Below are 72089 nucleotides of genomic sequence, written 5' to 3'. Positions count from 1 at the left end.
AAATACGATAGGTAGACCTTGATTTTTTTTGCCATATTCATAACTCACTGAAGAGATAGAGTTGTGGGGAGATAAGGAGAATGCTCCAAAACACAACACATTCACAGGTCACTCCCCATCCTCAGAAGGAGTCAAAGGATTATTATTTTTCATAGCAATTATGTCTGTAAGGCACGTAACACAGTGTAAGACAGTCCCTACCCTGAGGAGCTTACAATCTAGCTAAACATAGGGAAAGGAGGACAACAAAATGTACAGGGACTGAAGAACATATCTTGTTGTTTTGCAATTTTTAAAGATGATTTAAGACAGTAGGGAGAGGAATTAGGACAACTAACGGAGTGCTGGGGGTGGGAAGGGAAGCTAACCAGAAACAACAGGAGTTTTAAGTGTCCACATGATAGACTGGGTCTGGGAGGGATTCCAGCTGTAACAGGCAACAATGAAGGGAGCATGACAGAAGGCCACAAAGCGGGGAGGCCTGGATAGAGCAGTAAGTCTCCAGACTGGGAAATCTGAGCACAGATTCCTGCAGAGTCAACACGACTCTGAATGCCAAAAGATGGGAATTGCTCAAAAACTACAAGTTCTGTCGTCATGCAAGCATACGGGCGCTCAGAAACATAATGCTGTGTTTTTTTTACACAGAGAGCTCTCTATGTAAAATCCTACTGGAGATAAGCTACAGGCAGTTTTTACTTTAACACCGCTAACCGAAATCAACTGTATTCCCCCCCCCCGCCCTTTGGGATAACCTTGATGTACAAACAAAAGGAAGAACTACTTCACGCAATGCACAGTCAGGCTGTGGCGCTTGCTGCCAGAGGATGTTGTGAAGGCCAAAACTACAAATGGATTAAAAAAAGAATTAGATAAGTTCATGGAGGACAGGTCCATCAATAGCCATGGTCAGGGATGCAACCCCATGCTCACGGTGTCCCTAAGTCTCTGACTGCCAGTTGCTGGGACTGGACAACAGGGTATGGATCACTTCATGATTGTCCTGTTCTGTTCACTCCCTTTGAAGAATCTGGTATTGGCCACTGATGGAAGACAGGAGACTGGGCTAGATGGACCATTGGTTTGACCCAGTATGGTCATTCTTATGTAGCTACATTGAGGTAAAAAATACTTATGCCTTGTCTCCGCTACGATTTTACATTGAGAGAGCTCTCCTCAATGTAAACACACGCTTAAGTGTAATCTTTTCACAATTATGGCGCAATTTGACTAAGGACAGACTGAGAAAGCGGCCAGCAAGCACTGGGATGTGATCTATTACAAGATTTAGAGCAAAGACACAGATGCATATATATCTGATACTAATAAACCAGAACGTGCCAGTTTGAAACTCAAGTAAGAGTCACGATATTCATAGACAAATACACACACAAATACATTTGCAGCTGTCTTTCTATGCAACAGTGACATCCAGTGGTCAGTTATGCAGAGCAGGATTTTCTAATGACTTTGGTAGGAGAGATCTTTTAAAAAGGTATCAGACAGGAAAGGTGAAAAACAGAAGATAGTTGTGAACTGAAGCAAAAAGTTGTCACCTCTAGACAGATTGGATTATCCTACACAATTCTGACATCAGAATCACTTAGCTGTACTTTGCTCCCATGACAACACTTCTATGGTAAAACCACACGAGTGTGTGCAGATTTCAGTCTCTTTTAAAATATTTGTTTAATACAAGACCCTTATAAGGTGCCACCAGACTTGTCATTGTTCATATTTAAGGAGGTATTTACAGTGGCAGTCAAAGAGCAAAAAAAGTTAAGTTGAACAAAGAATGAGAGAAAATATTGAAAGTGTAATGCTGTTAAATAATAAATGAATGGTAAAGCCTCACCTGGAGTACTATGTTCAGTGACAGTCACCCTATCTCAGAAATGGCTACAAACAGAAAGAAAGGTGCAGATATGGGCAATGAGAGCATCTGAAGGCTTCCATATAATGATAGGTTGAAAACACTGGGATAACTTAGAGAGGAAACAGATCAGACATGAGATATACATCACAATGCAACGGTATAGTGAAGGTAATAGGCACTCACATTTATCCTTCCATAGTAAAAGAGCAAGGGGATAGTCAGTGAAATTGGAAGGCCACATGTCAATTTAAGAGCGATGAGGAAGGTTTGTGTGTGTGTTTTTGTTTTAAGATACACACAATGCATAAGTGACATGTGGAATTTACTACTGCAAAGTAGAGGCCTAATCAGATTAAAAAAGGGATCTGACATATGGATGAGAACATAGAGTTAGATTATCCCTTCTATATTGTTAAAAAGTAGGGATAAAACCTCATAAGACATGGCAGAAGCCAATCACTAACTGATCAGGAGTCATCTATGGGGACATTCCATAGATGGTAGGGCCTAAGGGGCTCACCCCACTGTAGAGACATCAACAAAGTTGCTGCCCAAATAAATTAGTCCAATCTGTCCACTACAGCCAGAGCGTAATCACATGGACCATAGCTCTGAAGAACCATCATACCAGCCATGTTTTAAACTAGCTATGAGATACTAAGCTTGTCACCACTGTAGGTTTCAGACTACAAGACCATGAGGTTGGGTACATAAGGTACTTTGGAAATATCAAGTGCTATGGAAACACTAAGCCTATCATCAAGATGTCCTTTTTACTAACCTCTCTAAACAGGACAGATACTCTCCAGCTGCAGTATTACCGTAAAGAGCATGGTAGCGTTATAAAAAGCCATTCTGAGGCATATTAAATACACAGATTGGGAGACAGGTGACAAGAAAGTCAAAAGCAAAATTTAGTTTATGGCTAGAACCAAATTCTAATCTGAGTTAGCTGAAACTTTAAAGAAGCAAGCCAGTTTTGCTGCAATAAAAATACCACAACCCCCACATCCTCAAGAAACTCCCTAAAGTGATGACCAAAAACAACTGAACTGAACTAAGGCAGAATATGTTAATAGATGAGGACTGGCTAGTGAGATATTACCAGTATTAGCTCCATATTGAACTCTTACAGGCTTTGAGACTTTGCTGTAATTCAGGGTTACAGAACACTAGAAAATTACTGTGTAAATTAATCTGTAAATGTGAATGTCATTTGTGTAACAGAGCTAATCAATTAAAAGGTATTAGCATTGTTTAAAGTCATAAGCAGAAAGATATACTGACATATCAACCCCAATTTATATGCCAAGTAAACCTGGTTGCATACACGTACCCACTCAGATACATGCATGAGAATGTCTGCAGGGGGAAAAAAGGGACAGGAAAGCAGAATTTTGAGTGACACTGGCATTTAGATCTGTAAGTTGATGCTTACTCTTGGAGGCCCAATAATCATTCCTGTCCATCTTGTAAGTGTCATATCTTCATCATCTTCAAGACCCCAGCTAACTGTACCATCTCCTACTCCTTTCTGACCTTCTTCAAGTTCTTCCAACAGTCGAAAATTACGAGGAACTTTTACTCCTAAAAAGAATCAGAAAGAAACTTTGAACTGAGACTATCTGGCAGTGATACAAGACTGGATAATTGGACTGCTACTTTTGGTAATCCGATGTCAAAACATTTAGACCAAAACACTGAGAAACAGCAATATTTCTGAGTGGCAGTATTTTCATGGTGTGAGGAAGATACAAGCTCAGATGTCAAATATAAAAGTAAGTGGAAACAAGGAGTAGTTTGCATTTAAAAAAAAAAAATAATACTAGTGAGCCATGGCAGCTAGGCTCTGCATTAGTGCATACAGCCAGGAGGAGGAAAAGGACCTCTGTGTATTCAAAGAAGCAAGCAGCATATTTACTTCCTGCTTCCTTACAGTCTGTCTTTCTACTTTATGTCCATTTGATTTAAGATAAAAGGTAGAAGCTACATCATTTGGTAAAAGGCTGGACATCTATGAATCTTTCCAGAGATTTTTAAAAGTAGCAAATCAATCTGTTTTGTAACATAAACAAGTTAATTTGAAATTAATTTCAGTGGACTTCATCAGTGCAAGATCTAACTAAAGCACTTATGTGGGCCCCCATTATGTAATATCTGAGCATCTCACAATCTTTAACAAACTTATGCCACAACATCCCTGTGAGGCATTATCAGCGCCATTTTACAGATAGGGAACTGAGACACAGAAAGGCTAAGTCACTTTCCCTCTAAGACCAAGCCAAAGCCATTAAGAATCCTGAATAAATCCTAATCTGTGTCATATTCTTTTATTTGCTCACAGTACATGCCTAAGAACAGTTCTAAGAGAAACAAAGGTGCATTAATAGGACATAGAATGCCAATGGAGTTCTTTTTCACATGACCTTCTAAAGAAAATTTTGTTCACAGAAATACCAAAAGGTTAATTACGTATTGAATAGTTGCATCACATGCAGTATAACTGAAGAGACTGCCTAGTCCCCTTGTCCAGCCTCACCTATTTGTTCGCATAGAAGAAACACAGACATTCTGTTTATGAGACTACGCTCATCTAGGGCTCAAGAAACATCTCTAGTACATGACACCAGGGACGAGGCAAAGCAAGAGCCTTGAAAATATCCCCTTTCACTGCTTGAGAACCTGGAAGGGTTCTCATATGCAATGTGACAGTGCTTAGAATATGACAACTTTAGTGTCTTTAAAGTCTCCCTCAAGTGTCTTTTAGAGACCTAAAAGGGATTGAACGCCAATTCTGATTTTGTTGTGGAATCAAAGTTCTAATCCTCAAACACTACAATATACATTAAAATATATATATCTCCAAACCCATGAACTTACATAAGAATACCCAGTAATCTGGACACCAAAAAAAAAAAAAGTCAGTTGTCTCAAACTGGGCATCTAAAATTATGACACTTGACAAATTTGGCCTTAATATCATTCCACCTCAACTCGCCATCTGTAAAGCAGGGATAATACCACCACCTCATCTCATCAGGTGCTACGAAAATAATTCATTAAGATACGTAGGTACCACAGAAGAGCCTAAGATGAAGTTAGTTCTCTATTCAGTGCAAGGGTTGGATGGTTTGTGGTAAGGCATGGAGCCACATACTGACAAGGATAAAAGGAAATATTAAATAGCTACCCAGTCAGTGAGCACCATCAATTCTGTGCACTGAATAAGGCAGGAGTCCTGTGGGAAGAAAGCAGTATGTGATCATTTGATTAAAGACTATCATAATGTAAATGCACAGGGAAGCCAAACTAAAGTTCAAACGGCAACATAAACCTGGATTTGTGCTGGAAATGGCCCAACTTGATGATCATACACATTGTAAGGAGAGTGATCACTTTAGATAAGCTATTACCAGCAGGAGAGTGGGGTGGGAGGAGGTATTTTTTCATGCTGTGTGTATATAAAAAGATCTTCTACACTTTCCACAGTATGCATCCGATGAAGTGAGCTGTAGCTCACGAAAGCTTATACTCAAATAAATTGGTTAGTCTCTAAGGTGCCACAAGTACTCCTTTTCTTTTTGTGAATACAGACTAAAACGGCTGTTACTCTGAAACCTAACATTAACTCTGTCATTTCCTAACCTGAGTGTGTTAGACTCTGGAACCTTAATCAGGTACAGGGAAGAGTGTGTGTAATATTAATACAAGTTCTTATGGGAACAGAAGGCAACGCTGTTTTAGGGCCCTTCCAAACACTCTGATTCAGAATGAGTCAAAGCAATGAATAGCAAGGGTCCTAGAAATAAGAGATTGTAGAATATCAATTAAACGAGTCTGTGGATTGCTGGTGGTCCACAGAGAGCTGGCTGGTCACATGGTTTCCTTGTTCCTAACTGCTATATCACATAAAAAAAAGCTAAAAATAAACACTTAATATTACTGCTACAGAAATTTTTTAATTGAAAGTGTCACAGGTACGGTAGACAACTGCAAAGTGGTGGGTCCATGAGGCACTATCAAAATGTTGATTTCACACTATATAAAAAAACTGGAAATCCCCTGGGGGTGTTTTTTTTTGAGGGGGTGGGGGGCGAGAGGGAGGGCAGGGAATCAGTGTATGACCCTAGTGCAGCCGGTATAAGGGCATCTTCTACCTGCATGCTAAAGCATAAAGTATCATGTGTAAGTTTGGTCCTAACCTGGTACTTGAATGAAGTTAAAAAAAACATACAAATTGATAAGATCAATTTGTGAATTTAATGAGGGGAGGAGGAAAGAGTAGGAAGAAGAAAAAACTGTTAGTTATCCAATCATATATCCTAAAATATGTTCTTATCTGTTCTGTGGATATTCAGTATTTGCCAAGTTACTTTTGCAAGCTAACCCCAGGGCAAGTTCAATGACAGAAGACAGGTTTCAGAGTAGCAGCCGTGTAAGTCTGTATTCGCAAAAAGAAAAGAAGTACTCGTGGCACCTTAGAGACTAACCAATTTATTTGAGCATAAGCTCACTTCATCAGATGCATTGCATCCGATGAAGTGAGCTGTAGCTCACGAAAACTTATGCTCAAATAAATTGGTTAGTCTCTAAGGTGCCACGAGTACTCCTTTTCTTTTTATGACAGAAGAGTATTCTTACATCAGCTGGCTCAAGAGTGAGTCAACTACATTTTCCACATATGGCAAATACCTGCATAACTTTCTTATTAAGTGTAGTTATGGAGACTGCCAACACAACAACAAAACAAACCTGTTTGCTTTAAGAGTCCTTCAATACAAAAACAGAATACAGAAGAAATAAGTAGTTCACTTCGAGTTTTAACTACTACATCGCCAAAACAGGCATCAGACTATAAAATTTAATTTAGCCAATTCTTTATGAATCCAGAATATTCTGAGCAGCAGCTGCAAACTTCATTTAAATTATGACACAAAAGGTAGGAAAATATCTACATCATCTTAGTTCACTGCCTGCAGACCTCATGGAAATATTCCAGAGAGAAATATATTATATTATAAACTTCAGAGCAAAAGTAGAAAGATTACCATAATGAACCTGCTAAAGACTTAACTATAGAAGCACTGACAATGTTATATCTCCAATTTCACAAGTTTATAAATTGGATAAAAATTTTAAGTCTTGAGTAAATTTATACACACTAGGCCTCAATCTTAGACTTTTGTTTACTAGGTCTGACAAACCCCATGAAGGACATTTAGTTTTACGGTGGGGATTGGAAAAAAAAAAAATCCACTTGCCAGTCATAAGTGGAGAAACCTTATTCCTACAGAACTCAAGGTCCTAAAGAAGTTGCTAGCCTTATGGTTATGAAGATAGCATTCCAAGTGATACAGTGCCCTCTTCATGAGTCTTTGCTCCTCAGAATTTCACCAAGCAGCAGCAGCAGATTAAAATTGATTATTGGTAAGTAATTATCTATCAAGTCATCTCAGATTTTAAGTTGTCTTCCACCAATGCCCTGCCAGATCCAGTGAATTAAGGATGCAGAAGATTGACAGGATTTTTTGCTTTATCAGTCAGAATCAAAGATAATTTTTGTATTAAGAAAGAAAAATATACTTCCAGGCAGATATACGGAAGTCCTAGTTGGTCTTAAAACATTCCAAAGTGAAACTCTTATCAAATCACTAAAGTACAAAACTTAACAGGGCATATGTTAACTCTTAGACCTCTTGCATCTTGTCAGTCTAAGGTATAGTATTACAAGTTAGAGCACAGAAAGCCTTGATACTTAAGTGTTTTTAGTCTAATTAAAAACACTTAAAGTAGTTCATCTAAGTCACACAAATTTATATTAGTTTATGATGAGGCAAAAAAAGCAAAGTCCATTACTCTGCTTTTCTGAGCTTTTCCAACTTAAGAAATTTCAGTTATAGAATTTAAATATCAGATTCAGAACTTGTATGACCAAACTGAAGCACACAGCATGTTTTACAGAGGTAAAGACTTCTCAGAAATTGGATCCATTTTGGAAGCACCAAAGTACTTTAGCAGTGCTAGTAGGTTCTGATACAATGAAATGGTCAAAATACTTTGACGGTCAGATGCTGCACCATGAAAGTCAAAGGGAGTTTTACCATTGATTTCAATATGCACAGAATCAAACCTTCAGAGTAAAGAGTTTTACATTGGCATGACAATGAAAGATTACATCTGCAGCTTTTCTTTCTACAGAGGAGTTAAGATACAAGCATTTATCTTTTGGCACATATGGATTTGTCTCAACTGCAAGGGATAAGGCACAAGAATTTATGGCTAATACATTTCAGTAATTAGGAACTCTAACAAAAAGAAGTTCTTGTTCTGTCAAGGATAATTTTCCATAACTAATTTAAAGAGGAAACATCAGATTCTGATCTCTCATACCAATTTTAATTTTGACATCAGTAATTACTCCAGATTTAACTAGCATAAGTGAAATCACGTCTTTCAACCATAAGTTATCTTTTGTACCTAAATACACAAAACAGCTAGCAAAAAAAAGTTTTAAAATACTTTCCATGTTATGTTTGATATTACAGCCTTAATTATATCTGCTCCAAGTATTCTTTTGCTGAGAGTACTGTAATGGAACAATTTTTAAATGCTAGGTTTTCCAACAATTACACAATTATAAGTACTCTTTTAGATGCAGAAGTTTGTCCTCAGAATAGTTTTGAAGTGATGTAATATTTACCGTTTAATGAAAGGCTTTTGGTTATGACACAAACTGTAAGAAGCCAGGAAATTTAAAGTTCATATGTTGCCCTTACATGTCATTGTACTCAAACAAGGCAACAGAAACTGACTTTTACTGAGATACTTAACCAGCCCCCAAACCCTATGAAATACTTCTGAATAAGATAAAGTGCTAGTTGCATACTTTTATACTAAAGTGCATTCCTTATAAATTATACTAAGGGCTAATCCACACTAGAAGTGCTACAGTGGTGCAGTTGCGCCGCTGTAGCATGTCTGATGAAGACGCTCTCTGCCAACAGAAGACAGCTCTCCCGGCGGCATAATAAAAGCACCTGCCTGAAAGGCACTAGCCCGCTGACATAGTGCTGTTCACACCTGGCACTTGGGTTGGTGTAGCTTACGTCATTTGGCGGATGGCTTACTGACACCCCCGAGCGACCATAAGTTATACCGAAATAACCTATAGTGCACACAAGCCCTAAAATGGCTGACAGAGACTTGTATTTCCATTAAAGAACTCTCAAACTAAAGAAAACTTTGCAGTACAAATTAGACAGTTGCAACGTCAACATTGTTTCTTAGTATTTAAGTTGTGAAACAAGCCATAACAGCTACATCAACTACAATTTATTTTACTAAGGAAGGCATTCAAAACTAATATTTTGGGGAAAATATTTACACCAACTCTTATGAGATAAAAATCTGTTATTATACGTGACAAGAATATTGGTGAAGCTGAGTTCAACATTCCCTCACAAACTTCCACCTTCAAAAAAAAAGATAAATACCATCACACAGTACTCCAGATGAGACCACACCACTGATTTACATGATAGCATAGTATTTTCAATATTATTCTCCATCCTATTCCTTATGCATCCTCACACTTTGATTTTAACTATAGCTGCATATTAGGCAGAGATCTTAACTGCCTTAACTCATCTGCAATGAAGCTTAGAATCCTGAACTGTATTAACTCTGGAAAAATCAGAACTTTGTAAGGTGTATGAGTAGTTCCCCCCCACCCCAGTGTGTATTATTTTGCATTTAGCAATGCTGAACTTCAAATGCAATCTTGGTGCCCATTCACCTAGTCTGGTTAGCTCCCTCTGAAGTGCTGCACAGTCCTCTCTGATCTTGAATAGACTAATGACAGGTTTCAGAGTAGACTAGACTAGGTAACTCACTATTATCTGCAGATTGTTACCTTTCTCATCTCATTAATAAGTTTACTACATGACACTGGACCTAAGATGGAACCTTGAGGTATCTTGCTGTTAAATTTTTGCTACAATGAAAATTGACCATTTAATCCCAGTATTTTCTGTCTAATCGCTGGTTTTTGATCCATTATAACACTTTGCTGTTCTCCTCATGACTCCTTAGATTTTTCTGTAGTCTCTCATGAGGGACCTTGTCAGAGGCCTTTTGAAAGTCTAAAAATAAGAAGTTCAACCGGTTATTCTTTATTCACCCATTTAAAAAAATTCTGATATATAAAAGAGTGTCTTCCTTTGCAGAAACTGTACTGGTTAGACTGTATCATATCAAGATATTTCAGAAACATTATTCAAGTTTTAATTATTGTTTCAACCTATTTCTTAGATGTAGATGTAAAGCTCAGTGGTCTAGAATTCTCTCAATCACCCCTGGAGCCTTTTTAAAATATAGGTACAACTGCTACCATCCAATCCTCTGGAACAGTGCTGTTTTTAGATGAGAAATTGGGAATTTTGGTAAAGAGGAAGTGGCTGGGCTCCTAAGTTCCTTTATTGCAGCACTATATGCTACAGATATCATTTAAAGATATCCAAGTGCTTTACAAATAAACATGCCTCACAAGGATTTTGTGAAACAAGTATTATCAAAATCTACTTTACTAATAAGATATAAGTTGCTTGTCCAAAGCCCCACAGTAAAACAAAAGGAAAAAAAAAAACAAACAAACAAACAGAAAACCCCAAGAGACTCATTTCCTAGGTCCTTGTTGTACCCATAAGATTACACTTATGAAGCTTCCGGTATCAATGGTGTACATTACCAACAGCATCACAGTTGTCACTGTAACATTGCTGAAAATGAGTGAACACCACTGTTCTCTCTAGCAGAACAGTCTAAAAACTGCATTGTTGGCCACATGGCAGGATCTATTACCAGTAACAAACAGTTGCTTCATTTACCAACTGAACAAAGCCCTAAGTTATATTTAAATTAAGTTGTTGGCCTATATTCTAAGGTTCCACAATTAGAGGTTAGGGGCAAGTCTCAGGATTCCCATACCATGTTAAAAAAGTTATATACCAATTTTAAGAGTTTTTGCCAAAAGTAGTTAAGGTACACAACATCCTACCAGCAGCAATTTAAACTTGAACATAACTATTAGAACATGCTCTTTACTGACATGCAAAGTTCCTGCACCATTTTTTCCCCCTCTAGCCATATATTACCTCAAGTACAAGCGCTCTACTTTCAACACTAGAAGAGCCAATAAAGCAGAGCTTTTAGAACAAGGGTGAGCAAACTACCCGCCCCTCCAGCCCTTTTAATACGGCCCTTGAGTTCCTGCTGGGGAGCGGAGTCTGGGGCTTGCCCTGCTCCGGCGCTCCAGCTGATGAGCAGGGTCGGGGACCGCTTCACGTGGCTCTCGGAAGCAGCAGCATGTCCCTCCTCCGGCTCTTACACGTAGGAGCAGCCAGGGGGCTCTGCTCCACATGCTACCCCCGCAGCTCCCATTGGCCGGGACTCATGACAATTGGGAGCTGCAGAGGCGGCACCTGCGGACTGGGCAGCACACAGCAGAACCACCTGGCTGCACCTCCGTGTAGGAGCTGGAGGAGGGACATGCTGCTGCTTCCGGGAGCTGCTTGAGGTAAGCACCGCCCGGAGCCTACACCCCAAGCCATCCCCCCATGCCTCAACCCCCTGCCCCAGCCCTGATCCCCCTGCTGCCCTCCAAACCCCTAGGTCCCAGCACAGAGAACCCCAAAACCCCCATCCCCACCCCAGAGCCTGCACCCCCAGCTGGAGCCCCCACCGCTCCTGCCCCAAACCAGAGCCCCATCCCGCACCCTGAACTCCTCATTTCTGATCCCACCCCAGAGCCCGCACCCCCTCACATACCCCAATTTCATGAGCATTCATGACCCACCACACAGTTTCCAAACCCAGATATGGCTCTCGGGCCAAAAAGTTTGCCTAACCCTGTTTTAGAATTACATGGAGATAGAATGTGACCCAGAAGAAGCAAAATACCCATTATCAAAACACATTTTACTGGTTAGTTAAGATTGTTCAGGTCTGGCCTACAATGCAATGCCATATGAAAACCAGGTACCAAGAAAAGTTTTAGACTTTGTCTCCATGAAATGTTGGTTGCATAGCTCCTACTGCATCTCTTCATGCACATCCCCTCATGTCCACCCAGACATTGAATTTATGGATCTGAACTGGCTTCAAAAGAAAACCACTTGCCTTATTCTTCCAGACAAACAAATTGAAAAGTCAGCAGCTGCAAAGGATTATTGGGAAAATATGGCTGCCAGAATGAAGTGACATGACAGCTTGATGAGGTCATGTCACAGTTTCATTTGGTCTCCTAAAATATACAGCACATTTGTGGCAGAACAGAGATGATATCAGGATTATGAGAACTTTTATATATAGCTCCATAAAATACAAGCTTTATGGCAGTAGCCACTGCGCTGCTATAACATCAGGGTTTTCCCCCTTTAAATCTTTATTCTCTACAACCATTGTTCTTCTAAACTTTAAACTGTCTTTGAAAATAGGCTACCCCAAGAGAAAGACCTTAAGATTTGCTCATTTCCTACTTCAAAGAGGAATGTCCTATGATTGATGGATGGATGTGTAATTTTACATTTCAACAGAGATTTTAAAATAACTATTCTCATGCAACATTTGAAATCCAAACACTGGGGCAAGAACCTGAAAGTGAAACTGACTATTATACAACTTGAAGAAATGAAGTAGACAATGCCTGTAGAATCCGTAACTAGATTTTGAATATTCTTTCAGTTTTAACCTAAAGCATTTAGTTACGGATGTAAAGAAGCTTATTTACAATAAGAGATTATGCTAGTAGCATTTGTTTAGCCTTTCAAATTAGAACAACAACAAAATTAAAAGCCACAAAATCCTCAGTCTTTGAAATATATTAGTCCTGTAAAGGACGTTATGTCAAGCCCTCCCTGTGAAGAGCTATATGCTGCAAAAGTGAATAAAAAGACAGCTAACTTCATCTAGACAATACCAATGTTAGCCCAATAAGTGACCAAAATGATTTTGGGAGTTTTCAGGTCTCACTACACAGCATTAGCCAGAAAAAAAAATTCAAATATGTAACACCTGCAAGTCACTGCTTCATTAACAAAGCAAAAGCAAAGCCCAACTCACATTGTTATTTTATCCAGTTGCCATTGTCTGAAATCTGATTTTAAACTTTTACCCCAGAATTCAGATAAATAAATACCTGATAAGTGAAACAGACAAAGGAGGTCTAAGGCGCAACCTTAGGAGAGATGCATTATTCTGGTAGGCACAAGCAATGACAATATAGACAGCTTTTCCTTTATGAACTGCTAAAGAGATGTCTTTTTGAGTTTCCCAGACATTTCAGCTGACTCAACGTTCTCCGCCAAGTCAATTTATGTAGCTTCTGTGAATCCAAGGGCTGAGCTACCTTAAAATGCTGCAGCAGCACCAATATAGCACTTCAGTGAAGGTGCTACCTATGCCACATAGGTACTCCTCCTCCATGAGGAGTACCACCTATGTTGAGGGGAGAAGCCCTCCTGTCCACATAGCACTGTCTACACTGGGGATTATGTCAGTTTAGCTACGTCACTCAAGCATGTGGATTTTTTACATCCCTAAGCAACGTAGTTATACCGACCTAATTTCCTAGTGTCGATCTGGTCTCACTCATGGTTGTTCTTACTGCACCCAGATACACAGGGTTCAGTTCATTTCAGCCAACACACAACACCTTTTGGAAACAGATTCTATCTCCCTTCCTCCATTTCTCCCACCCCCTCCTGTGCTGTAATTTGTCATGTCTCAAAGTATATTTATACTTAAACCACTGTGGCTACGCTGCTGTAGTGCTGCAGGCCTACTCTACACTAAAACATTAGCTCAGTTTAGCTACGTCCGTCAGGGGTGGGAAAACTCCACACCGCTGAGTGGCATAGTTAAATCGACTTACGTCCTCATATAGACCATGCTAAGTTGATGGAAGAATTCTTCTGTTGACATAGCTACTGTCTCTTGGAAAGGTGGATTAACTCCGCCAATGGGAGAATCCCTCCGATCGGTGTAGGTAGTGTCTACACTGAAGCACTATAGGGGCACAGCTGTGACACTGTAGAATCTTAAGTGTAGACAAGTCCCCAGTGTAGAAACTACCTATGTCAACAGGAGATGCTCTCCCATGAGTGTAGGTAATCCACCTCCTCAAGAGGTGGTAGCTAGGCTGACAGAAGAATTCTTCTGTCAACCTAGCACGGTCTACACAGGGGGCTTGGTCAGCATAGCTAGGTCTCTTGGGGATATGGATTTTTTACACCCTGATTGATGTAGCTATGCCAATATAAATTCCCAATGTATACCCGCCCTTAGTAACTTCAGGTTTACTCTAATAGCCCTGTTAATCAGGAAACAATATCATACTCAGGAGTGATAAACGAGTGGGGTTGAATGCTTAAGAGAAATCATGTTGAGGATAAAGGAGAAGCAGCCAAGAACATCCTTACAGCTTGGAACAAGGCATCCTCGTTCTCCTCCAGCCTGGTTTTACCAAGGACATACCATCTTGCCATCCCCCAGCCTGGTATCCCCAGAACCTTACTCCCCCAAAGACACCCATTCTGGCACACAAGGCAGCCCCTCCTCCACCCTGATACCCCCCCTCAGAATGCCCTTCCCCCCAGGGACACCCCATCCTGGTACACAAGGCAGCCCCTCCTCCAGCCTGGCACCCCAGAACGCCCTTCCCCCCAAGGACACCCCATCCTGGTACACAAGGCAGCCCTTCCTCCAGCCTGGCACCCCAGAACGCCCTTCCCCCCAGGGACACAGACGGCAGTCCCTCCTCCACCCTGATACCCCTACACCCCTCCAAGCGCCTGCTTCCCCTTAAGCCCCTCCCCCCGGAACCTCGCCCGCCAGGACTGGGGCCTCCAGCAGCAGCCCCCTGACGCTGGGGCCCCCGGCCTAGCGCCCCTAGCCGCCGCCGCCCCTCAAGCCCCAGACACGCCCCGCCGACGAACCCCCGCTCCCGGGAGCCCGCTGGGCCGCAGCCGGTCACCCCCGCGCCCTCCGGTAGAAGCTGCCCCGCCCTGCGGCGCCGAGTCCCTCCTCCCCGGCCCGGCCCCGGCTACCCAAGCCCCGCTTACCCGAGCCCGTGGTGGCCGCCATCTTGCGCCGCTGTCGCTCCGACTCGCCCGGCCCTGCCGCCTACGTCACCTTAACGCGGGAAGTGCGGCGGTAAGCAAGTCCGGGGGCTGGCTGAAGGGACGCAGTGCAGGCGGGCGCACTAAGAAAGGGCCTGGAGGCGTGGAGGGGCGGGGCTGACCAGAAGGACCTAGACAGAGAGATTTCTAGATGCAGTTATCTTGTGTGGGAAATTAGACCCGTGGGCGGGCGGATGGGTCGTATGTGGGTTTCAGAACAATGGACGTTAGAAGAGGAAGAGAGGAGGAGATGAGAGCAATAACTAGTACGAAGAGCCTGGAGGCTACATAGGGGAGCAAGCATAGAATCTATGGGGAGATGACATTACCACATCAGTATACTAGGGATGGAAATAGTACCCATAGTGGCATCTGTAGGCCATGGTGCCGGAACTAGGGGTGCTAATGCACCCCGGGGTTGCAGTAGTAATAACAAACACCAAATATGTTATGTATTATTTTGCAGCCCCCCCAATGTGTCCTATGTGCCTATAAGAGGGATTAAAAACACAGGCTCCCTGTCCCAAAGTGCTTACAACCGAATTTCAGACATGACACAGCACAGGCGGAAGTAACAAAATAACAGGGCAGAAAACAGGTGTCACCGTTGAAAGGATTTGGTTAGTCAGGTAAGCCAGGTGCACATACATGATGCACTTCATATAGGAACAATGCTGGTATCTGAAAGCCAAATATGAGAGATGCGCAGGCCACACATACCAGAGAGGGAGAGGAATTATTTAAACTCAGTACCAATGTGGACACAAGAACAAATGGATATAAACTGGCCACTAGGAAATTTAGATTAGAAATTAGACGAAGGTTTCTAACCATCAGAGGAGTGAAGTTTTGGAATAGCCTTCCGAGGGAAGTAGTGGGGGCAAAAGATCTATCTTGCTTTAAGATTAAACTCGATAAGTTTATGGAGGAGATGGTATGATGGGATAACATGGTTTTGGTAATTAAATATTCATGGTAAATAGGCCCAATGGCCTGTGATGGGTTTTTAGATGGGGTAAGATCCAAGTTACCCGGGAAAGAATTTTCTGTAGTATCTGGCTGATGAATCTTGCCCATATGCTCAGGGTTTAGCTGATCGCCATATTTGGGGTCGGGAAGGAATTTTCCTCCAGGGCAGATTGGAAGGCCCTGGAGGTTTTTCGCCTTCCTCTGTAGCATGGAGCACGGGTCATTTGCTGGAGGATTCTCTGCTCCTTGAGGTCTTCAAACTACAATTTGAGGACTTCAATAGCACAGATATAGGTGTGAGGTCTTTTTTAGGAGTGGTGGGTGAAATTCTGTGGCCTGCATTGTGCAGGAGGTCAGACTAGATGATCATAATGGTCCCTTCTGACCTAAATATCTATGAATCTATGAATCTTCTGTAGGGCAGCAGGGACCTTAGAGGGTAAAAGAAAGAGAAGTTACAGCACCTCGGGAGGAGGAGCTAAAGCTGATCTAGAGGAAAAATATAGAGGAAGAATATGTTAGTGTCTCTAATGACCATTTGGAATCTATTGGAGCATGTATTTTAGAATTACACTATATTCAACGATGCAAAACAAATTTCTATTATAATGCCTGTTTCCTTACTTTCATAACTGCTGCAATATTGTGCCTTTTGGGCGGATATTGTCCATGCTTGGTCTCTACCCCAAGGTGAATGATTCTGAAAAGTTTCAGCAAAATTGAACTTTGATGTCACACACTCCTCCACCCACCCACCATGGTTTCTTCAATACACATCTTTTCCAGCAGGGGACACCACACATCTATGACAGGTTTCAGAGTAGCAGCTGTGTTAGTCTGTATCCGCAAAAAGAAAAGGAGGACTTGTGGCACCTTAGAGACCAACAAATTTATTTGAGCATAAGCTTTCGTGAGCTACAGCTCACTTCATGCATTCGATGAAATGAGCTGTAGCTCATGAAAGCTCATGCTCAAATAAATTTGTTAGTCTCTAAGGTGCCACAAGTCCTCCTTTTCTTTTTTCACACATCTATGGAAATACACAGCTCCCCATATGTTTCATGATTCACATTCAGGACCAGTTCCTAGGCAAAAAACCTAGAGTGAATGTCAGGAAGGTCTTATAAACATGACTTAAAGCATTACTCTGCCCTGGTCTGGTCTTGTTGCTGCTTTCTTCATGGTCATTCTTGCATTGTTCAGAGCAGCTTGAAGGCAGTTCTAACGTACACTGGGCTGCAAAGGGCACAAGGAACTGAAGACAGCTGAGGGCCAGCATGATGCAGGGGAGTCTGGGCTGTGACCCCTTTTCCCTTTTATGCTAGGGATAAATACCAGAGAGGGAGAGGAATTATTTAAGCTTAGTACCAATGTGGACACAAGAACAAATGGATATAAACTGGTCATCGGGAAGTTTAGACTTGAAATTAGATGAAGGTTTCTAACCATCAGAGGAGTGAAGTTTTGGAATAGCCTTCCAAGGGAAGCAGTAGGGGCAAATGACCTATCTGGCTCTAAGATTAAACTCGTTAAGTTTATGGAGATGGTATGATGGGATAACATGATTCTGGCAATTAATTGATCTTTAAATATTTATGGTAAATAGGCCCAATGGCCTGTGATGGGATGTTAGATGGGGTGGGATCTGAGTTACTACAGAGAATTCTTTCCTAGGTATCTGGCTGGTGAATGTTGCCCATATGCTCAGGGTTCAGCTGATCACCATATTTGGGGTCGGGAAGGAATTTTCCTCCAGGGCAGATTGGAAGAGACCCTGGAGGTTTTTCGCCTTCCTCTGTAGCATGGGGCACGGGTCAGTTGCTGGAGGATTCTCTGCTCCTTGAAGTCTTTAAACCATGATTTGAGGACTTCGATAAGCTCAGACATAGGTGAGAGGTTTATCACAGGAGTGGGTGGGTGAGATTCTGTGGCCTGCATTGTGCAGGAAGTCAGACTAGATGATCATAATGGTCCCTTCTGACCTTAATATCTATGTATCTAGTAGCAGGGAAGATGTGTAGCATGAGCAAGCCCACCAGCAGCTCTACACCAGCCCTTCTCAGACTGGCAGCAGGACAGGGTCTGGGTGGATGCAGAAAACTCTGGCTTTAATTTTTTTTATTTACATCAAAAAATAAAAAATGCCTCTGGCTGCCTGGAATTTCCATCAGTGGTTCCTCCAACAGCCTTTCTGACAGCCTGCAGCCACTGAGCACGTCCTTCCAGTGACTCTTCCAGCCACTAGGACTCTAGCACGCAGGCCAGGGACACGGCCTTCTCCTCTGCCCTTACTGCTTTCCCCCTTCTGCCTTACGCAGCTTGCCTGGAGCTGCCAGCACCATACTTGCTACCTACTTGCCTCAATGGCACAGAGAGAATATGCTTGGACAGGGCACCATAGGGGTTGAGCTGAAGGTTGACCAGGGGCTCATAGTGGAACAGACTAAGGGGGACTACAGACAGTAATGTGCTGGGGGAGAACCAGGGGCCTCAAGGGGTGGAAAGCTAGGCTGGAGACATAAGACTGCTCCAGGGTGCCCCAAACAAATGTTCTCCAAGGCTCCAGTATCCCATGCCCCAGCTACCTCAAGCTCATCCTTTTCACTGCAATGTGTCAAGGAAAGGTTACTTATACTCTCACCTGCTTTGGTATTCTAGCATTTCACTGACAGTCCGTATACATGAATATGGTCTCCAGCACCCAGGAAATTGGACCCTGGGCTCGTTTGCCTTCATTATAAAAGTGGAGCATGATGGTAAAATACTTGAGAACCTCTGGCTCTATGCCCCTTGGCAGACAAGCTCTGGGCTAGCACCCTGGGGTCAGTTATGCCCTCTCTCTAGCTAGATTGCACTGCTGGTGTAGCACAGAGCAGCCAACAGCTGTGGATGAGCTTGCCACCACTGAACAGGGGGATTTAGGTGAAAACTGGACTCTGCTTTCTCTAGGGTTTACTGGCCAAAAGCCATCACTAGCTTTTACATTACTCAGAAAACACACTAATTTTAGAAGGGATGTGTGAGAGAATGTGTGTTTCTATTCCAGAAAATAACACACTAGTACTGCCACTTCAAGACCTTATGGAGGCCATTTAACCTTAATACACCTCAATAACTATTTGTAAACATATGTAACACTCACAGAGGTATGGGGAGGCTCAGTTCATTGTCTGTAAAGTGCTTTGAAATCATCAGATAAAAGTGCTATAGAAGTTTGCAGTGTTGATGGAGCTGTAGCCTGTGTTTGGCCCAGGATTGTAGAGAGGGTAGATGAGGATAATGTCTTTTATTAGACCAACTTCTGCTGCTATAAAAGACAAGCTTTCAAGCTACACCAAGCTCTTCTTCAGGTTAGACCTTGCCTCACTGCTAGAGAAGTGAATAAATAAAGAAATAAATCTAGAGATAGCTAGGATTTCATTGGTGCCAGCACACTGTACATCTTCACAACTTGTAACTTCACAGTAAGAGCAGCAGGGATGAAACTCTGATCCAAACTGCTCCAAGAGCACAGGCCCAGCATGGACACACAACTGCAATTCCATCCCATAGAGGGCAGCAGAATACAGGCCTTAGCTAGTTCAGACTACACAACACAATGGCTTAGGATCAAAGTACTTGCAGCAACATAGAATGGCTTTAGGTACTTAGCAGTAATTATCATTGATTTTAAAGTCTTGCTCATATATTGTATAATGCAATTGAGATGAATAGATGAGGAATTCACTATTGGACATGTCAAGGACAGGGGAGGTACTTATCCATCCCTCTGACCATTACCGTCTATGCTGCTTATCCACATGGGCACTAATGATACAGCCAGTATGATGAATTTTATCCAGCCCTGCTGACTTAAATACATCTAACTTATCTAAATATTGTCAGCTGCTCTCTCTCTACTTTGGCTTGTGTTTCTTCTTCCTTGTTGTTAATATTAACGGTGAGTGTCGGGTTACCATTAACCTTTTTAGTGAAGACTGAAGCAAAACCGGTATTAAACACCTCAACCTTTGTGAGGCCACCGGTTAGATTAGATTAGTTACACTGCAACTGGTGTAAACTGTCATAGCTCCACTGAAGTCATTTTTAAATTGGTTTCAATGGAGCTATGACAATTTACACCAGTTGAGGAACTGCTCCTCAGGCTCAGAGCCTGTTTACACTAGTGCTTTAAAGCACTCTGACTTGCTGCGCTCAGAGGGGTGATTTTCACACCCCTAAGCCAGCAAGTTAGAGCGCTATAAAATGTAAGTGTAGCCAAGCCCTGGGAGAGGGTATCTAGCAGGGTCCTGTAGGGATCAGTCTTGTGTTCAGTACTATTCAATGTTTTCATTAATTACTTGGCTAATGAAGTGAGAATATACTTGTAAGTTGCAGCCAATACCACACTGGGAGGGGTTGCAAGCATTTTGGAGAACAGGATTAGAATTCAAAATGACCTTGACAGATTGAAGAATTGTTCTGAAATCAGCAAGATGCAATTCAATCAAGACTTTTGCAAAGTACTACACTTCGGAAGGAAAAACCAAAATGTACAACTTCAAAATGGGAATAATTGGGTAGGCATTAGTACTGCTGAAAAGTATCTGGGCATTATAGATTATCACAAATTGAATGTGAGCCAACATTGTGCTGCAGTTGTGAAAAAGGTTAATATGCTGGGGTGTATTAATAGGAGTGCCAAATGTAAGACACCAGAGGTAACTCTCTCACCCTACTTGGCACTGGTGAGGCCTCAGCTGGAGAACTATGTCCAATTTGGGGCCCCATACTTTAGGAAAGATGTGGAAAATTGGAGAATGTCCGGAGGAGACCAACAAAAATGGTAAGTTTAGAAAACTTGACCTAGGAGGAAAGGTTAAAAACACTGGGCATGTTTAGTCTTGAGAAGAGATGACTGAGGGAGACCTGATAACAGCCTTCAAATATGTTAAGGGCTGTTATAAAGAGAATGGTGATCAGTTGTTCTTCACATCCACTGAAGGTAGAACAAGAAGTAATGGGCTGAATCTGCAGCAAGTGCAATTTGGTTAGATATTAAGAAACGCTAACTAGAAGGGTAGTTAAGTTCTGGAATAGGCTTCCAAGGGATGTTGTGGAATCAGTGTCACGGGGGAGTTTTAAAAACAGGTTAGACAAACACCTGTGTGGGATAGTAGGTTTACTTGGTTCTGCCTCAGCACAGGGGGCTGGACTTGATGACCTCCTGAGTCCTACATTTCTATTATAAGCATAAGGTAGCAAATTTGATTATGCTTTTTGTGATCTAAAAGTACCAACTCATTTCTCATAGGTCAAACAATTGCTAGCTGGTGCAGTCATTACTGCTCTGCAAAGGCAGAAAAAAAAAGTTAGCAAAGTCCTCTAGCATTTTTAGGGGTAAGATCTTCAGCTGGTGTAAACTGTCATACCTCCGCTGAAGTCATTTTTATATTGGTTTCGATGGACCTATGACAAATTTACACCAGCTGAGGAACTGCTCCCTAGAAATTTCATCCTATTCTAACAGAAGGATTTTGTTGTTGCCATCCCTATGAGCACATATACCCACAACAACGCATACCAAATGAAAATCCCACAACTGTCTATGGGTTGCTGAATTCCACTGGGACTTGTTCACTGCCATTATTTTATAACAGAGACACTGTGTGCAGTTCAAGAGATGGGGGAAAATGGTATATTCCAGTCATGTCTAGCCATCAAGCAAAGTGTGTGTCTAAATCTTGAAAGTCATCCGCAATTGTTAGTTTGAACTACTTAACTTCAGAGGAAAAGGACAAACAGGTTTTGTTCCTGTTACCCACCTACTTAAGCCTATGAACACAAATACACCCCGCCCTACTTTTATGTTAAATTGCTGTGGAACAGAACATTTCTAGCTGGTAAAGACTTGTCAGAAAAGAACCTCAGTCCCACCACATTTGAACTGGGATTAGAATCCTTGCCTCATTCAAAGCCCCTTTTAGAGATTTGGTTCCATGTCGGATTCAGACTCACTACTACAGGAAAGAGCAGAGAAAAAAAGCCAGGAAGACTTGGAAAAGTTTTAGGGCTCATTTCTGCTCACATGAGCGTGTGTGGGAGCAGGATGTGATGGAGCTCATGTCTGTAATACACAACTCTCTCTTCGGTTTAATTTAAATAGCTTTTTTAACTGATTCAGTTAAACTGAAAGAAGTGAATCTATACCAAGGTTTGTATTGATTTAAACGGAGTGGCTTCTTCCAATTCAGCTTTATCCTGTTTCTAATCAATTTAAGATAAACCAATAAGCTATTTATATTGATTTAGGAGCACCCATACAGCCTCATTTTGCACTAGTGTAACTAAATTGATTTTTAAACAGGTGTATTTAAACTGGTGCGACCATGTGTAGACAGGCCAAAAGGAAAGAAGAGAGACTTAAGAACAGAACCCATTTAACAACTAACATGTAGGGAGTGGCATACCACCGGACATCACTACTTTACTCTGCACTTATTACTCCTGGGGGCATTTTGCACCAAAAAATTAAAAATTCTGCACACATTTAAAAATTCTACAAATTTTGTCAGTCATGCCAGTTTCAATTATTTTGGTAATTTATTTCAAAATACGTATCAGCAAGTAGGTCTGTAACAATACAGAGACACACAAAATTTCCCCCGGGAGCAGAGTTAAAGAAACCCCTATGACAACCCAGTTCCTGTTTCTCTACCCCCTTCCTCCCCACCCAACCCAGAGCCAAGCTGGGGGTGGGGGGCTGACACCCCTAACTCCTCCCTCAGGGCCCACTTATGGGATCCCCCCAGCCAATACACCCAACCGCCTTCCTCCCCAGAACCTAGCCAAGGCCCCCCCAAGCCCACATACCCACATCCCTTCCCACCTCAGATCCTAGGGATCCAGAGGGAGAAACAGCCTGATCCTCGGTCCCAGGCTTGCACAGTTTCCTGCACAATGCCCTCTCCTTCCCTCACAGCATGCTGGTAACTGCAGCTGCCAGGACCCCTGTAGCTCTGTGGTTTTCAAACTGTAGGTCATGACCTAGTACTGGGTCACAGCGGCTCTGGTCAGCACTGCCGACCAGGCTGTTAAAACTCCCATCAGCGGTGCTGCCTGGATAAGGCAGGCTAGTCCCTACCTGTTCTGACACTGGGCTGCGCCCGGGAAGCAGCCAGCAGCAGGTCCTGCTCCTAGGTGGGGGAGAAGGGGACCTATGAGCACCATCCAATGGAGGCTCGGGGGGCGGTGCCTGGCAGCATGGTCCACAGTGACAGGATGGGTGGGAAACCTGCCTCTGCACCCTGGCTGCACTGCTGACCGGGAGCTGCCAGAGGTAAGTCCGCACCCCAACCCTGTGCCCTAATCCCCTGCCTCAGCCCTGAGCCCCACCCTCAAACCCAGAGCCCCTTCCTGCACCTCAACCCCCTCATCCCGAGCCCCACCCCAGCCCAGAACCCTGACATCCCCTGCCCCCCCAACCCCCTGCCCCAGCCCAGAGCCCCCCCCCGAACCCCTCATCCCCAGCTCTGTTGAGTTGCAGGCATCAACAATTTTCTTTAACTGGGTTGCCAGAAAAAATAAAAATAAAAAAACCTCTGCTCTAGCTCCCTCTCCCCAGCAGTGTCTTCTATGTGCAAGCTGGGCTCTACCGAGTCCAGTGGCCCCTAATGGCAGCTAGCAGCACTGCAGCCCATTTCTGTGGGGGAAAGGAAGTTCTGCAAACCTATTAATTTCTGCAAAATTCTGCATTGTACAGTGGCTCAGAATTCCCCTAGGAGTAACTTATGTAGTGCTTTTCACGCATTTATCCGGAGAAACTGGTAAGCATCCTCATTACCAAAGAGGCACAGAGGTTAATAAACTTGTCCAAGATCACACAGCAATCAGGGGAAGAACAAGGACTACAATAACGAAAAGCTCAGGGCTCGCTGGCCATGCCTCCCACTTTCCTCACACTGCCTCTTCCTCTGCAAGTTGAGTTATCATGGTCCTACAAACATTCAGACATCAGTAACATCCCCCAAACATGCTAGAGTGACACTTATCTGTGAGTTGCATCAACAATTGAACACAATTGTAGCCCACGAATGTACGGTTTAGGAGTATGTCAACATGTGCTGCCTGGATGCTACAGCCAGAGCCTAACTTTGTCCCTCTGTTTTTTATATTCTAAGCAGAAGGAAAGTGGAGGATAGGTAGTAACAGTGGACAGTGCTGCTCTTCTCTGAAAGACACACTGATGGTCTTTAAGTGGAATGTAAGTTGCTGAAATATGATTGGGAGCAGGTGGCAAGAGATGATGCTGCAGACAATACCAGCAACTTCTGCTTGTTTATATAAGTCAGCCCAAATGCTCTTTTCATACATTTTCAATGTCCATTCTCAATAAAGGAGATTTCTGTTAGAGGCATCTGCCTCAAAAGAGGTTTATTATTTAAGAGGGAAGAAGTGTTATGCAATGGATAGCCTGGGAGTCAGGTTCCTGGGGTCTATAGCCACAAGTTAGTGACCCTGGAAAAGTAAGCTAAACCAAGCACATAAGATCTGTAAAAAGAATATAAACTCATGAGCCACACGGTAGAGGAAGGCATGAGTCATGATGTTTGTAAAGTTGAGAAATCCCGAAGAAAGATGCTATCAACATGCAAAGTATCACACAGTAACTGGCTTCTATTCAGGAAGCAACGTTTGTATTTACATACCCAAGGTGTATATATTTAAACTCCAGAAAACTTCACAGCATACTTTACCTGTAACACAAGGACTGTTTCAATTCCACTCCAATGTAAGTGTTCCTGTTTCAGTAGAACAGATGGAAGGAACTGATTTCCTGAAGGGTATTGCCCCTGGTACTATTAGAGTCAATAAAGTTAGAGGCAGCAACCCAACCATAACAAACACACTGATGGTTAAAACTATTGTAGAGAAATCATCCCTCTAGGCTCCTGGCATAACTTAAGACAGCACTGGGGGGCTGCTAAATTATGGCAGCCTCCCTTGGCTGACCAGCATCTCCCAGTGCTGTGCTTAAGCCAGGCTTCAACAGGCCTCTCCCATCCCCTTCTCGATCCTTGCTCCAGAACACCCTACACAGAGTGTGCTCATAATGCTGCCTTCCACAGTGCCTGTACTGGGGGAACCTCCCCCAGTCTGGATGCTGGTCTTTTAGGGCCTTTTTACACTGTTCTGGCCCTTCTATCAGGAGTAAAGGAGCCAAAGTGTGGGGGTGTTCTCACCCAAGTCTTTTTAAATAAGACCCACACTTTTGCATGGTTACACTGACTGAAGAATTTGGAGCAAGCAGATAATTGCATTTTATGGAGGCGGAGGGGGAAAGACAGGTTTTCTTTAGCTTGTTAGAATACAGGACCTGAAAAGCTTAAAAACAAGGCACCGACTGCAACACGAATCTCTAGGACCACATTTTCAGAGCTCAGCACCTCTCATTGAGAACAGAAGGGAACTGCCATATCCTGAGCCATTTTGAAAAGCATAGGTCATGATATTCAAAAATTTAGACTCAAAATCAAAACATGGCCAGAATTCTCAGACCAAGGCTATGCATACACCACGATTTACACATGACCTAGTACTTAACCTTGAAAATGTACCTTCCTATTAAAGTGACAAACTTTAAAGCCAATGCAACTTATTTACCACCCCAAAATTAAGTGTACCAATTTTACATTGAGGTACAGAGAGTTTACAACTGGGAAAGAAAAGAATCAAAACACTCAATCTATTTCACAGCAGTTCATTTGTTGAATGAAAGCAGTGGGTCTCAAACTTTTTTTTTACTGGAGACCCCTTTCACACAGCAAGCCTTTGAGTGCAACTCCCCCTAATAAATTAAACACACTTTTAAAAATATCTACCACCATTATAAATGCCGGAGGCAAGTGGGGTTTGGGGTGCAGGTTGACAACTTGCAACCTCCCCTATGTAATAACCTCATGACCCCCTGAGGGGCCCCAACCCCCAATTTGAGAACCCCTGGAAGAAAGGGAAAAAATAGCTACTATGCTAATCTGCTTCACTTGAGTGAGGGACTGCTAGGAACAGAAACGTAGCAATTTAAGGGCATTTCTCTCAAGCATTCAGCCCAGGGGTAGGGGTCCTCCCTATGTCGGGGTGGGCAAGCTACGGCCCAGGGGTTGCATCCAGCCCTCCAGATGTTTTAATCCGGCCCTTGAGCTCCCGCTGGAGCGTAGGGTCTGGGGCTTGCCCCGCTCCAGCTAGGGAGCAGGATCATGGGCTTGCCCCACTCCGTGCAGCTCCTGGAAACAGTGGCATATCCCCCCGTCTGACTTCTGTGTGTAGTGGCAACCAGGGGGCTCCACACGCTGTCCCCACTCCAAATGCTGTCCCCGCAGCTTCCATTGGCCAGGAACTGTGGCCAATGGGAGCTGCAGGGGTGATGCATGCAGACGGGGCAGTGCACAGAGCTGCCTGGCCACTCCTCCAAATAGGAGCCAGAGGGGGGACATGCCACTGCTTCTAGGAGCTGCTTGAGGTAAGCGCATCCCAGAGCCTGCACCCCTGACTCCCCTCCCATGCCCCAACCCCCTGCTCCAGCCCTGATCCCCCTACCACCTTCCAAACCCCTCGGTCCCAGCCTGGAACACCCTACTACACTCCCAATCCCTCATCCCCAACCCCACCCAAGAGCCCTCACCCCCTCCCACACCCCAACCCTCAATTACATAAGCCCGCCATACAATTTCCATACCCAGATGTGGCCCTCAGGCCAAAAAGTTTGCTCACCCCTGCCCTACGTAGAGCTCACTGTAGGTTCTGTAGGGTGGTAGAAACTGGAATAGTCCTTTGTTATAGTGCCAGATGCTTATATACTGAAAGAGTAAAATACACTGCTATAGTATAAGCAAAGGAAAGGCCAGGTTTACAATCACCACCACCACCCCCCCGGCTGCTGAGGGACTCATGCATTAATCCTGTGAATGCTAGATATTTCAGACTAAGTGTTGAGGACGAAGTGTGATTTTATACCATCAAATAAATGAACTGAAACAAGACTTAACAAATGTGATTAGTATTATCCAACTGCTGTTATAAATTATATACATTTAGAACATCACGTTAAAATATTCTTCCATGTTACACCAGAATAGATTAAGGCTTTATATTATTTACAGAAACCAACAAGCACCTTAAAAAAACACCATTAACATTTCCGTGCTAAAGACACAAAATCTGATGTCTTTTGCTCTCAAAAGACAACAATTTGCAGATGTGCTCAATGCTACACCTACTTTAAACATTGATTATTGGAACAGGAAACACATACCAGCAAGATCCCATCAGTGAGCACTCTGAATCAATTAATGCAAGCATGTGGGGTACACATATACAACGTGCCCTCCAGATACTCAGACATTTATTCATGTAAAATTGAATGCTTATACATAAATGGTTGGTTCAAATTCCTCATAAAAATTTGAACAGATTTATTTTAAGGGAAACTGAAAACACTTAAGAATTCTTTGCCCATTGATCAAGTCAAGATTTCAAAGTCTGCTCCACACCACGTTAACAAGACTTAACACAATAGCAAAGATGGAATTGACAGATTTATCAACCACTAAACGCACAAACTGTGACAATTTTATTGGCTTCCATCACTCTGACATGCTGTTTTCATGCAGCATATCTGGATGGGATTTCTTGAAATGCCGTGACACGTTATCTTCACGATTCTCCATATTGGTCTTAGACAACAAGCTACTTTTAAAAGTTAAATAATGTTGATACAACACATGTTTACTGTGCCACCAATGTATTAGAAGTGATGGTGCATCGTCTTCCTCTCTGGCTCACCTGACGGTTTTTATGAGACTCAGTGATGAAATATTTTCTAAGACATCAGCAGACATGGCTAAAGAAAGGTGCTCAGTACAAACGGAAAAGTAACCATTCGCATTTCAAGTATTGTTTGAAGAAGAATGAGTTTTTAATTGCAGTCGATGTTAGCACTTTTTAGCTTGTGCTTTAGTCTGTTATTTCTTTGCAAGTCTTGCATTTGGCTGATGGCTTTTTTTTTTTTTTTTTTTTTTTTTTTTTTTTAAAGGTTGGCAACAAAGATAAGAACTGTAGAAGGCTGGTAAGAGTTTTATTTAACTTTCTGGGCCCACTTCATGTCATCTGCTCTAGGCTTTTGCCCAGTCACTCCTTGGATAATATTCTCCAAGCATCTCCAAAATCCAATCTTCTCTAATGGATAGTTCAGCCAACCTGAAAGACCCCAGGGGGGAGGGGTGGGGGGAAAAAAAAAAGTATCGAGCATTAGCTTAAACCATAGCAGTAGAAATGCAAGTTTGCATTGCTTTTCTTCCCTACTTAAAAGTGTTATTCACTTTAAATATCAAACAAAAGTGTGTTATAGAAAAGTTCAGCGGTAGCGTGTTATGGGCAAACAGTGAAGAATGGCCACTACACAAAGCTAAAGGAGACCCTATTAGGGCAAAAGAGAGAAAAAACACTTTGAATTTAGATATTTCTGTTTTAAAATGCCTAGCTAGTTATATAGATTACAAATGGCCCTTCATTCAGACCCATCAGTTTCACTTTTTGTTCAGATGGTTTCCCTTTCTGGTTCCTGCGCACTAGCACAGGGTTGCAATGCCTCATTTGCAAGCTGTGCAAGAGAATATTCAAATCAAACAAGATAACTGGTCACTGACATTTAGACAGATTTATTAACTCATCAGATTTTGTAAGATCCAGTATATGTTGCCCCAGCCATAGCTAAATAGGCTTTATATTAATTCCTAGTTTTCAGTGGCACAGCCAGGGGAGGGGTAGGGAAAACTGCATGCTTAACTAGGGCAGCTCCAGCTTTTAAAACACATTAACTCATATCTGTCTAAACATGGTAACTCAGAAAATAAATTCTAATCACACTGTACACTATGTCCTATTATCTGTGCTTTTGTCACCTTGTTATTGGATACTGTTGTGTGTTCTAGATGGGATACATGTTGACATTATTTGGAAACTGAAGCTAACAGCATGGGACCACTGTGTTTACTAAGAAAAGCATCACAAAGGGAGCACCTAACTCCAGTGTTCCAGTATCTGAAGTAGCCATCAAAAAGTTTCCAGGCAATGGTCAAAGTGTTGGTATTAGTCTATAGCAGTAAGTAGCGCGGATCTTGGCTATCTCAGACCCTGCCTCTCCTCATGCAATACTGCCACAGATGCAATCAAGAATGTTTGAGCTGTGCTCCTCTTGATTTAAAAGGGAGGGGCTTGTAGCACACCTTTGCTTCCAGATATTTGGTTAGACTATAATGAGTTTCATTTGGGATTATGCTTTTATCACGAGACTTGCTCAATGGTAGATTTGTTAGGCAACCGTATGTCTAATTTTAAAAGGTGTAGAGAAATAGCTTAATCTTAAGAGCCCAGAGTTGCAATAAATTAAGTAATATTAATGTCCTCCGCATACACTCAGGAGATTAGAGCACTTGAAGTATTTCACCTAGAGTAAAGTATTGGGATGCCTTGGATGTGCTTAGTAAAATAACATGCAGTGCTCAGTATAAAGTTTAAATTCTAAAACAGCAGTTCAGACTTTGTTTAGCATGCAACATGCAAGACTCAAGAGCACTTGGTATGTCACCTTCATAATCTTAATCAGGATAGTTACAATTCTTTCCTGATACTGTACTTTAAACCAACCCACATACTACCAATTGAGAACAGCTCTGAAAACCTTAAATCCATCTTTTCCTGCACAGAGGTATTTAGGTTAGTCACGCCAGTGAATCCATGCTTCTGAAAACTGGCTCAAGTACATAATATTGCACCCACCAGACGGAATACTCACTCTCAAATTTTCTTCCCCCAGGAGTTGATGAGTGCAGGGAAAGCAGCAGCAGGCAGAGAGGAGGAAACCCAAGAGAAGCACAGGTGCGTGGACATGCAAGGGCTATTGGGACAGACAGAGCAAGCAGGACAGGCTAGTGAGAATGCAAAAAGTGAGCTGGATGGGAGGCAGGATGAGGAGAGGAACTGAGAGGCTTCCAGAGGAGCTGCCCCACAGCCAGCTTTGTCAGGTCAGGGCAAAGCATTCCTATAGATGTGGTACATAAGAGCAAACCGATTCAGGCTGGTGAGATTTTCATGCTGTGTATATGCCCATCACAGGATTCAAACATTAAAGTGGCACCTGTTGATCCCAAAATAAGACAAGGACACTTTCAGGGTCACTTCAGCACGGGGCACTGGTGCACCATCTCCTCCCTACCAAGCAGGTCTCTCGCCCACCAAGTCAGTCTGCAGGCTAATGATCCAGAACCTGTACCCAGCGGTCAGCATTTACTAGGTCTCCTGCTAGCAACCCTCCCTCTCTGTACACCTCATCCCTTCTGGAAGGCAAGTAAAGTCTCATCAGAGCAATGCTGCCAGCACCCTCTGGAAATGGACCCATCCTTCCCAAACTTCTAAATGTGACAGTTGAAGGCTTTGCATGAACAATGTAACAAAACAGAAACAGACAGCATGAATTCACAAGTGGCCTTGTAAATAATATGTAGCTAGTAGATAAAAAATAATAGTAATAGGTGATAAACTTGCAGCTTTGCTTCCTAGCATAAGAACGGCCATACTGGGTCAGACTAAAGGTCCATCTAGCCCAGTATCCTGTCTTCCGACAGTGGCCAATACCAGGTGCTCCAGAGGGAACGAACAGAGCAGGTAATCATCAAGTGATCCATCCCCTGTCACCCATTCCCAGCTTCTGGCAAACGGAAGCTAGGGACACCACCCCTGACCATCCTAGCTAATAGCCATTGATGGACCTATCCTCCATGAATTTATCTATTTCTTTTTTGAGCCCTGTTATAGTCTTGGCCTTCACAACATTCTCTGGCAAGGAGTTCCACAGGTTGACAATGCATGGTGTGAAAAATGCATACTTTATAGTATATGGATAGCTTAAGATCAATACAGGGATTGGTTCACAAAATTAGGAGGTCAATCAAAGCATGTGATACAATGCAGAATGTAATGCACACGTGTTAGTCTGTTTTAGAATAGGTATATAATCTGATTTATAATTATGTACATGGGAGTTGTGGTGCATCTTAGCCCATCCCCCTCACCTAAACCTGATCACCTCAGGTATAACTGTATGAAATGCCAACAAAGAGACCTCAGTGATAAGTCTGGATTCAAACCAATTTTTTGGATTCCAGAGAACTGGATAAAGTGTTCTCTCAGAACTGGATGACATGCTCTGGTAAGCCAAGTGGAAAAAGTCTCGGAAGGAATCCCAATAGTCAGCCTGGAAGCTTTAGCATTAGGAGTTCCATTAAGAGTCTGTGTGCTCAGTTATCTGACACACTCCTGGCAAGATACAAGGGCAGACACTTATGTACATGGGGTCAGCTCTGAAGCAGTGTACGCTCTCAGGATTTGAAGTCTTGCCCAATGACACTAACAAGCAAGGCTGCTTTTAAAGTGCAGTTCATGCCTCAGTGTCTATTAGCACTTCACACACACAGCTTTACATCGCAAAGGCTGGGGGTTTCCCCATTATTCTGAACTAAGACCACTGTGGTTAGGGATCCAAAAGCCCTTGCATACCTACACTTTATTCAGTGAAGCAATCCATCGTATTACCTTGATGTGAAATCAAAGTGGGCTGGAGAAGAGGGAATGGGATTAATACTTTTTATCATGGTTTTTGTTCATTTAGAGCTTTCCATATGAACAGCTCAAAGTTCTTCACAGAAGCTTGCTGTTGGAGGCACAGTCAGTCAAGTGACTAGCTCAATCCTAACTCCCAATCCTCTGTTCTTGTCACCCTACCATACTGTCTCAGTCGCACTGCATTTCGTTCTGACAATGATTAGGAGCAAACCATTTGCTTTGCTTCACATTTTGATGTTAGGTGAAATCCAGACTTCAGTGTAAGTACGAAAGGCCAGATAGATCAAAAGAAGACTCAGCTAGCAGCATAGTCGTACCTAAAGTACCAGGGAGCGGGCTAAAGAAGCTGAAATAGAAATGAAACAAATGCTAGCATAGGAGATGGTTTTCTGACAGGTGACAGGAACAAGTTATAAAGCTTTACACAGGGCACACAGTACTGCATGACTAATACAAAATCTATAGATCTTTATTTATTTCACAGTCCATTTGTCAGAGCAGGAGATGGAGTCAGGAATCTAGAATTTTATTTCCAGCAGTGCTATCGCTCACTGTGTGACCTTTAGCAAGTTATGAGCACTCTGTGGTTTAGCTTGCCCATCTGCAAAATGGACATAACCAGAATGACTTTAGTTGAGGTGAATATCATGATCCAAGGGAATCAGAAGCCAAAAAAAAAAAAAAAAAAAACCCTTGATAAAGAAGTTACACATGTTCTGAATGCCTTTGTTAGAAGCATTTGGAAATTCTCTCATTATGGCCATGAATTTCAGAAGTCTAAAAACTTGTTTTGGAAACTAACATTCAAGGAGAGAGCCAGTGCAGATTAAGAAAATAAAATCATTCCCTTTGTATGAGAATAGAAGCTTTCACAGAATTCACTGCACTAAATAAAGATGCACCAATTTGCATGCGAGATCAAATTGCTTGACCTTTCCCAAGCCCCAGCATCACTGACCTGAAGTCAACTATAGAAAGTTACTGATTTTCAGCCAATCAGAAGCCTGATTCTTCTTTGTGGGATTGGGATTTTTCTTATTTATGTAACAATACCAAGTGAAGAGCCTCAGTTGAATTGTACAGTAAAAGCTAAACATACTGCAAGTTGTGGCATGTAACATCATCCACATTTTATAGACTGCTAAACAGTAATATATATGCAATCAGACTACATTCTTGCCACATGTATGCTTTCTGGTTCAGTGAAAAAAAGCTCAGTCCAGGAATATATAGTTACTTTACCTGTGGTAATACAAAAATAAGTCTCATGGGGAGACACATGATGGATTCGATGGTGTTTCCGTGGCAGGATAACATGCCAGTCCTGCAGAAAGATGACCCAGCAAGGAAGACCAAAGTACGTATGAGACCATTTGTGAATTTGGTTTGTCAAGGTTACAAAGATAGCTAGGGCAAAGACATAACACTCCCAAGGGCATGTTTGGTACAGTGCTTCTGCAAATAAATAAAACAAACAAATAAATGAAAAAGCATAAAAAAACCAGACTCTCTCTTTCATTTTATTGAAGCAGATTCCTACCAGACAGTTTCTAATCATACCTGCCCTGTTTAGAAGTTGCCCCTCAATTCTGACACTATTCTAGCAGTTGCTGACACTTCAGATGTTAACAAGGCCCATGACCAAATTGCTTCAGCAATAGATTGTGACAGCAGAGCGGCTGAGTCATGAACAACTCATCCCATATGACATTCTGAAATGCCACAAAGTAATAGGGTTGCAAGACTAATATGCACCACACCAAATTAGGCAAAATAAATTCAGTCTAATGGATAGTGGGAACCTGAGCTATGGATTTACTGACTGTTGTACAATTAAATAGGAGAATGTAATGCTGCATTATTAGTCTTTACATTTACTGAACTACTTCTGCAAAATAGAAAATTTCACTGGTTTTTAATCTTAAACTTTCTTCCTTAATTGCCTGAGTTTAAAAGTCCTTTGGGAAAGACTGAGATGCTAGTTCTGCTGCAGAATTTATATTCTAAGGTTTCTTTACTGAACTCTTCAGTAGGACACTTTCCTGGAAATGGGAGATCCTTGGCATGGGAGAGGTTAATCACCCATTATCAAATAGTGGAAATTTTTTTCCCCTCTCCTCCAAACATCTACTTCAAACAAAACTTAGAGCTGTTGACATGCATCACCGATTCAATTTTTAATCCCTTCCCCACACAAGGACAAGCACTTATTCAATTTATCCAGTGATGAAGATTCTAAATCCATATGCATAGTCACTGCTAATAGCTTACCTGGGGAAAGAGAAACAAACTTGTAGGCCATGTTTGCCAATGGCAGTAGTGTCATCATGCAGTTATCTCCATTGGTCTCTATAAAATCATGTCTAGTAATTGCTGTGGGGTCAATGTGATGTTCTCTAAAAGGTCTGATGAAAGCCTGAAAGAACAAAGCCAGAAGTGCCAGGCCATTACTCCTAAGAATGAATGGATCAGAAACAGAATGAAAGCATCAAACCAAAGAGTGATACAAGGGCTTCCATACTACCATGAACCTAGGAATTAAGGTTCAAGCTTTTAGAAGTAGCATTTGAAATAATTCATCCATCTGTTGCTTTACACTTGCAAGTCTTCATACAATGCTTATATTTCAGCCCAGTTTTTGCATTTTTAAGCAATGTATTAATATTGTTAACACATACCTAGCAGTTTTCATCTCAAAGTGCTTTATAAGGGTGGATATACATTATCACAATTTTACAGATGGGGGAGAAGCACAGAAGTTAAATGACTTGTTAAAGGTCACATAGCTAGGCAACAGCAGATCTGGGAACAGAGATACTTATTCTTAGCCTACTGTTACTTCTGCTTGTTAATACTCCCAATCGGAATAGAGCACATTAGAAAGACAGTCACCTCAAACTTCCTGGCTTTTATCAGTCTAGAAGAAGTTTAACACTGTATGTCAGCTCTACCGCCAATATACCAGACCAATTAGCATAGGATAAAGAGAGGGTGAGGAGGACAACAAGTCGGCCAAACCAGGAGGAGAGACAAGACAAGACAGAAAGAGACAAGTTCCTATACAGTGCATAGCACATTTAAGGTGATGGCAGCTTCCCCCAAAGTGATTTTATTTGAAATTTTAAAAATTCAGAGTCTCAAACCTTTCCAACTATGGGCAGCTCCACAGATCCCCAGGTGTCTGCTCCCCAGTGCACTAATCCCGACAGAAAGTCAGCAGTAATAACTCCTGCAACTTTAAGAAAAACAGAGTTAGGAATCCAGAAGTATTGCTTTAATGTCCACATTTTGCCCCGCCCCCCGAGAAAAAAAAAATATCAACACTACTATTTTCTGGACAGATACACACTCCCAAACACAAGAGCGATCTGGCCACTCTGAATGCAGAAAGGTCAACCTTCAATGAAAAGTGGGTGATCATAACAGGGGCCATTAAAAGATTAAGTCTTCTCTTAGCTGACAATAAGATCTTGGATCTGATCTATAATCCTATCATCATCAAATAATAATTTCCATACCAGTAAATCTAGATTTGTCAGAAATTAATTTATAACAATAGTCAAATCAGTGAAACCAATTACTTAAACGTATATTTACACTGAACATGATCCTCCCACAAATGGCTAGATGTATAGCTGGTAGATCTAATTCACACACCTAACATCCAATGTAAAGGGACAGTTTCTTTTTACCTAGTACGTACTCTGTTTAGACCACCCTTGTCCAGATCTGCATAGATATTCATAGTGTTAGTGAGTAGCACTACCCACAACATGGTTGTTATTCCTTTTGCACTCAGCAGAGACTCTCCTACCAGCCGACCCCCGCTACCACCACACACTCTTGGACCTCGCCAATGCTTTCTAAGCATGAACCACAGAGAACTCTCTCAGCTTACTACTAAATAATACCAGCTACCGATGCACACTTTAATACCTGGAAGGGGCTTCCAGACATGGCTCTTTACAGCAAGGCTGTTTACAAAGTAAGGTTGAAAGCCTAGCAGCCAGCTAGGGGGTGGAGCCACCTACAATAATGCAATGAGGAGCATCAGAGTCCATATTGATGATTCCCTGGAGAAAGTCTTCTATACTGAAGAGTTATTAAAGTGGCATGGCAGATGTAAAAGAATGTGTCTAAATCTGTAGACAAACATGGACAGTTTGTGAATAAGAATATTTTTTTTTAAACTGCCAGCCATGTGCACTAAGTATGCAATTTAAAATTTAAGTGTTCTTCTGTTCTTGCAGATAAGTAGATTTATTTAGATTTTGGTTTTATACATACTCTTCACAAAAAGCTCAGGGCAACTTTGGCACATTTAAAGACCAATAAAAACTGATTGAAGCAACAGCACATCTTCCCGTCAGACATCAGTTGTGTGACCAATGCATCTTAAGATGACCCTATCATACTTCCTCACTACATTGAAATTCTACCATCAGCTACCTCAGCTCTTCACCAGACAAGGATTTACAGCATGCCCAGAATGTCACCCATTATGGGCAGATAATTAGCAGGAAAGTCCTTAGAGAGAAAGCTCTGCCAGCAGCCACTTTATAGCGGCAAGATGGGGGGAAAGAGGGCAGTCAAGCTCAAAGGTGTCTGCTGACCACAGCTGTGGGAGCATGGCATAGGGAGAGACACGGTCTCTCAAGCAGGCAAGTCCCAAGGAATTTAGGGCCTTATAGGTCAAAACCTAACACTGTGACCATTACATGGCCAGCAACAGGTACAAAAAAATTATTAGTAATAGATTCTACAGATCCAACTTTACCCTTATTGCTCTGAATGGGGTTTCTGAAGTGTCACCAAGGGCAGGATTTGGTGACAATTTTGTTGATACATAAGCAGGAATAGAATCCAACTCCCTTGTGGAGCTGTGTTGGCTCTGCAGGTATAATAGAATTACAGTCTTTCTGTGCATTTAAAGACTTATCTGCTGAATTCAGCCACAGAGAAGAACTGTATTGAGTAAAAGGTGCATTAGTTTCTCAGTGTATAACTGCACTTAAACTGTCAAAAACAGCAGTACTCTCCTCTCCCTCACCCCCTCCTTCTGCAGCTCTATTTAAAGCCATTCAGTAGACACTGACCTAAATTTCCATGTCTGCGAAATGTAATATGCAAAGAAGATATACCTGGAAACTGATTAGGTGTTTTATCCTGGAGGGAGTTACATGGAAACTTTACACAACTCCTGCCAAGCTAAGCATCACATTGATCTTTCAATCCATTGTCAAAAGGGCACCTTGGGATCAGAGAAGTAAATAAATGAGGGGGGTGTGTGACACATTTCAGTAAAGGGATTGGCTAGCAACCAGTATAAAACCTAATGAAACACACCATTCATATCTGACCCTTGGAATGTATTTTACAAGGCAGGGGCTAGTAATCTAGCAATGTGTGTACTAAAGGCAGGTGCATGCTATATTTGAGGAGCTGGTTAACTGCTCATAGAAAGCCACATAATAGAACTAGCCATATAGCCACGGTCACAGAGTTAGTTACTGGAAATTTTTTTAGTTCTCCATTTTTTACATTCACATTAATGAATTACACAAACAACAGCTGTCAGACATACTCTTGACTTTTTAACTCTAGAAACACCAGCTAGTTTTTAAAAACAAGGTAAGAACAGAATTTTATTTTTGCTGTATATAACTGGACGGAAATACCCAAACTGTCTCACCGATTCTCCCTGGGACCTTGGTCTGCCACTCCAAGAAAGCAGGGGGCTCCTGGATTTCTACTCAGCAGGCAAGCATCTTCTCTTCCAGATGCCTTAGGGTATGTCTACACTGCAATTAGATACCCATGGCAGGCCCAAGCCAGCTGACTTGGGTTCATGAGCTCAGGCCTAATTAACTGTGGGGTTGACATTCTGGCTTAGGCTGCAGCCCGAGCTTGGGGACCCTCCCAACTCGCAGGGTCCTAGAGCCTGGTCTCCAGCCTGAGCCCAGAAGTCTACATTGCAATCAAACAGTCCTGCAGCCCAAGCCAACTGGCATGCGCCAGTAAACGGGTGTCTAGTTGCAGTGTAGACATACCTTTAGACTTCTTCTCCACCTCAGCTCCCCAGTCACAGGAGGTGGTGCTTTTGTCATGTGGGTCTGCTAGGATTTAGGCAGAGACAAGCAGACCCATGTCACTACTTGTGACCCAAACCAGAAATTAATGGTTCCGTTGTTAGTTTGCCTGCCTATGCCATCTCACTGCTGCTCTAAAGAGAGCCTCAAAAACTTCCTTCCAGGATGCATCACTTTAGTAAATTACCTCTGCATTTTTATCTAGAAGTGAGACAGGTTGGATTTCTCCTAGTCATGAGTTGATGTGGACATGCTTTTTACTATGGGGTTATGGAGCCACACATCTTGTTGCAATCAGGATGCTTAGATCAGCTGTCTTGGGCCTGTTAACAAGATTTTGTTTGACATTAGCAGGATTGCCAAAGTGCAGATACTTTTATGAAACAAGATAAGAGTAGTCTATTTTTATTAATACTGCGAAGTACTGCAGGAATTCTCTTCATCTGCATGTGGTACAGAGGTAGTGCAGCTCACCCACTACCCCCCTCAAAGTACATTTTGAGGGTCCCCCTCACTCTCTGCCCTTCCCTTTGTCTTTGTTTAGCTAATCCCAGACATATGTCCCTCTGCCCCGAACAATAATAATGAAACTAACATGCCTTTTCTCTGTCCTTTGTCTTGCCTTGACAATTTAGACTGTAGGCTCTTCAGAGCAAGAACTGTCCACTGCTGTTTTTGTACAGTGCCTGTCACAATGAAGCCCTGATTTGGCTAGTCTTTAGGTACTACCATTAAAAAACCCCCCTGATTAATACATTTTAGAACAAGACACCCCTGTAAGACTGTCTTGTTCTAAGATAGATGGATATATTAGAGATAATGCTAGCCAGTGTGGGACAGCACTCAGCCTTTGGGATCACCCCACATCATGAATCTGAAAGAATGTGGGGCTTCTACTTAAAGGGGAAAAGGAATAGGTGGGGTTTATTTTAAAAACCTGGGCTATGGCTACACTAGAGAGCTTACAGCTGCACCGCTATAAGCTCTTTGTGTAGCTGCTCTAAGCTGACAGGAGCGAGCTGTCCCGTCGGCTTAATTACTCCAGCCCCCGCGAGCAGCGGTAGCTATGTCGGCAGGAAAAGCTCTCCCACCAACCCAGTGCTGTCCACACCAGCACTTATGTCAGATCAGGGAGGTGGCTAATTCACATCCCTGAGCAACATAACCTAGTCAACTTAATCTAATTTCCCCCTGCTGATACTTACACCTTCTTGTCAACTGTTTGAAATGGGCCACCTTGATTAAAGTGGCCTCATTAGCACTACAAAAATGATTTTTCCTCCCTTGGTATTCACCCCTTCTTGTCAACTGTTGAGAATAGCCCACTTTCACCTTAATTGAATTGGCTTGTGAGCACTGAACCCCCACTTGGTAAAGCAACTCCCATCTTTTCGTGTGCTGTGTATTTATACCTGCCTCTGTATTTTCCACTCCATGTATCTGATGAAGCGGGTTTTAGCCCACGAAAGCTTATGCCCAAATAAATGTGTTAGTCTCTAAGGTGCCACAAGACTCCTCACTGTTTTTGCTGATACAGACTAACATGGCTACCCCTCCGATACCTGTTAATCTGTAGTGTAGCCATAGCCTCAACTACCATGAATATGGAGGTTGTAGTAGCTGTGTACTCAATTCGCTCACCTGACCTCACAGGCTGAAGTATGTTCTGTGAGCATCATGTGGTTTTGAAACTTTGAAGCTAACTGCAAAAAGAAGAGAAGGAAAGCTGAAAAAAGTCTCTGTGGAAGGGTCTGGGAGACTATTTTACACAGCGTTTCAGGAGCAGTCACTATCAAACACCAAGATCAGGGGAAGAGTGAAGAGTTTGCTAAGACGTGTCTTATTCTAAGGCTGTTTGAAATCTCAGCAAGTCCTAGAAGCCACTTTCTAGCAAACAACATTGGTAGGTAGGTTTCCCTTACAACCTAGCCAATTCACAGCTCGGTAATTCTGGCAGAAAGAGAGTATGGTAAGAGGATGTGGGATTATACCTGGCACTGGTGGTGGGGATAATACTTTGCACTTTATAACACTTGGATTCAAGGATCTCAAAGCACCTTACAAACATTAATGAATTTAGCCTCATTTTCCTACGACACAGGCATTCTCCCATTTTAAATGAGGAAAAATGGAGGCACAGACGTTAAGTGACTTGTTTAAAGTCACACAGGAAGCCTATAGCAACACATGGGATAGAACTAAGGTCTCTGGACTCCTAGGCCTGTGTGACTATAAAGAACATCCTTCCTTTCTGACTGAGTGAGATGTAGCAAGGTCTGGAGAGAAAAACATAGCCCAACTGTGAGTGATAACATTAGGGAGGGCCAGTCACATACCCAGTAAAGATGGAAGTCCAGAGTTTGTGATTCAGGGATGCATGAGTCTCATGCTGATCAGAAGCAAGGCCACTGTAGAACAGCAGAGAAAGGGACTTTTGCTGAACTTGATCTTATTCAATCCAATCAATAGGAACTCTGAACAATTCTTTCATGATGGATTAGAAAGAGCTCAGAAAATATCATGCCCAAGAATAATGGACATTACATTCAATGATGGTAGTCAATTTGAAATATATAATAATGTTGTTTTAAAATGTTTTGATTAATGTTTTTTTTAAAAAAATCAGTTCTGAACTTGATATATAGACCAACGTGTTAATAAAAAAAACACGTCATTTCAATAAATGGATTGGGCTACTTTTGGGCTAGAAGCCCAATAAAAATATTTGGCTAGTTTTGGGCTACTTTTTAAGTGACTTTAGACTATTAATGCAGAACATCATTCAGCTGAAAAGAAGAAGTGGAAGCAGAGGCCTGGTACACATGGGGGGGCGGGAGGGGAAGAGTTATTTTAAAAACAGCTGACTGATCATGAAGTGAATAAAAAACCTGACAGGCCTCAACAGAAGGTGAAACCAGAGTTCACAGGCAAAGAATTTATCAGGCATTTTAACTAGAGCAAAGAACAGTAACAGAGGTGCTTTCAATATGCAGAGGCATAACCCTCATATCATTGGCATGCGAGGGAGGAAGTTTTATTAAAGTAAGAGGCTAGGCACTGGTTTTTGCCAGAAAGGTTGTGGCTGGTTTTGCCCTCAGATACATACAGGGTCTTGAGGTACAGAAACAAGAGGCCGCAAGGGACCTTGGCAGAGGCAAAGGTGTGATGGCTAATGGAGAAAGATCTTGAGCAGGTGGTTACTGTTACAAAATGAGCAACATTGTGGAGAACTCAGGAAAGAGTTTCTAGTTATACAGGTGAGATACAGTCAGCGAATGTGACTGACCCTTAAAAGAATTGAGACGTGTTAAGACGACGTGTTGGAACTTTTATACCATGCATCAATACAAGCAGAAGCCTAGGGAATGGCAGCATCTGGGCTGTTTAGCAATAGATGGCAGGCAGGAGTGGGCACGGAAAACCAAAAATTGTCACATTAGAGCAAGTTAAACTCCCAAACTCTACAGGAAGGAGCTAGAGAGCAGTGCACCTCATATGCCTGGGAGTTCCACAGATAAAGTTCTCTTTTTTCTTTTTGGCTTTGTGACAAATCAGACACATTAATGGGGATAACTCCAATGTCATGTTAAATATAACTACCTTCCCTTGGTTGTGATTTGCAAGTGAATTCCACCAACAGAGCAGTCTTATACTGGAATAAGTGAAGTTTCACTCCTACTCAGAGCTCCTACTCAGGAGATTTTTGGGAATAGGTCTGTTGGATTGATGAGTGTCTCATGTACTGAAGTGTTGTATTTTTCCCTAGGCTGTGTGCTTAACCACAATTGCTGTTTAAAGTGAATGACTGAACATTTGCAAGTGGAGGGGGTTAGAAGGGAAAAAACTCAAGCTACATTCCCAAAACAGATAGATGTTTACTGCTAACACATCTTTACTCCTAGAAGCAGCTTGTTTTAGGTATTCCCATAACAGTAACACCTATCTACATTCCATACAAATTTGTCGCTCCCTCACTTTTGTCAAAAATTATTTACATGACAAATAAGGACTAATGACATCGATGTTTTAGAAAACAATTAGCAGTAAAGGGAGGAAACCTGCAACATTTTATGTTTCCTGCAATTAAAAAAAAAATTAAGAGTCACTCATTTTAGCTCTGTCACATATATGGCCATTACAGATAAATACAAAGTAAAGCCGTCAAGTTTGGAGCTATATGCATAGACAAGGAGCTAACCGTATCAGACAGCAGAGTCCCAATGGCTGGTAGAAAGGTGATCCCTAAAGGATTTAGCTAGAAGAAGCTGAAGGTTTTTTCCTTTTGCCACAACATGTGTCACACAGGTTGGCAAGACCCGATCTAAGCTACAGGGAACATCACAAACGAAGGTTAAGCAAGCACAAGACAATGACAAACTTTGTCGCTACTTGTCATGTGCTCATCAGGTGTAGTTGGTGCAGGACAGAGGGTGTGGTGACAAGACAATTTGTGACAGTCTCAAGTCGCAACAGCCTGCTAAACATGTCAACCGTGGCTGCACTGTCCCCAAAACAGTGTACAAAGTTTACTCAAAAGTGGGTATAGTTTAATGATAAAATCTACTTATGTACAGTATTGTCTGAAAATTTAAATAGAAAAACCTGAAACAAACATTGGTCGATGCATTTGACTATTAAGGCACTGAATGACTATTCTGCCAAGTGTAATTACTACTACTATTTTGCCATTCTACAGCACCTCTCGGGCAAAGATCTCAAATCACTTTACAAATTTAAGCCACAAGTATTCCTGTGAGGCAAGAGGAGGAGAGTGAGGAACAGTTGTTAACCACCTCACCCAAGGTCACATGGCAAGTCAGTGGCAACGCCTGAGATGGAACACAGGTCTCCTGGTTTCCTAACCACATGCTGTCTAGTCACTGTATTACACTTCTTTCAGAAACGCTTTATTAGAATACAGCAGTATCTCTTGCCTGGCCTCCCACTATTGTAGCACACATCTGAGCACAATGTAAGAATCCACCAAAAAGCCAGAAACAGCGTGAGGCCTAGAGGAGAAAGACGGCTGAGACTCCTGCACTACTTAACACCTGAAGGTTATATGCTTATGGGAGAAACAAACTAATAGGTTCTTTTGGTTAGACTGCCAAAGTGTGAGGGGAAGAGAGTTAGATGTAAAATAGCAGCAGCAATTCAAAGTAAACATGATAGTTTGTCAGGCTCTCCTCAGACAGCCCATCTGTTAAACTAAGGAAATGGATGACTCAACTGGCCTCTCACAGTTCTCGGAAACCTGTGCTGGGTAGCCTTACACATTGGGAGTCGCATTCAGTTCAGTCAAAAAGATTCAAAAAGTACTAGAGGGATGGAAACATCTTTTGAGATGCTCTCTGTTCCCTTAGAGAGGAACTAACCAACAGAAGTTGGCTACCTTAAAGTTTTATCTCTGAAGGCATTTCTAAATTCCCCAATACACAAGAGTTACATCTAAGAAGGTACCAAAAGGAAGAAGTGCCCAGAAGAATGGAAAACAGCCTGTCAGACACTGTTGCTTGAGTTACAGCCAGAAGCTGCCAGCAAAATCAGCTGGGAAGCCAGACACTAAACACACGGATAGGCCACAGGAATTGGCTCTTAAGCAAACATCTATCAGATAGAAGATTTGAGCAAAACAATCCATCCCCAATTCAGCAAACTAAAGAACAAAGTGTCAACTAAAGAAAAAAAACCCAGCAACAAAACTAGCTGGCTTTGGATGCACCCAGCTAGCTGGACAGCCAGACAGGATTGCAGTGTATAAGACTTTCTTCCTATCACACTAGTCTAGAATTCTGTTTAGAACTGAAAACTGGATGGTTATACAGAGGATATTCACATAGGAACTCTTCTATTCTACTGTCTCTTCAGAAATACAACGGCAGCACGCGGACCCCAGAGGAGGCTGGTACAGTAGAAGATGCTGCAGGAGAACCAAAAGGAAGACTTGGTCTTTTGCTAAAAGACCCTCTCCCTCACAGCAGTTCACCTTCTGGGTGGCTTAGGGAGCAAATCCTCTTGCCAAACACTGACACTCTCTGAAGTCTCTGGTTGCAATCAAGCAGGGTCAATGCAGCCCTTTGCAGTACCACACAGTTTACTCTGGAGGTCCCTTTTGGAGGATAACATAATAATACTCAAATATACCTGCAGATACCTTAAGGATCCTATGGTGCACTTTGTGCAAGGTCCAGGTCTGCCCCTAGTGTGGCTGTTCAACACTCCCTCCAGCAGCACTAGCTAGCACCTCCACCCCAAAGGTGGCAGCATTTCAACAGTGCAGTATGTTTAGGGCTCAAGTTAAAGGGCCCAGTTTTATAAAACAACTTACATTTCTAGAGTACCTTTCACTTTGAAGGATCCCAGAGCAATCAGCTACATACTAACCAGAATCATTGCACCCTTCTGCAATGCAGCCGCAATAGTACTGAATGTGAGATTTTCTAACCAAGACATCTATTCTTTCAGAATAGGCTACGTACATATGTTTACACTGGTGCAATTCCCAGCTTGGGTAGACACACTTGCGTTAGCTCTAATTGAGTTAATGTACTTGGTTCAGCATGGAATTCCATCCATCTACCTCAAAAAGATGAAGGGATAAATTTCCTGTCTACCAAGATTTATATTACGCTCGTCCCTTGGATAGCCAAGCACCTTATATTCTAAAAAAAAATAAAATAAATACATTAATTTCTCTTGATCCTGCCAGACTTTGAACTTGTTCTAGAGTCAACATATTCCATACCTGATGCTTAGGTAACATAACAGTTAAGCAACCTTTTTTAAAGATAAAAATCAACTTTTACAACAAAGCAGCCAATCACTTATTTCTGCACAGAGGAAAAAAAATGGAGAAAAACTATCAATTTGGATTCAGTTTATCTGTCAAGTTGCAGTCGGATGACAATTAATATCCTAATTAATAAACCTCTAAAACACATAAAAGAGAACACCAGATACCACAAGTCAGCCCTAAAGGTACAAAAGATTTTAAGTTTCATCTGCATTTGTTGGGGGGGGGGGGTTGTTTTGTTTTGTTTTTTTGGGGGGGGGGGTTGCTGCTTTATGACATATACTGAAGGCCTGAAAAGCAAAGGAGAAACTACACTTGAAATGTCAAGACTGGCAAGTCTTGTCTTCTCTAGTTTTGCAGTAAGGCATCTTACATGGAGAATGGGTGGGGGGGGGGGGAGGAGGTAGAGAGGGGAGCTACTATCTCACAATGTAGTCCAAGGTCTCACTTTAACTGAGGACTGGTCTACACTACACAGTTAGGTAGACATAATGCAGCTTACATCGATCTAATTATTCAGTTTCTACACTACAGTCTTCCTCCTGCCGACGTAAGTGCCCTGCTACACCAACACAATAACTCCATCTGCATGAGAGGTGCAAGGCTTATGTTGGTGTAGTTAAGGCAATGCAGTGTCTGTGTAGACACTGCGTCCCTTACATTGGCAGTTGACTGTCTTGTCAATTCCATGGCAGGAGCTGTGAAATTGACAAGAAAGCCTGGCAACTAGAGCTCAGCCGCCTCCTCTCCCTGGTTAACTTATTTTTCTAAATTTTTCTAATTTTCATACCCAGAGAGGGCACGTGTATTAAGTATTTGGCAAAGACATCCATGCAAGTATGCAATGGAGTTAAATAAAAGTGTTAAAAACCTCAGAGTTTTAAACAGTCTTACTCAAAACCACTTCCCCTTCAAACGGCTCAGCTTTGTCTCACGATGAGACTTTCCACAGCTCTCCAGTCACTAGAGAGAGATCTACAGCAAACAAGACCTGAACTTCTAACATAAAAGCAAGCAGAAGCCCATACACACAGCCCACCCACCCCTTTTAAAAAAAAAATAATAATACAAGCCTCTCAGGCCATCTTTGCACATCAGGAAAGGCCAATTTTAGGCACATTCCCAATTTCTCCTTTCCTCTCCAGGTCACCTTTGAGCAAACAAATACAGAATCTTTAATTCAGAAATCGTTCTGAAACCAAACAAAGTTCTTGGTCAGCCTCTCTCCCTGCATGAGACTCATATAGCATATGATTTGGCACAGCCCATTACAACATGCCAAATCAGATGATATCTAATAAAAGACTCTGCTCACATGGCCCAGGCAAATGACTGCCTTTGTGACAGCCTGCACACACAGGATCCAGGCCTCTAGAGTTGGAAGTGTTTTTGGAATCACTGAATGTCACTAAATACATTTTAAATACATTCAACAGTAAAAAAAAAAAAAAAAAAAAAAAAAAAAGGATTTTGTCCTATCCTGTAAGGCACTGACAGAAAGGGAGTGTAATGTGGCCATTTAAAGTGTGTCTGCACTGCAGCTGGAAGCATGCCTCCCAGCCTGGGTAGACAGACACTAGCTAGCTGCACATGAGCTAGAGTGCCAAAGCATGGATACTGTGTCTCAGGCTACCCACCTGAGCTCAGACCCAGGAGCTGAACAGGCTTGGACTTGGGTGGTCAGCCTAAACCACTGTCAGTGCTGCAACGTCCACACTGCTATTTTTGGCGTGCTGTTTGCATGTCTGTCTTATCTCCAGGCACTCTGAACCTCAAGCTCAAATACACACTTTGCAAAGGAGCCCGAAGAAGGGGCACCAGAAAACTAACAACAAGAAAACTATTAGTTACTACTTCAGAAGCTGTTCTGGATCTAATATTTTAGATAAACAGGTTTTTGCTAGTCTCCCATGTTTTCACCTTCACAGGGAATAACTCCTCCCACTTCTTTTGTTTTTACATTGAAAAAAATTTAACGCTAGTGAATGGAATCTTCAGCCGGAACTTCAGTTTACCCATAAAACAGATACAGCATAGGAAGCAGCACTACCTGCTTCCCCACACAGTCAATCAATTCATCACCTTTGAAAGACTCTCCCTATCTCCAAACCCAGGCAATTTCACTAACAAGAAAGGAGGCAGATAACACAGTGGATGCTGTAATGCAACGTTCATCTACTAGAAATGGACTGAGACCCCACAATTCATTTCTCAGGCTAGACAGGTGGCAAAGAACAATGATCTCTACTGATCAGTGCTGGATTCGAACAAGTGACAGGTAATATTGAATCTAGCTCAGGATTCTCAATTAAACATTCAGGACCTCCAGTGACACCACAGTAATAATGCAGCTTTCCATTGTTACTAGTTGCTTCAATCATTAAAAAAAATAAAGAATATAGAGCTTTAAATTTAAAAAAAACTTTTAAACACACCAGCAGGTTCATAACATTAACACTCACACCAGTACATGCCATCTTCTGCAGTAAGAGAATGCGATAATGCCTGCTCTTCAGCTCAAAGCCCTTTGGGTTTTGCCAAAATGATCTCTGGGGTAACCCTTTAGCAGGGACAGAGATCATCTAAGGCAGGGATTCAGGCACTCAGGGGGTCGCAGACCGGCCATTTGTGCAAGGATGAATATTTCTGTATATTCCCATACTCAGAATAGCATTATTCAGAATTAAAAAATCAAAGAATCCTTGACTATGGACCAAAAGCAACCTCCGAATCAGCAGGTGCACTCATTTATGTCAATATAAGATACACCTGTTTACTGTAGGGCTGAATTTGGCCTTAGTTGTTTAATGTTTTTTTAAAAAGACAAGGCTGGCAAAAGCATATGAGGAAAATTAAATAACCTTGGACCAAATGAAACACTGGTATTATCTCCCTCTCCAGAGGAACAATATTAGAGCATAGTGTCTTGTTTGTTGCTATGTGACATTTATATTACTTTATTGCACTCATTTTTTAATTGTTTATCAGCGGTTTCCACACTACTATATTTACACAGAATCCAAATTCTGCTACTTTAATCATTCACTGCTATTTAAATAGTATTATCAGTGAATTGGCTACCTTATCAGTTAAGCTTGTAACTGGAACAACAGACAGCTCAGGCTTTCATCACTGTCCCCTCTGAGAAGAAAGCCAGCTGGGAACAGATACTATGGGTTAAACACGGGGTGAATCTGATTTAAATCAAATTGATTTAAATCACAATTTAAATCACTAGTCAGGAAGACTATTTAATCATGGATTTCTACATAAAAGTGTATTCTTGTTGATTGTTATAACCTTAATACATATTCTTCACAACTTTGATAGATGTAGCTTTCATTTTTAGAAGGTACACACTATACATTTTTAAAGTGATTTATTTTGAAAACTTTTCAGATTAGTTTTACAGCTATATCAGAAAATGAAAGACTGTTTGGGTAGTCTGAGACACAGTATCCACGCTTTGGCGCTCTAGCTCATGCGCCCTAGCCAGTGTCTGTCTACCCAGGCTGGGGAGGCATGCTCCCAGCTGCAGTGCAGACATACTTTAAATGGCCACATTACACTCCCTTTCTGTCAGTGCCTTACAGGATAGGACAAAATCCTTTATTTACCAAAGGTAATTGAAGCAGATATTTATGAAGTCATTGGGAGGTGAACTATCTCCAATTCAACAGGTTAATCAATATTTGGAGGATTTTCTTGCCATGCTATATTAGGAGAACATCAGACAGACATTTAAATTGTTTTATTTTACTAAAACAAAAATGTTATGTATTCTGGATTTTTCTCTTCAAAATATAATATTTTAACAAAACAAGCATATGAATTTTTGAATTTAGTTAAACATTTTTTAAAATCAGGTTTGTTTTTGTTAAAATTGTTTTAAACTAAAATAGTTAAATGAAATATTAAAAAAAATTAAATTGACTAGGTCATCCAGGTCAACATGAGAAAATTTAAAATATGGCTTCTGCAGCTAACTCAGTCATTTTCACCCTCATTTTCCTGTTTGTTCACAATCTGGCAAAGAAAAACAAGCTTTTCTGCTTTTCCAGGTCCCAAACGATTTCTCAATTTGGAATGAATTAGTCCAAAGGAAGAAAATATTCTTTCTACACCAGCAGAAGCAGCTACTGCTGTTAAAAGTGAGGTTATCACTTCAACAGTCTCTGAATCCAAGTGCTTAGGTGACTTCCACAAGTTCACTGTTGTGACTTTCCTTAAAACATCATCAGCAAACATATTTCTTGAATGGTTCTTATTCCCAAACTGGATCTCTTATGGCCTGCTGCCATTATAGGTTTTCCCTTCTATTGAGAGAATGGTATGGTAGATCTCAAATCAATGAGGCTACACTCAGAAAGACCTCAAGACTTCTGGAATATGCTGCTCAAACAGTTTCACTTCTATTTCTACTGCCTGTCCCTCCCTTCTCACATTTATCTCCAGACTTCTTCTCCTTGTCCAGATCTAGTCTGCCCCAACAATCTTCTATTTATTGAACTTTTTGAAACTTTGCACTTTTAGAGAGAGGTAAGGGATTGACTCTGTGTACACAAATTTGCAGAGGAACAATAGGGTTGAGGTCTGTTATTTCTCACCTCTATATATTATTTATTTAAAAATATTTTTGCTGTTAACAAGCATGTTATGTCTGGAGACACAAATCCACAGTCTGAGCACTCCAAAACTAAGCATCTCTGATGGTATCTTCTAGACTGAATCCCACCGGGTAGATAGAAAGATTAACCTAAATAATCTATACAGAAGCCCCTGGAACCCCATAAAATTGGGTCCCTAATCTATGAACTACTGGAACTCATTTACAAAACTTTTCTTAAACATTACATGAATATATTGTGTCATACTATAGAATTAGAATTTATAATCCCTATTCCATGATGAGATAATGTATCTTAATTAAAACTATAGCTCAAAGATATCTTCAGATAGGTTTTTTCCTCAAAAAGCATTTTATCAAACGAGTCCAATTTAAATTTTAAAAAAATTTAATTTTTTAAATTAAAAAAAAAAAAACTTTGATTTTTATCCACCCTGGTTAAACAAAATTGCTGACTTCTTCCCCTATCTATATTCTCTTGATCATGGGATAATTCCCATGCAAGATGTCATTCTCTCTTCACCCCCATCCCATACATACATGGGAAACAGAAGGGAAGAGGGGACAACATTCTAAAATTCAAGTAAATCAGGTGGAACAATTTATAGTGACGGAGGGGGAGAACGGGACAAAAAAAACAAACCACCCAAATGAGCAAAACACAAGTTTAAGAGCCACTGCCAAGCAGATTCACTGCTCAGGTTCAAGGAGCAAGCTCAGGCAAGCAATATCCAATAGCTGTCACTGTTGTACTTGCTTGGTATCCTGTAATAAAAGTCATACTGCTCACACTGAACAGGGATATAGATTACCATCTGCCACCCTCAGAAACAATGTGAAACCTCACGTTACATTTATTCAAGGCTCCTTCTCCGAGAACAAGCATATTAGAAAGCACAGCAACTGAGAAGAGTTTAGGGTATTTATCTGCAAATATGCTCTTTTCTATTAACTTAATGAAGCAGTTACTGTAAAGCCCATGTTTATATTTTCCTTACTATTCATTGTTAATACATGGTACAAAATTCACACACTAGAGGAGGCAGAAAGTTAGCATTTTAGGGATGTTCGTTAGCATCATGCTTTGTTGAGAAACCAGAATTTAACCTACAATTTGTCAGATAGTTAGGAGAACATACAATCTAAGCCAACCAGGCATGCTCTCTAATCCTTTCTAAGCCGATTCCCATTACAGTCTCAGAACAACACAGAATCAGTGACGTTCTTTTGAAGCACTGTCATTACACTAGAATGCTGACTCTTCAAAGCAGATATATTTGGCACCTGGGGATGCTTTTTGCCCTCTGTACATTGGGCAGCATTTCAAGTTGTTAAGAGTGCAACTTGTTACATGGAGCCCAATTCTATGAATATTCCAGAACCACCTTCAACTCAGTTGTGTGTTCTGTTAAATCCACGCAACATACATTCTATCTATGGGGTTAATATGGTATAATTTAAGGTTGAATCTGTCCTATAAATTGAGGGTTGCCATAAATAAGATTATGAGATTGAAATACTTGACTTCTTGTTCTACTTCTCGATAGACAGAATTACTATAGCAGGAGTTCACTATAAACAGCTTCCAACACATCAGATATTAAAAATAATTGCTATTCAGATTCATAAATCCTGTATACTATGAACCCTGAAAAGAGATAGTGAAGTAGCACAGTATATAGCCTGTGCTGATAACACATTTTACACCCTTCCATACTGTATTCTCTTTCCCTACTATTTTTAGTAACTAATTTGGTAGTTTTTCCCCCCCAATTTGAGGATTCACACTTAAATATTCATGGTAAATAGGCCTAATGGCCTGTGATGGGATGTTAGATGGGGTGGGATCCGAGTTACTACAGAAAATTCCCTCCTGGGTATCTGGCTGGTGAATCTTGCCCATATGCTCAGGGTTTAGCTGATCGTCATATTTGGGTCAGGAAGGAATTTTCCTCCAGGGCAGATTGGAAGACGCCCTGGAGGTTTTTCGCCTTCCTCTGTAGCATGGAGCATGGGTCACTTGCTGGAGGATTCTCTGCTCCTTGAAGTCTTTAAAACCACAATTTGAGGACTTCAATATCTCAGACATAAGTGAGAGGTTTTTCGCAGGAGTGGGTGGGTGAGAGTCTGTGGCCTGCGTTGTGCAGGAGGCGGACTAGATGATCATAATGGTCCCTTCTGACCTTAGTATCTATGAATAGTGGGTTTTTTCATAATTCCTTTTCCCCTTTGAATCGCTCCACTATTTATCAGTAAAATTGTATTGATAATTGTAACAGAAAATAAAACAAAGTGTACAAGTTTTGCCAGTAGATCTCAGAGCACTTGAGTAAGGGGGATAAGCATCACTGTCACTTGTGTAACATCATGTGATAAAATGTGAATGATGAAAGTCTGGAAAAAAGGCAATTAGTAGTTCCAAACACAAATTTTCCCCAGAAATTCCTGAACTAATCCACAATAGGTACAGAAAGTGATTAGGCCAGATTCTCTGCAGTGATGCCTGTGGGAGGAGTGCGCCACAGGATGAAAGAATTTGGCTCCCTGATTTTCAGGCTCCAGTATAATTCAGAGCAGCCAAAGAACGCTCCATTTCTGCTGATAATATCAGGATGCAACAACGCTTCAGCCACAAGCCTTCTCTCCCAACACTTACCCCCTATTTCAGGGCAGGGACAAGGGAACAGAGTAGGAGCCTGCTATGCATTCCCTCAAGCAGAAGCACCTCTCTGCTCAAGCAATCGAGGCAGCTTTCAACCCCTTTGTACCATCAGAGTGAGGCAAAGGGATCAGACTGTCCCTGGCAATCTGGAAACCCATAAATGCAAATTGGGAAGAGAACAGATTTTGTCTGGCAATCTGAGCTGTTTACTTTATCTTTCCAATTTGCATTTATTGGTTTCCAGCCCAACAGACTAATAACTGATCAAAAGTCACTTCTTTATGGATTACTTACAACAAGGAGATAGCAGAAAAGACCTGCAATCTCAGTTAAATGACAGAGTTAACATTTTGAAGGTGAAGGCCAGGTCAGATTCTGATACTCCTGACATGTGGAAATAAAGACATTTGTAATATAATCAGACATACTAAGGAAGAGCGTATGTCTCCAAAAGCCCAAATTATACAGATGTCTGATAATTCAGAACCAAGATCTTTCTTTGTACTCACCCTTACGGTGCAATCCTAAAGACTTTCTATAGCAGGCATTTATTTAATGGACACATTTCCATAACAATTTTGTAACTCACCTATTTATCTTTTGAACAATTCTCATGTAATTATTTCAAAGGAATTAAAAAACCAGGGGAAAAATATCAGAACAATTAGTGATCCTTCTGACCTCCTTTGTAAAATTCTTTGAGGTCCACTGATGAAAAGCACATACAGAAGTGAGCATTATTCTACAAAGCAAAGCCATTTTATCTATGAGACAAGAGCACAGAAATGGTTGGAACGACAGCCAGAAGAGTGATGAACTTCAAATTTGAAGTTGCACCCTACACTGAGTATTTAGTTGCAGATACTCATTACTCATTTCCTCAAATTATGAGACAAGCATCTGAACAAATGCTTATGATCATGCATATACTTCCAGCTTCACAAAATGAATTTCGTTAACCAGGGAAAGATGAACACTAATGTTATTACAATTCAATTACTATCTTGTGAATAGCTTCTACTTACATATCCCAACAATAACTGAGAGAGTATGGTCCAGGCTCAAGTAGGAGAGGAGATTGTAGAAGTTGAAAGAGATCAGACAGAAGCATAAGATGACACTGATCCATTCTTGCAGTCTTTTCCCTGTTGAATAAAAGAGGGCACAAACAGTAATTTTTGAAACACTTAGTATTAAAAGCCAAGGTACGAAAGTAATCTATTGCCTGTATGATTTGCTCAGTTTGTCCTCTTTCATGTTGTTTAGAAATAATGAGGCAGAAACTTATTTAGTGGTGGGAACAGTATATTTTGTCTCATGTCAGAGACACTCCTCTGCTATGCACCATTATTTAAAAAAAAATCAAAGACAGAAAAAACATCTTTTAGCACAGATTTCAGTTTCCTTCTTGCAGTATTCACTGTCATGCCCTTCAGCAGCTTTGGTCTTGCTTTTGTAGCTGCCATACCTTTTCTATGCAGCAACAGGAAGCAGCATGCCACTTCACTGATAATGGCACATTTTCACTATTGTCAGCAGGAGTGAAGTTCAACCTCAAAGTGCTGATTTTCCTTCAGCAGGCTTCTTACCTTTCAGTCTTATGAGTCTCAGATATAGTGACTGAAGTACCCTTTGTCCCCCATATCCAGGTACAGAGGCGATTTTAAAACTGATCATGAAAAGCTTCCATTGTATTAGGGAAATGAACAAAAAATGTTTTTATATGTTTAATTCAGCATATTCAAACAAGTACATGAGTGAAAAAGAAAATGTGTTCTCTGGTATTCCTGTGTCCCCTCAGAGCTGCTTTCATAACATCTTTATGTGGCTCTCAAAGCTCTTTAGGCATTAACCCCCCAAGCCTTCAAGGTCTTATCTTTACTAGGAAAAAAAACCCTTAACTTGAGTTAGTTAAAACAAGGGAGTTTAATATTACTTGCTAACTTGTGTGAAAACAATACTGACTACTCTCCCTGACAACCTTTAACTCAGCCTGCTAACTTGTGTGAAAATGACAAATTGCCTAATCTTCCTTAGGATTTTACCTCAAGTTAGCCATCTCAAATTAAGAACACCCTTCCCCCCCCCCCCACCCCCACAAGTGAATGCCTGTGAGGTATGATAATCCTCAGAGTGTTAGACAGGTTAAATTGCTTAACCAAGGTGGGTCTGTGACAGAGCTGGGAATAGAGCCCAGGAATCTTGACTCCCAGTTGCATGCAGAACTTTGTATACAGTAGAACCTCAGAGTTACAAACAGTCAACCACACACCTCATTTGGAGCTGGAAGCAGTGGTGAGCTGGAGCCGGTTCGCACAAACCGGTTGTTAAATTTAGAAGCCCTTATAGAACCGGTTATAAGGGAGCACCCAAGGGGAAAATTTGGTAGCACCCACCGGCAGCTTCCACCCTGCCCCCGGCCCCAGCTCACCTCCGCTCCGCTTCCTCCCCTGAACAAACCGCCACGCTCTGCTTCTCCCCCCCGCCCCCAGCTTCCCATGAATCAGCTGTTCGCGCGGGAAGCCAGGGTGGGCTGAGAAGCAGGCAGCAGCTTCACACTCAGGCCCAGGGAGGCGGGGGTGAGCTGGGGCGGCAGGGGGAGGGGGTCGTGAGGACAGCCACCCACACCACAGCAGGTAACCCGGTTCTGGGGGCAGTCAGGGGACAGGGGAGGTGGGTGGATGGGGCAGGAGTCTCGGGAGGTGGGGATGGGCAACGACCCCCTCGTGGGGTGAGGAGGGAACCGGTTGTTAAGATTTTGGCAGCTCATCACTGGCTGGAAGTACACAATCAGGCAGCAGCAGCAGAGACAGGAAAAAAAAAAAAAGCAAAGTACAGTACTGTGTTAAATGTAAACTACTAAAAAACAAAGGGAAAGCAGAATTTTTCTTCTGCATAGTAAAGTTTCAAAGCTGTATTAAATCAACCTTCAGTTGTAAACTTTTGAAAGAACAACCATAATGTTTTGTTCAGAGTTACGAACATTTCAGTTATGAACAACCTCCACTCTCCGGATGTTCATAACTCTAAGGTTCTACTGTACTGTGTGAAATAACAGTGCATACAGCTGTGACAAGATACTCAGACACTTGTGAAGACACATGAAAATGCGGTCTAAAAATCAGTCATTTCATTTGAATCTTGCTACAGTTCTTCACATTACAACAAATGCTCACTCCTTGCCTTTACAAAGAGGAAGCATGTGTTTCAGGATAGACTTACACTCTAGGAAGGTTCTGATTCGTGGGCAATCAAGACCTAGAAAGCATCCACTACTAGCTAATCAAGAAATACTTATGTTTAATACAGTGAGACACTGACATGCCTTTCCTTCCTCAGACAAAATAAAAAAGTGAATTTACAATCTTTTAAAATGGCCAGTAAGAACAACAGTTGAGGAGGTTACTGGTCATGAATTTTCTATCAGATGTGAGAAGTCCCAATCACTCCCCCTTCTTAGATTTCATCTGCTCTAGCAACTCTCTCTCTCACTGATGAGAACAGGTGTCAGCAGCAACAGAGCTGATCTGGTGCTGAACACAGTTTAACTGTAAGCATTGTCAAGTACGAGTTATCAGAAGTTAACTCTTTTCTGAAAAGGTGCTGAACATGGTTAGCCACTAACTACTTTTACAGTTAAATCATGTTCAGCACCAGTTCAAATGTTTCAGATATCAACCACCAGTAAGGGATACTTTTTGTAGCGTAGAAGACAGTCAATCAGTGCTAACATATGTTGAATACCTGTTTCCAAGTGTTAAGGAAAACCTTGCCGAGCTGTATATGGAGGAGCGAAAGAAAATCATGGTGATCAAGGGTCTGGTACAATAGCAGGGCATTTTGTTATTCTCCAGTAGGCTGAGTAACATAGCATGCCCAGAAAGCATTGCTTTAGTAAGTCAGACATAGAACTGGATAGGAATAAGAATTTTAAGAGGTAAACATGTTCTAATCTCACCAATGCAGAATTTTGTTCTGAGAAGGCTGGACACATCTAAATTGTATAGCTGGATCCTGGGATAGCAGATGACTTTGTAAGAAGAGCAAAAGTGATTAAAGGAACACCAAAAAGAACAGGTTTTCAAAGAGGCAGAAGGCAACAATATGGTAGGCTGCTCTAAAAAGGCCTCCAAGGTACCCAAAGTTAAAGTTAATTAACACCCACATTCTGCAAGGAGAAGCAGCACCCTGATTAGAAGAGCTAACTTGAGAGGTCCACAAGGAGCAATTAGTTGATAATGCGGGAAACACCAAGGCACTTCTACTCATGTCCCAGGGTGTGTGAATAGAACCCTGTAACTCTGCATATCAGGGATACTGAGACCACTTTCTTCATATTGACATCTGAAACCAGGAATATGGCCCTAATCTTAGCCAGACTGGTCAATCAACTGCAAGAGTGCAAGTCAGCACTGATCACCTGATATTTATGGAACACTTGAACTTTAACAGTTGCCAAACAGAGAGGATCAACAAAATACAAAATACTATTTTGAAAAAGGATTATGGAAATAAGCCAAAGTGACATACACTGTACTGGAAAAAGGCACTCTTATTCCAGAATAAAAATGTCTACTTGTGAAGTTATAACAGTATAGTTACACGAGTAAGTTTCTCCATGTAGACAATCTGTCATTCTCCCATAAAGTCATTACTCTAGCTTCATATTTGGACCCCTGAAGTATCAGAATATGCTTACTTATGGAACTTGCAGTGTGTTCCCACCAGTGCATAAAGGGTTCACACATTTAATTCCTACTAGCATTAGTGAGTTATTGGTATAAAACCCCCTACAAAATCCACAATATGCACTGCTCCCTAGTTTTTATCTGTAGCTGAAGGTAAAGGTAGCAGTCTCATACTTCAGAGAGTAAACAGACCACTAGAGAGGTAAGGAAGAAGTTATTCTGCTATAAATCATGACAAAGTCAGCAAGGTAAATTATTGACCACCTTTCTTTGAAGCCTAGGCAGTCATTGCTGGGGTTAGGTTAGCATACTTGGATTGATGGTATGACAAATACCTGACAGATACCTGATCTTTCAGCACAGCTGTGGTGTGACCAATGTACAGAAACAAGTTCAAGTGGGTATGTCACTTGAAATAAACAATCCAGAAAACTGAAAAGCTAAGCAACTTAAATGCATTCACTGATATTCATGTTCTGCCTGTATGTGAAGCTTATTTTTCTTAACCACCTCCAATCTGTGAGCTAAATTGTTTTAGCTGAACTGTCATTAATGGCTGTTTTGTTGGAAACAGCAATAATAGGCACAGTTTCACGAAGTGCTGAAATATGTATTTTTTCTCTTTCTGAAGATTTACGCTCTCATCTCAGGAGGAATCGGTTGGAAATGACAAAGGCATCAAAAATTACTCTCTACCCTTTATTCCAAAGAAAGAATATATTTTTCCACTCATAGAAAGGGGTATTAGGATGAGTTTCTGCAGCTATTTCCACTGCATGATTGCACATTGATGGTTAGGGCTAAAAATAATGACGTGCAGCAAAGTTTGAAAACGGGTATGAAAAAAATTAACCCTCCCGCCCCAATCTCAAAGCACTATATCACTAGTACATGCCAATGCCATGAATATTTCTGTTGGTACTGCCTTGCCCAGAAACAAGACTTGAACTACAAGACTGGGGCGAGGGAAGGGAAATAGTTTCTCTTGCTAGGCAACAGGGAAGGCTGCACTCTCTCGGGGCTGGAACACTGGGCTGGAGACAGGGGACCTGGATTCCAGTCTGCCTGACTCAACTGTCTGGCCTAGACAGCAAGTCGTTTAACTTCTCCATAACTCACTTTCCCTGTCTGTAAAATAGGGATATAGCCAACTATCTTTTTTAAGTGCTTTGCAATCTCTGCTTGAAAACTGATACGTGAGTGCTGGATATTACTGATAAAAATAATAAATTCAAACAATTAAAATTCATCTAAAGAGTACAGAAAAACCATGGAGTGCCTCATTAAGTGTATATTATTGCAGTTCTGCTTCAGATGAGTTCATTCCAGATATCTTCACAAGACACACATCACATTGAACACAGATACCAAGTGTGGGACATTGCCGTGTCACAGTGTTCCCAAGAAAGATGACACAAAAGCCCTTTGATATGGGAAGTTCACAGTAACTTCCATGTCTAGATCTTGAGGGGTTTGGGGGGTTGTGCTAGTAGTCTGAAGAATAAAAGGATGGGTCTCCCAGGTCTGCAGAGGGAAAAGGCTGACAGAAGAGAACTAAGCCAGGTAGCTGATTTGCCGCATGCTGCATCCCTGCACCTCTCTTGGCATGCACAGGCCTTGCTGTCTGGAGCCAAGGAAGGCGATGTTTTGCCTTTCCAGGCAGTAAGGAAATAGCCTAAAGCTCACTTAGCTTTGGAAAGTGGATCTCTCAGGCTCCCACCCTGACTCTGCAGTCTTCTGTTGCCTCCCTTCCACTTGCTTTTTCTTCCCAAACCCTCATCATTACCCAGCTTCCTAATAACTTTTCCTTCCTACCTGTCTCCCTCTTGGTCTCCTCAAAGGGCCCTGTTGCTGTTACTGCACTTTCCTCAGACTGCCTCTCTACACAAGCATCTGTTCTTCTCCTACCATGGGTCCCAGACTACCTCGCTTACTGCCCCACACGCCCAACTGTCTATTCCACAACGGTTACGGACCTCAGTCACTGGACTATTTCTGGTCCAAACGCCCTAACCTGTGGTTTGACTTGACCAGTTGTATGCCACATGGCCATGGCCCCTCTGGAGCATACTTCGCTACCCTGCTGTGTGAATTACAAGAAAACTGACAAGTGGCAGCCTGGTTTCAGCATCACCCTCCACTCAGACACACTCCTCAATCCTGACATGTTAAGTTCAGCTCAAATCATCAGCCGCTCCACAGAGAGCATGAGGGGCCAGGCCAGGCCCGGCCCGGCCCTCCTCCCACATCCCATCCCCACGGGATTCACGTCAAGCAAAATTCCCTGTCTGGCTACAAAGGCATCAAGGCCATAGGGCTTCCTCCTCAGGTCTCAAACTGAGAAGTCAGAGCCCTTGGACAAGTCCCTTCAGATGAATGCTACCAGCCTGGGGGCTTATGCCCTAGCCCAGGGAACAAAGGGTTCATACATAGTGACCTGCTTGATCCAAGGGGGAAAGAAACCCCCACTCAACTCTGTGGGGGGCAGGCACAACTGAGGCTGCTCCCTCCAACATCTGCCTGGCCTAGGGGAGGAGGCTTGAAGTTGTAGCTTTGCCCCACGGGGGAGGGAGTTTTCCTGCCTGGACATCACTTGGGGAAGCCCAGGACTGCCTTCCCCACACCTCCCAGAGTAGAGCTTCCCCCCCCCCCGCTCCCATTATACAACCGCCAGAGCAGAGCCCCCCCCCATTCCCCAACTCCCCCGCCCCCCCATTCCCCCACCCCACGGCGCCCCCCACTCAGCGGGGCAGAGCCCCTGCCCGGTCGCCCCGCGCACCTGGGGAGTAGAGCTCCGCCAGCTCCCGCGCCCCGACGTGCTGGGCTCCCCAGCGCCGGCTGCTGCTCTCGGACTCCTCCTGCGCGTAGACAGCCTCGGCCTCCAGCTCCGTGCCCGCCCCGTTCGCCTGGAGCCGGGCGCACTCGGCCCCGCCGCTCGCCATGGCCCGGCCTCTCCGCTCCGCCGCCGCCGCCGCCTGCTGCTGCTGCTGCTCCCGCTCCCGCGCCCCGGCCTGAGGCAGCGCGTCGCCTTCGGGCTGCGGCCCCGCCAACAGGGCTCCAGAGCCGGGGGAACCGCCCAGCGCGAGCGCGAGCGCCACGAGCATCGACGCCAGCCGGGGCCAGCCGCACTTACTTGCCTGCCCGGAGTCGCCGGCCAGAGAGGTGGGAGCACCGCTCGTCCAATCACCTCCGCTCCCGCACCGCCTTTCGGCCAATGGAAACCAGCGGTTGCTATGCCTCAGCCAATGGCAAGACAGCAGAGGCCTTCGCATCTGGAGTACATCTTCTGCTCGCTGCATAAACGGCGGGGGAGGGGGGGGGGAGTATCACATCTGGAGAAGCGCCATTGCCCGGATGCCGTGATGGGGAGGGGTTTCACATCTGCAGCAGCCCCTCTCCCAGCTGTACTAACAGGGTGAAAGGAGCACATTTGGAGAAGCTGCACCATTGCATAGCTGCATTAATGGGGAGGGTTTTCGTATATGGAGCAGCACCTCTGCCAGCTGTATTAACAGGAGCGGGGCCGCACAGGGCTGTAACGGGTGAGAGGGGCAGCTGCCCAGGGTGCAGAGTGGTCTGGGGTGCAAAAATGGGGCAGCGCAGGATAGGGCCCAGTGGCGTCGCCCCTCCCCCGCCCCCCCGCAGGACTGGGCCCAGCAGCATAAGCCAGAGTCCATGGAATGGGCGTAGTTTGGGGCAGGGGTGGCATTGCCTCACCCCTCACTCCCCATAAAGAGGCCAGTGGAGGGGATGGTATAGAGTTGCTTGTTCTCCTGCCAATACTTTTGCAGTTGGACACTGTCTCCTGGTGCAGATTGTCTTCCCCTTCTCTGTTTGCTGGGTACCCTATATGGCAGGGCTGGCCAAACTTACTGACCCTCTAAGCCACATATGACAATCTTCAGAAGTTTGAGACCCAGGGTGCACCTGACAGGACTTGGGCCTTCAGCCCCGCTCTTGTTGAAGCCCTGAGCCTGCGCAGATGCACCCCGCAGGGCTGAATCCCCGAGACTCCCCCTCCCTGCTGAGCAGAAGCCCTTACTGCACCACCCCGCTGCAAAGCAGAGGTCCTGAGCATCCCTGCCCCAGTCTGGTAGGTGGAGAGGACAGGCAGGGCTCTGCAAGCCACACTTTAATGGTAAAGGAGCCACATGTGGCTCGCAAGCCACAGTTTGGCCACTCCTGCTATATGGCAAGCATCCTGTTTTCTATACAAGGGTGAGTGCCCATTGGGAGGGCAGGGCCAGGGCCATGGGGGAAAGGGGGTGAGGTGGGGGAAAGAAGAAGTGGGGCAGGAAGGGGGATGGGATAGAGTAAAGAGGAAGGGGGATGGGGCAGGAGACCATGGCAAAGGGGGATGGGATGGGGAAGAGAAGGGGATGGGGAATGGGAGGGGCCACATGCAGTGTCCCCTCTGCAGCAGCATCTGGGGTTCCCCTGTTAAGCCAGCCCATCCTTCCCAGCACTGGCAGCCCACCTCCAGTCGGTATCCCTGCCGCAGGTACACCCTCAGGTGCCATCCAAATATCCCCTCCAGCACTCCCCAAATCACAGGTGCCAACTTTCCTTGGCGCTGGTGGGTGCTCATGCCCGCCCCCTGCCCCGCCCCAACTCTGCCCCCTCCCTGTCCCTATTGGACCCCTCCCCAAATCCCCACCCAGGCCCCACCTCTTCCCAAGCATGCTGCATTCCTCCTCCTCCCCCTCCCTCCCAGCGCTTGCGCCTCAAAACAGCTGTTTTATGGCGCAAGTGCTGGGAGGGAGTGGGGAGAAGCAGGACGCAGCAGCGCGCTCAGGGGAGGAGGCGGAGCAGAGGCGGAGGTGAGCTGGGGTGTGGGGGCGGGTTGGGGACCTGCCGGTGGGTGCAGAGCACCCACCAATTTTTCCCCGTGGGTGCTCCAGGCCCGGAGCACCCATGGAGTCGGCACCTATGCCCCAAATAACCCCCCACAGTACACAGACACCCCTCTGAAACCCTTCAAGTGCCTGCCTGGCTCCTCCTTCCCCTCTCCCTGGCAGTATCCTCTATTTGGGAATTTGAAATATGGCAACCCTAGGGGTTGCTCTGTTCTCACAGCTTTGGTTTCTGGAGCTGACAGGAGCAAGTCCACCCTGCCAGCAGCCAACTGCCTCCAGTGCCTGGGCTGGGCACTGGGCTCACATGGCCAAGCTCAGAGTTCCGGTTGTGTGACCAAGAGCCCGGAAGCCATGGGGCTGGGGCAGGGCAGCCAAGGGGAGCAAGGGGCGGTTCTGCTCTGCACATAAGGGGTGTGGGGAGAGCTACACAGCTGCAATGGTAGGTCTCCAGGCTGTGACCAGATGGCCAGGGAGCTGAGAGGCACGTGCCCAAGGGGGATGAGTACAGCAGGGCACACCTCGGGAAGTATCTTATGGCAGCCAGGCTCCATGGGCAGGGGCTGGATCTAGGGAGTGTCGCTGGCCAGTGTAGTGTATTAAACTGCTCCGCATAGGAATGTGCTACTGGTAGCAGTTATTGATACACAATGGATTGTAAGAAACTGCTATTGTAGTAAATGGCTACCTGATGTAGCAAATGCCTACGGGTAGCAGTTTCTTGCACTGTAGTTTATGTGAAATTGCTACGTGTAGAAATCTGCTATCTGTAGCAGTTATTTAAATGTGTAGACTGTAAGAAACAGCTTTTGTAAAAAGATGCTACTTCCCTCATAGGTCATGTTGTCTAGGCCTCAATTTTTTTTCTTCTCTGGACTCTCTCCAATTTGTCCACATCTTTCCTGAAATGTGGTGCCCAGCACTGGACATAATACTCCTGTTGAGGCCTAATCAGCGAAGAGTAGAGCAGACATCCCAGAGTGATCTGATTTTTTGCAGCAGCATTACATTGTTCACTCATATTCAGCTTGTGGTCCACTATGACCCCCAGATCCCTTTCCGCAGTACTCCTTCCTAGGAAGTCATTTCCCATTTTGTATGCGTGCAGCTTGTTATCATTCTCAAACTTTATAATTGTACTCTCTATGCCATTATCTCAATCATTAATTAAGATTTTGAATAGAAACGTATCCAGAACTGATCCCTGGAGAACCCCCCTCATTATGCCCTTTCAGCCTGACTCAGCCCTTTCAGCCTATGAATCACTGATAACTACTCTCGGAACTGTTTTCCAACTAGTTTTGCACCCATCTTATTTTAGCTCCATCTAGGTTGCATTTCCATAGTTTGTTTATGAGAAGGTCATGGGAGACAGTATCAAAAGCCTTACTAAAGGCAAGATAGATCATGTCAACCACTTCCCCCTCCATCCACAAGGCTTGTTACACTGTTAAAGAAAGCTATCAGTTTGGTTTTACATGTGAGGCTGCTTGAATTAGCTACATCAGATATCCTTTTTTTAGCAAAGTAGGACCTGTCACTGCTGCAGGTAGCCCGGTCCTACAGATAGCATTTTCACACACACACACACAGTACAAAGTGCAATCTGCAGGGATGTGCGACCTGTAACACTGCAATCTGATTAAGCTAATTTCTGCAGATAGCAGTTTCTCACACTGGAGGTATGTGAGACTGCTATCTGTAGCAATTAGCTACATCAGATGTCCTTTTTTAGCAAAGTAGGACCTGTCGCTGCTGCATATGTTTCTGGATGGTACAAGGCCCTGGAATCTAATCATTGAATTGTAGAATATCAGGGTTGGAAGGGACCTCAGGAGGTCATCTAGTCCAACCCCTGCTCAAAGTAGGACCAATCCCCAACTAAATCATCCCAGCCAGGGCTTTGTCAAGCCTGACCTTAAAAACCACTAAGGAAGGAGATTCCACCACCTCCCTAGGTAACGCATTCCAGTGCTTCACCACCCTCCTAGGGAAAAAGTTTTTCCTCATATCCAACCTAAATCTTCCGCACTGCAACTTGAGACCATTACTCCTTGTTCTATCGTCTGCTACCACTGAGAACAGTCTAGATCCATCCTCTTTGGAACCCCCTTTCAGGTAGTTGAAAGCAGCTATCAAATCCCCCCTCATTCTTCTCTTCTGCAGACTAAACAATCCCAGTTCCCTCAGCCTCTCCTCATAAGTCATGTGCTCCAGCCCCCTAATCATTTTTGTTGCCCTCTGCTGGACTCTTTCCAATTTTTCCACATTCTTGTTGTAGTGTGGGGCCTAAAACTGGACACAGTACTTCAGATGAGGCCTCACCAATGTCAAATAGTGAGGAATGATCACGTCCCTTGGTCTGCTGGCAATGCCCTGACTTATACAGCCCAAATGCCGTTAGCCTTCTTGGCAACAAGGGCACACTGTTGACTCATATCAGCTTCTCATCCACTGTAACCCCTAGGTCTTTTTCTGCAGAACTGCTGCCTAGCCATTTGGTCCCTAGTCTGTAGCAGTGCATGGGATTCTTTCATCCTAAGTGCAGGACTCTGCACTTGTCTTTGTTGAACCTCATCAGATTTCTTTTGGCCCAATCCTCTAATTTGTCTAGGTCCCTCTGTATCCTATCCCTACCCTCCAGCGTATCTACCTCTCCTCCCAGTTTAGTGTCATCTGCAAACTTGCTGAGGGTGCAGTTCACGCCATCCTCCAGATCATTAAAGAAGATATTGAACAAAACCATCCGCAAGACCGACCCTTGGGGCACTCCACTTGATACCGGCTGCCAACTAGACATAGAGCCATTGATCACTACCCGTTGAGCCCGATGATCTAGCCAGCTTTCTATCCACCTTATAGTCCATTCATCCAGCCAATACGTCTTTAACTTGCTGGCAAGAATAATGTGGGAGACCATATAAAAAGTTCTGCTAAAGTCAAGGAATAACACGTCCACTGCTTTCCCCTCATCCACAGAGCCAGTCATCTTGTCATAGAAGGCAATTAGGTTAGTCAGGCATGACTTGCCCTTGGTGAATCCATGCTGACTGTTCCTGATCACTTTCCTCTCCTCTAAATGCTTCAGATTTGATTCCTTGAGGACCTGCTCCATGATTTTTCCAGGGACTGAGGTGAAGCTCACTGGCCTGTAGTTCCTTGGATTCTCCTTCTTCCCTTTTTTAAGGATGGGCACTACATTAGCCTTTTTCCAGTCATCCGGGACCTCCCCTGATCACCATGAGTTTTCAAAGATAATAGCCAATGGCTCTGCAATCACATCCGCCAACTCCTTTAGCTCCCTCAGATGCAGCGCATCCGACCCCATGGACTTGTGCTTGTCCAGCTTTTCTAAATAGTCCCAAATCACTTCTTTCTCCACAGAGGGCTGGTCACCTCCTCCCCATACTGTGCTGCCCAGTGCAGCAGTCTGGGAGCTGACCTTGTTTGTGAAGACAGAGGCAAAAAAAGCATTGAGTACATTAGCTTTTTCGACATCCTCTGTCACTAGGTCGCCTCCCTCATTCAGTAAGGGGCCCACACTTTCCTTGACTTTCTTCTTGGTGCCAACATAGCTAATGTATACACATTAACCCTCACGGCGCACATCACTACACAAAAAAAGTTGTGTTTGTGCCTGTAGTGGGATGGCTTCCCCACTCTGATAAGCAGGGGGTTAAAAGCAGCCAAGCTAGGCTGACTGGGGGAAGCAGCCACAGCTGTGGCCAGCTCAATTAGGGCCCAACTGGCCCTGATAAGAGGGCTGTGGGCCAGAAGCTGGAGAAGTCTCACTCTAGCTCTGGAGTGGGAAGGGGAGCACAGTACCTGAAGTGGAGCAGTGCTGGGGAGCTCCAGCCTGGTAAACCCCCAGGCTGCAGGCCTTGATGAAGGCCTATGCAAAAGTACTGGGGCTGCAGAGGGCAGCCCGGGGATAGGCAAAGGCAGCAGGTCCTAACCCCTTGCCAATGATGAGTGGCCATGACAGACTGCACTCTGCCCCAGTGAGTGGGCGCTTGATGATGACTGGCAGTAGCCACTGAGGCAAGGTGGGTTTAGAAGGTTGGGTAGACATAGTAACCATAGTGACTCTATGCTGACATATCTTGGATTAGCCAAGATAATCAGGGATGCAGGCCCATGCTCTGCATGTCCCTAAATAATCCTTTGAGTGCCAGATGCTGGGAGTGGACAATGGGATGGTTCGCTGAGTCATTGCCTGGTCTGATCATTCCCTTAGAAGCACCTGGCCACTGTCACAAGACACTGTCACAAGACAGGATACTACATTAGGCAGACTATTGGTCTGACCCACGATGGCAGTTCTAATTTTCTGCAAAAATTAGAACAGACTTTTTTCCAGGGAGAAAGACATTATAGGAGATAGTATACTGCCTTTATTGAATATTTGAGAATCAAGTTGTACACAATGGCATGTGGAAAAACACTAAGGGCTAGACTGAGAGGCAAAATAACAGTTGCAAAAATGCAACCGCCATCAGTGGATTGACTCAAAACAAAGTTTTGACACTAGGCCAGAAATTCAGTCAGCTCTAAAATGAGAAGAAAAAATTAAATTTAAAAATGCAGGGAATCCCAGTAGCACATAAGACAACTTGGGAAACTGCTAGGAGACTCTATGCATTCAGATACAGCGATAAGGGATTCTTTGTTTCTGAGGGGATATATGTAAAATGTGTCACTGAATTAAGTCTCAGGGATTATCTACACTGGCAAGTTAAAGCGCTCTAACTTGCTGGCTCAGGGGTATGAAAAATCACACCCCCACCCCCACGAGCGCAGCAAGGTTGAGTGCTTTAAAGCGCTAGTGTGGACAGGCTCGGCTCCCAGTGCTCAGAGCTAATCCCCTGGTCGAGGTGGATTACCAGGAGGACTGGCACCCGCAGCAGCGCTTTTAACTTTGTAGTGTAGACATAGCCTCAGTAGGTTAGATCAGACCAAGAGGAGTTGCATTGACTAGGCATTGGGATGCCTGTGCCTTTAAGAACCCAGCCCTGGGAAGCCGATGCTGAGAGGTGCTGTCTGTGAGAGTGGAAATAAAAAAAGCCCCTTTGCCCCCCACCATTTTTGCAAACACTGGTGTCTCAGTCCCACTGAGGTAACTGTTACCCACTGTGCCCTTGCCTGTGCCGGGTTTTGCCCTCTGCCAGCGCCTGACTCCTGGGCTTAACTCTACCTCCTCCCCCCCTCATTCCTGATTTTGCCCTTTAGCCCCTCTCCTAATCCTGCCTCCAGCTGCTTGACCCCCCTGACCAGTAAATTTCCACCCCCTGCTCAGACCCTGGCCACCCACCCTGCTCCGATTCGCCCCCTTTGCCACTTTTTAACCTCTGTCAAAAGCAGTCCACAGAATCCTATGGCTAATAAGGGCAGGGTGAAGGGCAGTGGCTTCAGCAGATGAACTGAGCATGCTCAAAAAGAACAGGAGTACTTGTGGCACCTTAGAGACCATTAAATTTGTTAGTCTCTAAGGTGCCACAAGTACTCTTGTTCTTTGTGCAGGTACAGACTAACACGGCTGCTACTCTGAAACCTGAGCATGCTTAGTACACTGTAAGTAGCCCATTACTACCGAGAGCACTTTACTACACTACAAGCGCCCGGCTGTGCAAAGGCAGCCGGCTTGGGGAGCAGGGCAGGGAGGGCTGCCAGGCAGCCAGCCAGCGCCCTGGCTCCCACAGCACGGAGAACCACAGGGTTCGGAAGCTCCCACTAGCTTCTGATCTGCTGGCTCCTGGCAGGTGGTGAGCCCCACAGTTTGAAAACCTTTGATAAATAGGCAGAAATCTGGGGGTGGGCATGTGATCCCGTGTGTCCCCACTATGCATCACCTCTAAGGGGCGCAGATACAACTGCTTGCCCCGGGTGCTAAAATGTTTAGGTACGGCTCTGGGGCCAGATCTTCTAAGGGGGAACAACCTCACAGCCAAAGACAAAAATCACCTCTTACGCTCAAAACCAGAGCTTTGTGCACAGCTGTACCACCCTCATTATTACCAGTGACAATATCCACTGCAACTCCATCTTGTGGCGCACTTGGTCTATGACAGTCCAAAGAGTTCAGAGTAACAGCCGTGTTAGTCTGTATTCGCAAAAAGAAAAGGAGTACTTGTGGCACCTTAGAGACTAACCAATTTATTTGAGCATGAGCTTTGAGCTGTAGCTCACGAAAGCTCATGCTCAAATAAATTGGTTAGTCTCTAAGGTGCCACAAATACTCCTTTTCTTTAGTCCAAAGAGTGATTCACACATACTTGGTGGTTACCTAGCACATGAATATGAGTTCTCAAGGACTGATCTGATGTGCTGTAAAGCTCATTCTAAACAGGAAAAGTGTTGTATGTGTTAGAAATAAATTCAGATTCTCAAGTGTGTTTTGGTCAGGTTGCATCTTATACAGATTCTCACACAGGTTGTGGTGGCTGTTCAATCCTGCAACACAGTGAATCAGCGCAAGCTAAGGACCCTCAGCTTTCCCCATGGGTACTTAGCACCTTGCACGATTGGGCCCCACAACAAGACTTACTTCAGTTTTTCATTGCTGGATCCCAGTGTTGAGAATTACATTATTTTAAGTTGAAGGCACCTTTAACTTCTTAATAATACAAGGCCCCCTCCCTAAAAGACTTTTTTGTTTTTGTTTTTGCATGTTTCATAATGATATCTGATGAATTATACTTAGGGTCAGAGTTCTGACTTGTTTTTTGTTTGGGACTGATCCCAGAGGTTCCCACTAGAGCCAAGGGGTGAGTTGCTATTAACTTAAATGACAGCAGGATTAGGCCCTTGTTTGGTTTATAATAGAAAAGCCTCCATTTCAGTGCTGGAGGAAGGTGGTGATTGATAGCCCAGAGACCAAAGTCCTCTATTTATCCACAAGATGACTACAGAATAGGTGCTAACAGTGCCCACTTCCCACACACACTGCCCCAGCAATTCACCTCAAACCTGACCCAAGGAATAGCCCAGTGGTTCTCAAACTGGGGGTCATGACCCCTCAGGGGGGTCACAAGGTTATAATGTGGGGGGTCACGAGCTGTCAGCCTCCACCCCATGGCCTGCTTTGCCTCCAGCATTTATAATAGGGTTAAATATTTTAAAAGTGTTTTTAATTTATAAGGGGGTCACATTCAGAGGCTTGCTGTGTGAAAGGGGTCACCAGTACAAAAGTCTGAGAACCACTGGAATAGCCTCTAGTGGTGAAAGGGGAGTTTAGTCTCCATGGCCCATTCAATACTTGGCCCAATGGCCTCTGTGACTGGTGACAAGTACCAGTTGTAATGTTGGGTCTTGTGATGTGATTTGCACTGGGAAATGGACAAAGACCCACCAAAAACTATTAATAGATGGATTTTTAGGTAATCATTATCTCTGGTTTTGGAATTAATTAGGGCTCTTGAAGTCTCCATGTTTACTATATTAAACCTTGTGACAAATGGGGAATTTTGGTAATAGTTTTATGATTCCTATACATGCCTCGATTTCCCTCTGTGTATTGCATTGCTATGCACAGAGTGTAAAGGGTTAAAAAGCTGCTCTTGGGGCAGATCAGTTGACATGAGGTGTTTGTGTCACATAACTGTCTGTTGTGGTATGAGCAAGTCGTTAAAGGTCTGGCTGAAATCAACCCAGGTGAATGAAGGTTCCAGAACCAACTGAACAATTGACACTTATCTGTAAGAAATTCTGGCAGACAGAACATGTGAACTCAACATGAAGGAGAACAATGGACCAAGAGGTAACAGGAGGCTAGGATAAGAGCTGGCCCTTGGGCAAACATGTGGGCTCACCTAGGACTGGGAGACAAAGGGACAGAGACCGAGAGAGGAAACCAAGATGTTTTCTTGATAGCAGCATGGCTCAAGGAAGTTCTGGCTTGTCCAATATGCACTGTGTTTTAACCTTTGCCTCTCAATGCAAGGACTTTCTGATGCTGCATTCCAGTGGACTAATTAAACCTACTGTGTTTTGAAACAGCTGCCAAGTGTCACTGCAAAAACTCACTGAGGTGCACTGGTCCCTGCAAAGCGTAAAAGTCTCTGACCAGGTGTCCACCTCAGTTGGACTTGCCAGGCGGAGCTCATGGTGTGGGAAACAGGAGTGCTAGAGCCCAGAGACCCAGTTTCAGAGGTGTTGTAGGACTTGAGGCAGAAGCCTGACTCTTTTGGCCAGGGGATACTTTGACAGGAAGTACACAGACTTCAGCCGCAATTGCAAGGGCCTCAGATGAAGTCCGGCAAGCAACGTCATGCATGTGCCTGCTGACAAGTGGCTCAGCAGCCCCAGACATGTGCACTCCATCACTGTCAGGGTCGAAGTTTGGTGCTGGGTCATATATAGTCCCCACACCTTCCAAAGTAAACCACATGTCTTATAAACAGTACTCTGTCAATCTCACATGGGGCTTTGAGCTGACTCCCAGATTCATAGTTCTTATCCCTGGTATCAGGGAATTTCAGTAGGCTGTACCCCTTGTTAGGGAGTTTCCATTCCACCTTCCTTGGTGGGTCAGCACTTCAGAGTCACTTACCTGCTAGATGGCGTACTGAATAAAGCTGGCTTGTCTGCTGTCTGGACCCTGGAGTTCATTGCCCCAGGATCTGAGGAGCCCTTCAAAGATTGCTCCAGGAGATAAAGCTTCAGCTGCATATCCCACAACATACACCTTCTTGTGGAAAATGAAAGTACACAGAGCGTCTGCTCAGTACGTGGGACTTTCCTAAACAGAAGAGGTTCCTGCTGTGTCCATCTTTCAATGCAACCAGCTCATCACGGGATGGGCAGAGCTTGAAGCTTGCAGGTTTCAAATCTGCCCATGTTGAGAAGCCCTGTACGGGGGGCCTGACTATAAATAGTCCTGATGGGTTGACGATCATTCACAGTGATCATATGGCAGAGAATCAGAAAAGTTCTTGTAATTTTATGAAGGGTCTGAAGAAAATTAGCTAAACCTAAGGACTAGTAAGTAAACCAGGCAGTCACCAGGTTCCACCTTGCTGCCACCGGCAGTAAGAGGGACCTGAGGGAATGTTGCCGCCACTCTGCCATTTATGCCCTTGAGGAGGCAAAGAGTGCAGGTGTGGCCCCAACGGACACTGGTCTTCCAAGGAATCCAATTTTGCGTGCCTGAGGTGCATGCAAACCTGCAGCAGGGTCCACACTGATACATACGTGAAGAAGAACTCTTAGAATTTCGGGCACAAATACTCACAATGACAAGTTTGAAATCCATTTCCCCAAAATATTCTATAATGGTCAGTCACTTCAAATTCACTCTTCCCACAAACATTCCCACCATTAAGCTGATTTGCTCTAGCAGTCCTGTAAAACAAACACCAACAGGGAGTCAAATGGAGAAAATATTTCTTATGGAAACGCCTTTGAGATATTCTCCTAGCTTTGGTTATATATATCTTCCTGTAATCATTGTCTCACCCTAGCTGCTAAGCTTGCAATAGCCTCCCACTACCCAGGCCCCAAATGCCCTCCCACTCTGCCTTCACATCCCTCCTTAAAACTCGCTTCTTTTGTGAAGCCCTCCCATGTAGATTCCCCCCTACGGATACAGGCCTGATGCTCCATTGCCTTGCACTGTGTGTCATATACCACTGGGCAAAGTGCTTGAAACTTCCGCCATTCTGATCCGGCAGATTTAACACCCACTTTGCATTCACTTGACACAAATATATCTGATGATCCCAGGGGCAAGACTGGCCTGCTTGAATCCGAACAGATGTTCTCCAGGGCAATGATTTTGGGTGCAGTTCTGATTCTATTGACAACAATGGAAAAACAGATTTCAATGGGGCCAGGATTTCACCCTTTGGCTTTTCATAAGTTTGCCAAGTGGCATGCTCACTTCATGAATGTGGTAGACTGTGCAGCTGGTGGACAGTGCAGTGCCTGGCATCCATCTTCCACCTTCATAATCTCAGCCTTCCATTTGGTTCAAGGTGCAGAACCAAATGCTGGTATCTGTAGTCTATGTAGGACACACATCCATTTTAAAGAGGAGGCATGGCCCTTGGGCTCCTGACAAGCTGCTATTATTTGGACAAAATTCTGGTACCCTAGCTCAAAACATGAATGTTGCTCTGAAGAGTAATGGCACACAGGCTAAAATACAGATAAATACAGATAAAATAAAAGCTCCTTCAACTCATGCCCATGGAGTTTCTTCTTTTGAATAGATTCCTCTCCTCAAAATGTCCCATTTTAATAAAGCACCCCACACAGCATGTGATATTCAGATTTAATTTGCCTTAAGGTGTATGTCAGGCAAAGTAGCTGTTGGGTTTATTTACCATCCACAAGATTTCTAGGAAAATTAGCTATATAAAGTCAATGCGTTAAAGCGTGTACTGCACTTTGAAGTGCTAAATAAGGACTGCATTTTCAGAAAATCCCGCCATCCTTTTTGAAGGCACATTTTGTGTCTACAAAATGTACATCCGTGATTCATTTTGCTAGCACCAATATTCACACACATATTTCATGAGTCCAAATGGAGGCAGGGCCTTAGCCCTTTTGAAAAATTTAGTCAGAAATGTTCTTTCTGCAGCTAGTCATTAGGTGGCAGTATGAGCTCAGCCACTGCACTTTAAAAGCACATGCAGCAGTGAAAAAAACCAGCTCCCTGAACCCTGAAATTCACTAAGGGCTTGTTTACACAGGGACAGTGA

At 43.4% G+C, this 72089-nt stretch overlaps 2 protein-coding genes across 2 annotated transcripts in view; both read right to left on the bottom strand.

Annotated features, from left to right (window-relative positions):
* The window catches only part of LOC311529619 (ubiquitin-conjugating enzyme E2 variant 1), a 16413-nt gene extending 1293 nt beyond the window's left edge, over positions 1-15120 (bottom strand). Inside the window, exons 1-2 of the mRNA XM_084645706.1 lie at positions 14995-15120; positions 3315-3463 (exon numbers count right to left, since the gene is read on the bottom strand). Coding sequence (XP_084501832.1) covers positions 3315-3463; positions 14995-15016 — 171 coding nt within the window. The 5' untranslated portion in view covers positions 15017-15120. The remainder of the gene's footprint in view (positions 1-3314; positions 3464-14994) is intronic.
* Positions 15121-27077: 11957 nt separating this feature from the next.
* On the bottom strand, positions 27078-59695 carry LOC311529618 (plasmanylethanolamine desaturase 1-like). The gene is made up of 6 exons (XM_084645705.1): positions 59316-59695; positions 52874-52993; positions 34821-34912; positions 33949-34093; positions 32920-33132; positions 27078-28254 (listed from the first exon to the last, which is right to left on the bottom strand). The coding sequence occupies exons 1-6, from the start codon at positions 59638-59640 to the stop codon at positions 28133-28135; spliced, it is 1017 nt and encodes a 338-aa protein (XP_084501831.1). The 5' UTR covers positions 59641-59695; the 3' UTR covers positions 27078-28132.
* Positions 59696-72089: the final 12394 nt, after the last annotated feature.

The sequence above is a fragment of the Lepidochelys olivacea genome (genome assembly GCF_965140295.1).
Source record: "Lepidochelys olivacea isolate rLepOli2 genome assembly, chromosome: 13".
Taxonomy (NCBI): domain Eukaryota; kingdom Metazoa; phylum Chordata; order Testudines; family Cheloniidae; genus Lepidochelys; species Lepidochelys olivacea.
The sequence above is the reverse complement of the archived record's forward strand: the minus strand, read 5'-3'. Positions and strand labels throughout refer to the sequence as shown.

Coding starts and splice junctions, on each gene's coding strand:
- LOC311529618 (XM_084645705.1), bottom strand. CDS start 59,640: ATGCTCGTGGCGCTCGCGCTCGCGCTGGGCGGTTCCCCCGGCTCTGGA. Junction 34,913..52,873: donor CTCAGTTATTGTTGGGATAT/GTAAGTAGAAGC, acceptor TTTTTCTTAAAG/TTGCAGGAGTTATTACTGCT. Junction 33,133..33,948: donor GTTTGTTTCTCTTTCCCCAG/GTAAGCTATTAG, acceptor ATTTATTTGCAG/AAGCACTGTACCAAACATGC.